General features: G+C 44.1%; 1 protein-coding gene across 1 annotated transcript; it reads left to right on the top strand.

The window, feature by feature from the left end:
- The first annotated feature begins 18,041 nt into the window (after positions 1-18,041).
- On the top strand, positions 18,042-67,362 carry rab11fip4b (RAB11 family interacting protein 4 (class II) b). Its single transcript, XM_056280267.1, has 13 exons — positions 18,042-18,529; positions 35,459-35,709; positions 37,631-37,816; positions 39,294-39,428; positions 48,361-48,396; positions 50,798-50,897; positions 53,041-53,144; positions 54,898-55,038; positions 56,448-56,529; positions 57,895-58,032; positions 58,743-58,901; positions 65,715-65,858; positions 67,113-67,362. Exons 1-13 carry the CDS (start codon positions 18,452-18,454, stop codon positions 67,227-67,229), a joined length of 1,671 nt encoding a protein of 556 aa, XP_056136242.1. The 5' UTR covers positions 18,042-18,451; the 3' UTR covers positions 67,230-67,362.
- The last annotated feature ends 4,727 nt before the right edge of the window (positions 67,363-72,089 follow it).

Genomic DNA, 72,089 nt, shown 5'->3' with positions numbered 1-72,089 from the left:
GTCACGCCAATTTTATTTGTATAGCCCATTATCACAAATTACAAATTTACCTGAGTGGGCTTTATAGCAATACTGTGTACATACATCTACTGATGCCATGTATACATCTTCATTGATGTTCCTGGAATCATTGGGTGTTTTGGATCTTTCAACATCATACACCCTCCTCAACATGACCCAGCTGAGGCCGATGAGACCCCAGCTTGTGTCCAGATGGCTAGCTACTTGTGACTCCATGGCTCTCCTCTTTTGAGCCACAGTCATCTGAGGCCCTTTCTGCCTCATCGGTGGTACTGCGGATGGGTCTCCTCTTCCTCTCTCCTTCAATGCCCAAATCTCTGAAGGCTCTGGCTAAAGAATGGGCTGCAAATCCCCTGCATCCAACCTCCACTGGGAGGCACCTCACTATCCATCCAGTCTGCTGGCAGTTGCTGACCAGTCCTACATATTTGGCGAACTTTGTTTCAAAGGCCTCTTCCAAGCCATCTTCCCATAGAACTGTCAGCTCCAGCATCACAGCTTGCTTGGAGGACTCAGACACAAGGACAGTGTCTGGTCACAGGGTGGGTTCCGCAATATGGTTGGGGAACTAGGGGACGGGAGGACAGACTACATATGCACACAGGGGAGACTCGCATCACACCATTCACATACACAGGAGAAGAGACAAGAAAAGACATTAGTCACACATCAGAGTAAGATAAGGATATACGTAACATGGAAACAGGATATGGATTCATTAGATATAAAAAATGTGATGAGGACGCTAAGCAGTGCCCAGGTGGTGACCACCATTACCATGGAGACCTAGGAGGATGACAGACTTCACGTGCACACAGGGGAGTCTCACATCAAACCATTCAAATACACAGAAGAGAAAGGAGAAGAAATCATTCAGAGAGAGGGAAAAGACATGCGAGAGAACAGTTTGCAGTAATCAGTAATCTATACTCTAATCTCGTTGGCAGAACAGTGCTCGTTAAACTCACTAAGAAACCGACCCACCATGCAGTACAGATCATGAAGTACTCAATTTAAAGGCAACTAATTGTAGGTTAAGGGAAAAAGATGAGTTTTAAGGTTGGATTTAAAGGACTCAAAAGACTCTGATTGTCTGACAGCAGCAGGCAGGCTATTCCACAAGATCGGGGCCCGAAAGGAAAAGGCCCTGCCACCAGCTGACTCCTTTTAACTTTGGGTACACACAGCAGCCCTGTATTTTTAGAGTGGAGAGCTTGAGATGGAATGTATGGTTTAAGGAGATCAGACAGGTATGATGGGAGAAGCCCATTTGAGATTTTATAAGTCAGCAGAAGCCCCTTGAAGTCTGATCTATCATGGATAGGAAGCCAATAAAGGGAGGCATGAATTGGTGTAATATGGTCAAATTTACTAGTTTTAGTTAGGATTCTAGCTGCAGCATTTTGAACCATCTGAAGGCCTTTGGTACTAGCATGTGGCAGACCTGAAAACAGACAATTACAGTAATCAAGTCTGGATGAAACAAATTCATGTACTAGAGTCTCTGCATCAGCCATGGACAGGAAAGACTGAATTTTAGCTATGTTCCATAAGTGGGAAAAGGCAGTCTTGTGATTTCTTTAATGTGCTTTTCAAAGGAAAGGATGGGATCAAACGTAAAAGCAAGATTTTTGGCTGCCACACTTTGTGAAATCACAGAGTTGTCAAATCCTTATTGTTAACTGATCAAATTGGTGTCCATTTCTATCAGGGCCAACGACTAGCATCTCAGTTTTATCTGAATTTAAAAACAGGAAATTTAGTGACATCCAATATTCCACAGCAGCCAAGCAGGCTTCTAAATTAGTCATTTGAGTATGATCATCAGCCCTTATAGGCACATACAGCTGAGTATCAACTGCATAGAAATGGAAATTTATTTCATGACTGTGTATAATTTGGTCAAGAGGTGAAATATAAAGAGAGAATAGTAGAGGGCCAAGAACCGAGCCTTGAGGTATGCTATATTTAACATCAGAGAATTTCGATGTAATATTATTATAGTAGACACAATGTGTTCTTCCAGATAAATTGGATTTAAGATGAGAGATATAAGCCAGAGACACCAAAATTACAATTTATTCTATCTAATAGTATACAGTGATAAATGGTGTCAAGGCTAAACTGAAGTCCAGTAGTAGAAGAACTGAGATGGAATCAAAGTCCGTAGATAGTATAAGATCGTTCACCACTCTGGTCAGAGCAGTTTATGTGGAGTGACAGGCGCTGAAGGCCGATTGAAAAGGTTCATATTGATCGGACACACATCTTTTTGGCTGGACCAGCCAGCGGTGCAAGCCCTGACTGATTGACTGAATGATCATAGACTGACTAAGTGATAATTTTGACACGATTGTGCCGCTAGATCAGGCGACCAACAACGGTTCCAGCTAGTGCTGACCAACAACGTCATGAAGATGACGTTGACATGATGACATGTGACATGATGACATGATGGCATGACTGGTCGGTCGACCAACGGTGTCATTGGTAAACACGGAAGAAAGTTTCCCTATTGGCCGTGAATCAGTGGTTCGCATGCTAAAAAACATTACTGCTCGTGAATACTACTGAAACGTCTCAGTGCAAAAAAAAGGAAAAGAAAAAGATATCCAATTCACAAACACAATTGCTAATATCTACACGCAGTTAGAGTGAAAATTATTAGCGTCTTCAGAGAATTGGTGGTGTCTGAAACGCATTCATAAAGGGTGTCACACCCAGACTTTCTCCAGTGATCATGGCAGCAGTGATGATTTTAACCAAGTAATTATTTCATATAAACAATAAATTGGCGCTATTTAACTGTATAAATAATCAGGGTTCGAAAACTGCTGTCTGGTACAGCTGCTGTTCACGGAACCGATGTCAAAACAGCCGCTTTCTAAACGTAGTTTTTGTCCAGGCATATACTGGGTTCTAACCTAATCTTAGTGAACATCCTTTTAGTGTAAAAGGACAAAAGACTCTCGCCAATACCCAGCAGGTAATCACAATGACAGCTTGCTCTCCTATGGCCAAGGCTCAGCGTTTTCGGTTTTTATTTTTCCAAAAAAAAAAAGAATCTGGGAATTTATTGGTGTTTATTTTGAATATTGAAAATCGGTTAAAAATACAAAAATCCGGGTGAAAATCGGACTATAAAAACAACAATGCAAAGATCAGGGTGAAACATGGATAATGTACTGCTTTTCAGTTGCAATTGTTTGTTAAATGAACACTGCTGGAAAAAAATGTTTCTGCTATACGAGCACAGTAGGCTATAATAGCTCATACGTATGCCTAGGTTATTTAAAACAAATAAATGATCAAAATGGAAAAGGCATTCATATTTTAAACCAGTAGGCTACATGAAGCCTAACAAAAGCTTTTCAACAAAGCAAATAACATGCATGATGATGACCCATTCCAATGTAGAACATAAACATACTGCTGGAGGCAGTCTCTTTTACTGGAGAAGTAGGTGTACATTACCACAAGACGTTTTTTTCTTAAGAGTAATTTGCCAATATTAAAACATATATGCAGTATTGCTTGTAATAATAACGACCTTCCGGAGACTTGTGTCTTCCGGAAATGCGTGAAAATATGTCTTCGCATTACAATCTCTAATCGCACAATTAGACCTTGTTGTACTGTCTAGAAATTAGCTATAATTACCTTTCTCAGCAGAACCCACCCCCCCCCACCCCACCCTTCAAGGAAGCGCTAATGGTCATGCTAGAAACCCTGTGTTGTGTATGCTTGTAGCAGCTCTTTTAGGGTGTCTTCTCCGAGGGATGCTCTGCGACAGCCTTGAATGTAGCCGAACTTGCAGAAGGCCCGTTCTGCATCAGCGGATCCAGGTGGGACGCAGAGGATGCGTGAAGCTGTGCGACTCAAGTGTTAGAAAGTTTTTTTTATATATATATATTTTTTTATTGAACATTGTTCATATTCATGTACAGATTCTTGAAGATGGTTCATTATAATACAAACATGGCAAATATACATTCCATCCAAAAATACATAGATATATCCAAAGTGCCAAAGGGAACAGTATGTAAACATTTCTATACAGTATATCAGGAAGTACATAGAGATTGAATGTCACATGACAAATATACGGTAATGTATTATGAAAATAAGGGTACAAACAATAATAAATTAAATACATGACATACACTAATTGAAAATAATAAAACATAGTCCATCATACAAGGGGGAATTAATAAGGATATCAGTCTTCCAGTTCAGTGGGAAAATGTCTTAACACCTCATACATCTTTAAAGCTTTTGTATCAGTCATTAGTTTTAAAGATTTCAAGTATAATCTAAATTCATTTAAAACAACAAATTTGGGGGATGACGTAAAGTATCTATTTGTATGAATAAAGAATTTGAATAAGCATAGGATTACATTACAACAGAGTTCATCGTTTTTGTTTTGCAAAATCATACCAAATGATATATTGTCTCTAGAAATCGAAGTTGGAAAGGACAAAAACCTTTGCTTTATCCATTTGTGAACGTCAAGCCAGAACACAAGTACCACACCACGTGAGATTAAGTGTTGGACAGTCGTTACGATGAATTCGCCAGTATTGTGACTGTGAGGTTATCTGGGGCTGGGACTGCCATGCATGCATTGAATTCGCCCTCCATGCTCACCTTGTCTTCGTCAGGAGCCACGAAAGGAGACATGGTCTTCATGTAATCGCCTAATTTATCTGCTGTGAATTCCGATTTGCGGTGTGGATCAAACAGCTCGATTATTCTCCAGAATGAGACTTCGCCTCCTGTGACAAGTTGCCAACCACAGAGGCCTGCCATTTCTCTGACAGCTCCTTGTGGAAACTTCGGAATCCATCTTTCAACGTGTCTTGATCTCTGACAGGCACCACTGACAGAAAGAGACTCGCTCTCTCCGGAATGTAATTGGATGCGCAATTTCTGGCCATTTCGGCGGTGATATGGCGTGCCAAGATTTGATACGCTTGCGTGTTTGGGAAAGTGGCGTCTTTCGCAGAACACGACTCCAGTTTCAGCTGGGCCTTGTGAGGTGGTTGCAGCGTTTCAATCAGATATTCCAACTTGGTTCGCAGGCTCTGCTTGATTACATTGGAGCTGGCTTGCGCTTTCAGTCTCTCTGCTTTCCCGGAGTTAGTCTCGCGATACCAGACAACCGGAGATCTCCGTCTACCAATCGTTTGGGTAGAGGCTAGTTCCCATCGATGCAGAGAACGGAAATGGAGTAGAGAACGGTCAACTGAGCATGCGCGAAATGCCTCTACCATGCCGCCACACGCCCCGCGTAGCATCCAGGCGCTAGGATTCTAGGAAGACCCACCCCTTACTCTGCGTCTGATTAGCTAACTTTAACCCTAACCCCGCCCTAACCCTAACCTTAACCTACCCAAACAACGGAGGCAACGAGTACTTGCGCATGCTCAGTTGACCGTTCTCTGCATCGACGGGAACTAGCCTCTACCCTGCTGATTGGGGAGTTCTAAACGCAAGATGGTCGCTAGAACGGCCGCGAACAAGCCTACGCCTACTGCCACGCCCCTTACATTTTGTCAAGGACACGCCTTACCGGAAACTATGCTCTCTCCCCAGCCTCCTCCGTAGCGAAACAAACTGGAGATATAGCGAATCACTTTGTAACGCGGAGAGAGCTTTTTAAAACATTGAAAACGGATGTCCCGAGTAACGTGAGATCATTTGATTCGGTTTTATCGAACGTGTGCTCAGTCCACAAGATTGGTGCAATTAAGGATTTACAGCGGCTTTGTATAAAACTTTTAACCCAGGACAAGAAAGACGTGTTTGCTTGTTTACCAACTGGTTACGGGAAAAGCTTGGTCTATCAAGCCTGGCCAACTGTCTGCCACTTGTTGCCCGCACAGGGACAGAAATCTATGGCGCTGGTCATGTGCCATTTGCTGTCGATAATGGGGAGCAGGTGCAGTTTTTGAAAGCAAAAGGCATTCCTGCCACATACGTGGGACAAAGCGAGGACCTCGATGACCAGATCGCCGCCGGTGGTTTCGCCCTTGTTTGGCACACCAGAAACTTTTATTGGCCAAGCAAAGTGGAGACGGCTTCTACAAACACCGTTATTTCGGGCGCGGCTCTTTGGAGTGGCTGTTGACGAAGTACACACTGTAGTGCAATGTTGAGTTTGAAACCATAATTAATGTTAGCTCGCTGACTGTATTGTTTGCCTCGTTTTCTTCGGTGACTGCGCCTGAGCCATCCTAAAACGCAAGTGTTGCTGGTACGACAGTGTTTACAAGCACACGACTTCTGCATGTCACCGCCCTAAAGACTTTGGATTGGTTCTGCAATTAACGTTTTTTTTTACTCGAATTGTTTCCGCCCAGTTTTTAGCAACGAAAGCTGGGAGAATGTCCTGTCTCTAGTTGAGCGAAGTGTCTAGAGGCTGACTTGTGAGTCTATCCCGGAGTTGAATTCTTCGTGTTCCGAAAGCCGCGTCAGAGCACTCCATGCCTTTTGCACGCTCTGTGCCGCCAGGTACAGACTGAACCACCGCGTTGGCACGACAGGGATCGGCATGCCGCCCTGGAATCCGACTTCCTCTGCGATGTCACTGAAAAGATTTCTGACTTTGTTGGCATGCTTAAACACGGCCCCGGCATCAATGATGAACTTCGTCACGTCAGCCATAGCTGGGGTGCTGCATGCATGAGAGACTGCTACGTGCAGTAGATGAGCAGGACGTGACAACCGCAGGAAGTCGGGTTTTTGATAAAGTTTGACGTCTTGAACATACTTGGCACAGTATGATGCTGAGTCTGAACTCACCGCTGCTACTTTCTCCCAGGTAAGCAAATATTCCCAGGTAAGCAAGAATTGTCATGGTGATGCAAGCTGCAAGATTTTGTAGACTTGATGAAATGGAGGTCTGCTAGTTCCAGAGCGGGCTTCTCCACTGTGAAGTTGAAAAACGAGAATAAAATCGCCAGTGTAGGTCGATCAAGCATGTCTGGGGTTTCGTTGAATATCAAAGAACTGACTACATTTTCATAATGTCTGTCTTTGATTTTGTTCACCAGGGCCGTGTCGTTTTCCTTGAGATACTTTTTTGAGAGGTTGGTAGAAGGTCTTTGCGGCAGGACAGTGCTTTCTAATAAAATCTTCTACTGGACCGTCTGCAAGGGCCAGTGGTTGACCGGAGAAACTCGGTGCTCGAACAAATTAATTCGCGACATCTTGTTGGCCCCTTACGCACTGGCGAGACCGTGTAAATGAGCTCTCTAAACTTCTTCGGCTCCTAAGTTCGCCCTCCTCCTTTAAATGAGTGTCGTTTGCTTTCAACGTGCTCTTTAATGCGGTCTGCACGCGTATCTAGCTCTACTTCACACCATTTGCAGCGCAAACATTGTTTTTTTTTTCTTAACCACTTCAAGTGAATCTGGCTGATCTGCTGCCTAATCAGCAGCTTGTTTGCGTTTTCTTCCCATTTTGCTCTCCATTTAACTATTTCCCTTACCGGAAGCTTGTTCCGAGCCATCCAGCATGCCGAATTTCGCCACAAGAGGACACTGTTACATAACTTAACACGAACAGGAACAATTTTTGGATCCGTGGAAACATCAAATCCGGGTGAAAATCAGTTTAAACCGATCTGCTCCTTTTTTAAAAATCCGGGTATTTTTCGGTGAAAATCGGTCAAAACCGAAAATGCTGAGCTTTGCCTATGGCCAACAAAACCTGCTCCATCATCACACTTATCACCCTAGGCTTTGGGGGGGGGGGGGACTATCCGGATCCCATGACGGATGGACGGAGGTAGCGTCTCGGAGGACGCCATTCTTTTGCAAACAGCCAGCAAAAAAACGAATAAATGGCAGGATAGTCACCAATCAGCTAACAAATTGAAGAAATACTTGATTATAAAAAGGAGGGGGGAAAAAACCTCCGAAGTTAGAAACAGTACAATCCAAACTCCGCGCCAAACACTGTCAGGGTTGATGCTAGATCCAACGGGGTGTAGACACGGAAGTAGCCGTGATTGGCTGTTGCAGCCATTATTGGCTGCTGCGTCGGCCAATAGACAGCGCGGAACCTCGAAGCGCACTGACTTGAAACAAACGATGCGCACGGAAACATTTCTGGCTAGCTTACAACTGACATTGCCAGATCGTACTGTAACCCTTCCGCTATCGCTAGCTAACTAACGTTAACTTAATTCGCCCCAACTAATGCTCTGTCTGTCGGTCTGGCAGTCAGTGCGCGTCGAGGTTCCGCGCTCTCTATTGGCCGACGCAACAACCAATCACGTCTACTTGCCTACATCCCGTCGGATCTAACATCAACCATCTGTCAGCGGTAGATGTGAATCGCGCATGCGCGGGCGTAAATGATTACAGCATGTAAATCCCAACATGCAGTGTAGAGAGAGAGAGAGAGAGAGAGAGAGAGAGAGAGAGAGAGAGAGAGAGAGAGAGAGAGAGAGAGAGAGAGAGAGAGAGAGAGAGAGAGAGAGAGAGAGAGAGAGAGAGAGAGAGAGAGAGAGAGAGAGAGAGAGAGAGAGAGAGAGAGAGAGAGAGAGAGAGAGAGAGAGGTGGTGGTGGGGGCTTTCCAGGTCACACGTGAGGATATTCCCTTTTATCCAAATTTATGATTATTACGATAATGGAATTTAATCAGTTCATTTGGATATTTATTGATGGACTGAGATGTCACAGTCGAGTGATGAAACGTGTCTGTCAATAAATGTTGTATCCAGATGAACTGATTCAACCTTTGGTTTTCTTACCTGGATTATTGAGCATGCAACAATACATACGGTAATGGAAATTTATCGCGATCAACTTCCCATGAGTATTTTTTTATTGCGATCCACAATAGAATCTTATATCGTCTCATCCCTATTCACAGGTGTATAAAGGTGCACAGTGCTGTGCAGGTGTATGCATGAAAAGCGACTTTGAGTATTAGAAAAGCGCTATATAAGTTTAATGTATTATTATTATTACTATATGTGTGTGGACTACTGAAGGGAAAATATGATCTTTAGTCTCATTGAGCCACAGCTGTGACAGATAAAGGCCGCATGGTTACAGTCTAGCTATAATATGCAACTGTAAACACTATGCCAAAAAATAATTACACTAAGGGGAGAAAAAGAGGGCGAGATGAAGAGGGTGAGAGAAAGCATGAGGTACTAGTATGAGAGGTAAATATAAATGTCAGTCATTGTGGGGACGGCTGTTCACTGTCTGTTCATTTAGGTTTCATAGCTTCTCATTCAGGCGGCACTGTGGCATAGTGGTTAGCGCGGTCACCTCAAAGCAAGAAGGTGCTGGGTTCGAACCTCATGGTTGTCACAACCTTGGGGGGTCATCCCAGGTCATCCTCTGTGTGGAGTTTGCATGTTCTCCCCGTGTCTGTGTTGGTTTCCTCCGAGTGCTCCAGTTTCCTCCCACAGTCCAAAGACATGTAGGTCAGGTGAATCGGCTGTAATAAATTGTCCCTAGATGTGAATGTGTGTATGTGTGTCGGCCCTGTGATGGCCTGGCGGCCTGTACAGGGTGTCGCCCCGCCTGCCTCCCAATGGCTGCTGGGATGGGCTCCAGTATCCCGCAACCCTGATTGGGATAAGCGGCTTGGATAATGGATGGATGGATGGATCTTCTATTTCTTGGTGTCTTTTTTCTCGGTCATATTATATATCATATCCCACCACTGTGATCATGCTGTCTTTCTTTCCATCAACTCTGTCCATCCCAGAGGAGTGAGGACACACTGAGGACAACAGAAACTGTCTCTGCAGCTGGCTTTGATCTTATAACCTTACTATACTGTGTTTTTTCACTCTGTTGTTCCCTCTCTGTCCTACTCGTACTCTATTTGAACCCCTTTTTTCAATGCTCACCCTGCCTGCATTAACAGAATGAATACTGAACAGTCCTTGGTGCAGTTGGCATTATTTAAGTTGCTAAATTGCTAACCATAATGCTGTCTCCCCCAAATTAGATTAGATGGCCCAAACACTTGCATCGCTCCAAAGAGGATAACATAATGAATTCTCTGTGCTCTACGATTCTTCTTCAAATCCCTTACCCCTAGAACGACCGGAGTGTCACTCCTACGTAAAATGACCATGGGTGGTCAAAATGACTGCCGGTTTTTAAGATAAATACCCAATTGAGATATTAATGCATTGCATATGTTAGTGTGTCTGTTAGGAAACGACTGACACCAAAATTAACATTTTAACAACTATAATACTATTTTTCAAACAATTTAAACTTCAGAGACATGGTCGAACTTGAATAGCAAAATTGAAACAGTGAAAATATTACCTGAAAAACAAAACGGAAAACACATATTGCTAATCTAACAAACCTAACAAGGCCTGTAAAATGTGAAATGTAAAAAAGAACTGAAAATAAATATTGAAACAGTCCCAAACAACAACCGGAATTAAAAACTACTAGAATGACCGTGGGTGGTCATTTTGACTGCCCACGGTTTGTAAACTCTATATTTTGTCAAGATAAATACCCAACCGAGATATTAATGCATTACATATGTTAGTATGTCTGTTAAGAAACTGACACCAAAATTAACATTTTAACAACTTTAATACTATTTTTCAAACACTTTAGAATAACCGCTGTCCAACGCCTGTAAATACTGCAAACGCTTTGGTGGTAGTCATGGTGCATCTGAAACAGCGTCTGTAACCAGACATGTTGGCAATTATCAAATATCAAATTTAGAGTATTACTCTGCACTGGAGGATGCTAGATTTTTTTTTCTAGGTTAGGGCAATGAACTTAGCGAAGGAAATGATTTGACCAAAGCACGTCTTAAATAGTGACATGATATGCATGATCATATGCAAATTAATTTTTCTTACTTTTTTCTTCTTAATGGTTTTTTTTTCTTCTTTAATTGAACATGTGGGCTGTTTGAACATGGGTGATGGACAGTGGTTGTGCTTGGCTGCACCATATCCCGTTAGAAATCTTAGTATCTTCAACTCTGCCACCTCCAGCTCCGCCTCCTGTCTTTTCGTCAGTGCCACTGTCTCCAAACCATATAACATAGCTGGTCTTACAACCATTTTGTAAACCTTCCCTTTAACTCCTGCTGGTACCCTTCTCTCGCAAATAACTCCTGACACTCTTCTCCACCCACTCCAACCTGCCTGCACTCGCTTCTTCAGCTCTCTTCTGCACTAAACCGTTACTTATAAAATTCTTTTGGAAATGCCACAAGGAATTTGACGGGTACCTCTAGTGTTTACGTTCTAATTTCATACCACAACAGGTATCATATTATATGCTTGGTCCCTTCATGTTGCAGCAGAAATGTTTCTAGTGGTTTTGTATAGCAGGATGTATGACAGTAGTTTTGAACATTTATACTGTAATACAATGGCACATTTGTTGACACTATCAGTCAAGTCAATTTTATTTGTATAGCCCATTATCGCAAATTACAAATTTGCCTCAGAGGGCTTTACAGCAACACAACATCTTGTCCTTAGACCCTCACATCAGATAAGGAACAACTCCCTAAAAAAAAAACAAAAAAAAAAACCCTTTAACGGGAGAAAAAATGGGAAGAAACCTCAGGGAGAGCAATAGAGGATGGCTCTCCCTCCCAAAACGGACAGACGTGCAACGGATGTTGTGTGTACAGAATAAAAACACAATTTACAAAATACATCGAAAGAGGATAACCGAAAATATGAAGAATATGATGAGGAAGATGCCAAGCAGTGTCCAGATACCAGAACAGCCCAGGACCTGAGCCACGCGACCAGCATCACAATGTAAAAAAAAAAAACAGTAGTCACACGTCTGAGTGAGAGAAGGATATAACATTGAAACAGGATAACAAAATTATATTGATTTATAAGATACATAAAAAGTGATATAAAATGCAATGAGGGGGGATACTTACTGACATTTGAACTTGGCTATAAAAAAAATCTAAAGCTACAACTAGTAGAGGATTGTAGGTTGATTTATGAAATATGCAGTTCATTTTTGAACTCATTTTGAATATTGGTTTCCTTAAACAGAATTACAATGAGGGCGTCTGGGTAGCATAGCGGTCGTTCTATTCCATTGCCTACCAACACGGCGATCGCTGGTTCGAATCCCCGTGTTACCTCCGGCTTGGTCAGGCGTCCCTACAGACACAATTGGCCGTGTCTGTGGGTGGGAAGCCGGATGCGGGTATGTATCCTGGTCGCTGCACTAGCGCCTCCTCTGGTCGATCGAGACGATTGTTCGGGGGGGGGGAGGGAAAACTGGGGGAGAATACTGTGATCCTCCCATGTACTACGCCCCCCTGGCGAAACGCCTCACTGTCAGGTGAAAAGAAGCGGCTGGTGACTCCACATGTATCGGAGGAGGCATGTGGTAGTCTGCAGCCCTCCCCGGAACGGCAGAGGAGGAGGAGCAGTGACTGTGACGGCTCGGAAGAGTGGGGTAATTGGCCGGATACAATTGGGGAGAAAAAGGAGGAAATCCCCCCCCCCCCAAAAAAAAGTTACTTGCTTAACTAAATGACTGCGAGAATATTCAGAACACAGACACTCACTTTGCTGAGCGTTATCTTGTCTGGACATCTCTTGGTCCCTCTCTGTCTCAGACAGCCTTTCTGCTTGAACAAACTCATCAGACTCCAGTAAAGTAGAAGAATGTGTGAAATGCATTGCTGAGATGCTTGATCAGTCAGTTCCATAACTCGGCCTGGACCATGAAGGTTATCAAGAAAGGAAAGCATTGTAATGGCATCCAGCTGGAAGGTGAAGTGACTATATACCACGCTATGTTTGATTTTCCAAAGCTGGTTCTGCTCCACTGGTTGAACCTTGGCAACTAATGTCAATATACTACATCAGAAGTTCTGTGTACAAAAGCTCCTGTTGTTATTTCAACAAAGAACTTTAAAATGAGAAGAAAACCCTGTGAATGTGTGTGTGTGGGTGGGTGTGGGTGTCTCTCCCGGTCTTCCTCAGCTCCTTGCCACTGGCAGAAGTAGGGTAAATGTAGTTGTTGGCATGCATAGCACTAAACCAGAATAAGCTTCCTACCAACCCAGTGCCCCCTTAAGACTATCCTAGCCCCGATTATTACTTGTGTAAAGATCCTGCTCTTCTCTCCTTCTCTCATACATTGGAGTCTCTCTCTCTCTCTGCTCAAACAGCTCTACCCCCACTGTCTTGCTCTCTATCACTCGTCTTGCTGTATTGCGAACCCCCAGCAGCTGCTTAATCCCCATGGGCTGAACTCTGCAGCATGCACTTTATGTTTGGTTGCTTTGTTTGTTTGTGTGTATTTATGTCTGACTGTATGTCTGTCTGTACGAGTTTGCATGCACTTGCATGCACAGCTCTGTGCCCAGAGTCCAATCCTAGTCCCGTTTCACCCATATAAGTAATTAGAGGGAGTTCACGGCAGAAAGATGGTACTCCCAACCACCATCTCCTCCAAGTACTTATTTCCAATGCTTCCGCAATACCCCTCCTCCCCCTGCATCATGCACTATTGCAGAGAATCACATGATATAACCATCCTCACTCCCGCCCCCCCACCCCCACCTTGTGGAATAGCATTAACTTAACGTTGTTAACACTGTCTGAAAGTATGTATTGAGAACCGTGGTCCTGGGTCCATAACGCTTTGTGTTGCCTTCTGAATGAGGCAGGTAGACATGAATAGAATTGTAAATGGTTTCTTTGAAAGGGGAAAAAGGGCCAGCCTTCAAACAAATTGCACATAAACAAATAACCGTGGGCCATTGGTTGACCAGCTGCCAACGTCTTTGAGAAGTGAGAGAGAGAGAGAGAGAGAGAGAGAGAGAGAGAGGAAAAGGAGAGACTGGGAGGGATGCATTCCTTTCCACATAATTAGCTTTTATTTGGCTCCCTAAGCTCAGATCATTTTGCTTTCCTCGTCCTTTCTCCATCTCTCCCTCAACCCCTCTCCCTCTTTTTTCCCTTCACCCCATCTTGGTTGCAGGGCTGCTATGGACTCTAATAATGGCTGTGAGTACGTGCCACCTAAGAGAGACCGAGTTCATTATGCTCGAACCACATGAGTCATCAAATTGAGCATCACAAAATGATTCCCTGAGATATCAGTGGGTATGAACAACAAAAGAAAACAAACACAAGGAGGAAGCTAAAAAACAAAACCTCACAAGCAAGACATTAGCTGATAGTTCTTGCAGGAATTAGTGTTGGCAGAACCTCTATCAGCCTCCTCCAACGGCCGAGCCCAATTCTTCGAATAGGGCACGAAGTGGTGAAACCTGTTCAAATCCCAATGACATTGCTTGAACGCATTATGTTGCAATTTAAAACACTTCTGCAAGCCTAGAAATATTGCTATATTTCAGCATTGCATACTGAGGCAACGTTACATATCCTACCTCATAATGTAAGGTGGGTTATAGAGAGTGAGTATGTAAAGCTTCAGCTGCTCATTAGTAAAAGAAAAGAAAAAGGACCCAAAAAGAAAGAAAGGAAAACAAAGATAGGAACCCGCATCTCCTCTCTGTGTTTTAAACAACTCTTGAGACGGAGGGAATTGGTAGCAATGGCTGTGGAGGTTGTTGTTTCATGTTTCCTCAGTTTGGGAGACAGGTCATTTACAGTTAAGTGGGACAACAACGATGTGGGTATTAAGGAAGAACTCAGGTTTGCAAAGTTGGAGAATGTAACGCACATCCCCATGGTGGCTGACTAGGGTGGTGAGTCACCCATTGCCAAATAACTTGACGTATAGTGAAAATTGCTGTGAAACAACTCACTATGACAGATTTGCGTACTTACAAAAACGACTGACGCCATTACAACTAGTCATAATACCCAATATGGTGACATAGGTCATCTAAATCATTTTTTAAAAACACAGGAGGTCATGTGACGGTAATAATAAAACAGTTCCATTCCTCTTTTCTATGCCTTACTTTACAGTATGACTGACATGAAAACCATTGTTCAAAATCAGTACTGCAGAGCAAAGCAGCAAAACTTCCAGCCACAAAATGACGTCGTAACTGGCACCGTTCTGCTTATTATTATTATTATTATTCCACCCCCCCCCCCTTTTTCCCGAATTGTACTTGGCCAGTTACCCCACTCTTCCGAGCTGTCCCAGTTGCTGCTCCACCCCTTCTGTTGAGCCGGGGAGAGCTGGGACCTCATGTATCAATCGTTACTATGGGCAAATTTGTGCGTACACGCCCATGGGATTTTTTTTTAGCCCTGAAGTTTGCCCCCGAGACCAGTGTAGAACCTGGGTAACCCCTGAATTTAGACCCCGGTTGGCTAACAATGATGTCTTTGCAGGCCTTGGTGATTGCTCGTTGCAAGAGGTAGACAATATATTTTTAGGAGGAAGGAATTACAAATAACCATCATGCTTTGCTGCTGACTGTCAGACAAATTTGAGGGCTAAAAAATGTCAAGGGTGTGTATGCACAAATTTGCCCATAGTAATGATTGATACATGAGGCCCCTGCAGACTACCACATGCCTCCTCTGATACATGTAGAGTCGCCAGCCGCTTCTTTTCACCTGACAGTGAGGAGTTTCGCCAGGGGACGTAGCGCTTGGCAGGATCATGCTATTCCCCCTAGTTCCCCCTCCCCCCCGAACAGGCACCCTGACTGACCTGAGGAGGCACTAGTGCAGCAACCAGGACGCACATCCACATCTGGCTTCCCACCACAGACATGGCTAATTGTGTCTGTAGGGATGCCTGACCAAGCTGGAGGTAACGCAGAGATTCAAACCAGTGATCCCTGTGTTGGTAGGTAACGGAATACGCCACCCGGATCCCCTCTAAGCTTTACCATTCATGTTCCAAAATCAGTATTACAGAGCAAAGCGGCTAAACTTCCAGCCACAAAATGACATCGTAACTGGCACTGATCTGCTTATTAATCAACTAACCTTTGGCCAGGATTATCACACAGATCTATTTCATAGTGACCGAGTTTCATTTAAGGATTCTACGAGATAATTGATTGCAAGATCCAATTAGAGGCTGCTCGCCCATGCTCTGTTCTCTGCAGAAGTCGAAGATGACAAAGCCAAACAAAGATTAACAAACAACACTCGCAACGGTCCGGGTGAAAAGGTTGTAATAACAACTGGCACACAACCAAGATTTTCGTGAGTCATTCCTTGTTTTGATTCTAATCGGAATTGAATCCCTGATGTCTTGGGCCAGAGAGTCTGGTTAGCATCATGCTAAAGCTGTTTTAGATGAGTGGTGCGTTTTGTTTGTTTTTTTTTTCACTGTAATTTATGGTCTTAATACATCATTAGGGCTTGTTAAGACCCTGAGTTACTGCATACAAACACGTTAAATGTTTTTGAAGATAAAATCATCTACAATTTTGAATAGTGAGTGAATAATTGGTTGTAGAAGAGAAGAAGAAAGCCACTTTATTTTGTCATTGTACAGGTTACAATGAAATTTGTCTTCTACATTTAACCTATCTTATTGTATAGGAGCAGTGGGCAGCTGCAGCGCCCGGGGACCAACTCCAGTTCTTCTTTCCATTGCCTTGCTCAGAGGCACAGACAGGAGTATTAACCCTAACACGCATGTCTTTTTGATGGTGGGAGGAAACCGGAGCACCCGGAGGAAACCCACGCAGACACGGGGAGAACATGCAAACTCCACACAGAAAGGACCTGGGACGGGGCCGCTCTGGTGGCCGAGCGGAATAAATCGCCGTTCTTGCAGTCCACTCGTCATGTGGCTGGGAGATTCATATCCCAGACTCGCCGTAACCGGTCACGGCCAGAGCGTCCACGGGGTAAGGCATTCATTAGGCCACCCTTACCCAAGGGATGGTGGGTGTAGATCGATGTAGTGTTCAGGGACTCGTTGTTCTCCAGCGACCCCTCTGGCCCACCCGGCCGCCTGCAGCCAAGCAACTGAAAGCATTCTCCCTACGCCTCCTTCGTGGCCTGAAGGTGATGCAATCCATGCGAGGCTTCAGCGTGTAAAATAGCGAGAGCAGCCGACACGAGTTTGAAGGAAGCTGGTGTTACGACTATCTCCTTGTGGAAACGTGAGCTAGGGGAGTTATTCGACAAGAGTTCTGGCCATATGCCATGGGTTAATCGGGTGGGATAAGGGGAAAAACTAGAAATACATTTATAGAAAAAGAAAGGACCTGGGATGGCCTGGGGTTCAAACCCAGGACCTTCTTGCTGCGAGGCCACAGTGCTAACCACTGGGCCACCATGTTAAGAAGTTTAGTGGTAGAACTAATCTTTTTTTTTTCTCAACATGACTATACAGTATCAAATCTGTTATTTTCTACAAATTGGCAATGGGAAGTATTAACAGACGTGTAATGATGACTGGAGCCTTTGGAAATGTAGTGGTGCTGTGAAGTTACTGTGTGCTAATAGCTATTGGAATGGCAGAAGATAACGGAAAAGCCTGCAGTAGAACTGCGCACACACAAACGCCTACCCACTAACGCACACACACAAACGCACACCTACACTTATGTCTCTCTCTCTCTCTCTCACACACACACATACTACACACAACTCTGCTGAAGAGAACTCGTTGCTCTCCGTTCCTCCCTCACATTTGCCCCATTACCAGTGACTAACCGGTCCCCCTCCTCCTCCTCTTTCTTAAACCCACTGTTTAAATCTGCTGCATCACGAAAGAAAGCCCACTTTACTTTGTGTGACACCGGCGTGTCATATCCCTCCCCTCCCCTCCCCGGCAGGCTGTAGAGCTTCTGGCCTCTTCAGCTGCACAGACAAACGGCGACAGGCAGGGCTTCATATGCAAATATAGCCTGAGTAGGCGGCAGCCAAGAGGAGAGTGTGCAGCAATGTGAGGAGTCTCTTAAGTCCCGCCCTCCGAAGCCAGTTGCTAAGCAACCACCCGGCAGGGGCAGGGGGAAGGAGGGGCGACGAATTCAACAACTGTTGCCTGATCTGGGCTCTCACTGTGTGTGAGTGCGAGTCAGCCGGTGAATCGGGAAAGAGGAGGCAATGTACCAGTTTTTGTGTGTGTGAGTTACAGAGTCCGTATTCGTGTGCGTGTGTTTGTTTGTGTGTTTGGGTGTGTGCGTGTGTGTGTGTGTGCGTGTGCATGTATGTGTGTGCGTGTCTGTGTGTGTGGATGAGTGTGTGTTAGCCAGGTGGTTGCAGTCTCTCTGCGTAGGAAAACCCTGCCAGGCTGCCAGCCAGTGCGGTGGTGTATTGAAGTGAACGATACGGCCAGCACACCTCCTCTCTTTCTTTATTTTTGGACCGTACCAGAACTGAGGATCTACCCTTTGGACTGTCTCTCGACACCTTCCTCTCCGCCTTTCGAGGGAACACCTGTGTGTTGAACGTGTGTGTGTGTTGTGTGTGTGAGACAGCAGAGGCAGCGGACTTAGCCCTGGTGGACAGGGCGAGTGAATGACTTCGGTGGATGAGGGCTTGGCTGGTGGAGAGTGGGGGCAGGGGAACCATGGACCCCCCTCGCTAGCAAACGGGGTAAGCAACCAGACTGCACCGGGGCTTACTGGGATGTGTGTGGAGGGGGGTTTATAAGGCTAGAAAGAGGAGAAAATGGGGGAGTTGGGGGGGGGGGGAAACTGACACAAGTATGGCTATGGAAAGAGATGGGGATGTTGAAATACAGAAAGAGGAACCAGAACTGAAAAAATGGTGTGTGTGTATGTGGACAGGCTGAAAAGAACATTTGAGCACAGAGCAAAGTCCATTGTCCCCTGGCTTGTGTGTGGTGTGTGTGTGTGTGTGTGTGTGTGTGTGTGTGTGTGTGTGTGTGTGTCCAGTATGTTGGCAACTGCCTCACAACCTGCCTCTCTTGTCTTTTTCAGCTGCTAGTTTGTCTGATTTGATTACTAACCTTCTCTACCCTTCCCTCCGTACCCTGTGCTGTCTCCTTGACTGAATATCTGCATCTCTCTCTATCTCTATATCGCTCTCTCTTTCTCTCTCTACCTCTCTCTCTCTCTCTCTCTCTCCCTCTCTCTCCGTGGCTAGGCTGGGGCACTGTCTCATTTCAACTCTGTGACAGTAATGGGATTAATTGAGAACCAAACCGGTTGGTCAGGGAGAGAGTTAGAGACTGAACAAGACGGACAAAGGCAGAGGTTGGAGGTGTCGATAGAAAGGGTTAGCTCGTAAAGAGAGAAGAGGAAAACAAGAAAGGGGCACGAGTGTTTTTGTTTTTTACTGATACAGGACGGAGGTGGGGTGGTATCTCTTATCCTCGGTGTGGTTTACTACCGAGGTTCGGGAGTTTTCTTCTTTGTTTTTGGCTCGGTGTCTGGACCGTCTGGGTATGACCGTAGCAGACACTAATATGATAAATATTTAAGGGACACGGGCATCGCCGTGTTGTTACTTACACAAGTGATTCACTGCGCGATGGCCTCTTTCTGCCGTGGCCTCCTACCCACAATGCCTGGATGGGGCTTTTGTGGAAAAGTAGGCTATTCTATAACAGAAGCATATTTGTGTCCTGTCACCTTTATTGGAATAAGCCCAACGTCGCGGCAGCTTTAGAGTGGAAAAAACAGGTAGATACAGTAGACGACAATGGACGACACCCTCTCTAGCCTTAGATTTTCATTGCGGATGAGGGAAAAACTCTGCAGACAAGACATTTGCTTGTGTGCGTTGGTCCAAATGATGCAGGAAGTAAGGTAAACTTCACACTTAATGCAACATTCGGGGTGGACACATTTACATATTACCATGCATTTTTAGTCATGGTAACTCGTTATATACTGGACACAAATCGGCAGATCAGGAATTAGGAGAGTGGCATTTCTTTCCAGCAAGGTTGAAACATGAAAACCAAAGATGAAGCGCTTGTTTATTTTTGCCTTACCGATTCCACTTGTCCTTTATTCTGTCTGTAGCCCCGGTCTGTATTAATAAAATGGGTCTGTGATGTCATAGTCTCTAGTCGTTTTACAATAAATTATGCTGCAAATTGCGTAGCTAGACTTGAACTGAAAACAACAAACACTGACACCCTTTCGCTGCTCACGTTGCAGCTTGTGCCGTCTATGATTTCACTATTTATTACTTCCACTCTACAGTAAATAAAGACAAAGGTCGGTGGGGAGTTACTCGCTGTGTGGGACTCACATCCGCAACATGTGACATCAGTCCCCGTACGGTCCTCCTGAATACTCCTGGTTGGTGACCAGACATTACATAATGGGATTTCCTCTTCTTCCGAGCCTATAATACATGTTTGTCATTCAAGGCTCAGAATCGTTCCCAAAGCATCTATCCATGTGGATCGGTTTATGTTTTGACTCGTCATTTAACGAGCATTCACCTATTGAACTTAGTTAAATCTCTTGTCTTGTGCCTCAATAGTGTGTTGACACTCGGCCCTGTGTGTTTCCGACCGCACCTTATTTATTCCAGGACTAGAATAACTAGATTACTACTGTTGAGCCGCCCATGATGAATGCAGGCTAATCCTCAGGAGTGGAAAAGGGCGCTCCTCTCTCATATTTCTACTCTAAAGAGACTGGAGGATAGGTAGAGAAGGTAGGAGAACCCTGGGTAATACTTGCATTTAAAAGATATAGCAGTTTTATCCCTGTCATCCTGAAACCAGCTGACATGATTTACATAAAGCTGCAAAAAAAAAAAAGAGAGACCGCCAAACATATTTGCATGTATGCGGATGATCAGCTCCAGTACTTTTCTTTAACGAATGCAATATGGATGTTTGCCTCCTCCTCTGTTCATGTTGTACCACTGATGTAGCTCAACAGTATGTGTTACATGAAAAATACTATTTCCCCCCTCCCTTTTTCTTGCCAATTGTACTTGGCCGATTACTTCATGCTTCCGAGCCGTCCCGGTCTCTGCTCCACCCCCGCTGCCGATCCGGGGAGGGCTGTAGACTAAAACATGCCTCCTCCGATAAACATGGAGTCGCCAGCCGCTTCTTTTCACCTGACAATGAGGAGTTTCGCCAGGGGGATGTAGCGCGTGGGAGGATCACCCTATTCCCCCCAGTTCCCCCTCCCCCCCGAACAGATGCCCCGACCGACCAGAGGAGGCGCTAGTGCAGCGACCAGGACACATACCCACATCCGGCTTCCCACCCGCAGACACGGCCAATTGTGTCTGTAGGGACACCCGAACAAGTCGGAGGTAACACGGGGATTCGAACCGGAATCGCCGTGTTGGTAAGCAACGGAATAGACCGCTACGCTACCCGGACACCCCTAAAAAAATACTATTGCTAGCATATTGTTTGAAATGGAAGAATGCATTCTTTATGGCGCAGTAAAGTGTTAAATCAAGTGGGGGAGTTGAATGCAAAGACATCAGACCTGTCCTGCTTTTCCCGTGTCAGCAGCGATGGACAGCTGAGGGGATGCAGGGCTGGGACCACCCGCTGAGGGTCTGCCACCAATGACACGCTGAGATGCATCCATTCAGCGGGCAGGGGGGGAGAAAGGGCTGATAAACAGTCGCTGAAGAGAGACAATAGACTTTGTTAAGGGAAGAAAAACTTGTGGTTTCACTCCAGCGGACATTAGTTTGATAACCGGCGGTGTCGATAAGGAAACGGCGATGATAGACGAAACACCAATTTAGCTGTGAGATGGACTTTGATTGGTAAACAGAGCAGGGTTTTTTTTTCTCAAAATCACCACTGTATCTATGGTTCTTTCTTCTGTACAACAGCAATGACTGTAAATACAATTGTGGTTATAGTAATAACAAGAAGTATGACACAACTGTGTGCAATGGCAGTTGGCAGTAAGAGAACAATATGTTATGTAAGGAAATTAATGAACTGTATGTCCACGGAAGTGCAAAAAAAAAAAACCCCACCATTAAAACCCCAACACAACCTGCATTGCACCCTTCGGTCAGACCTCTGTGTGATTGTGATTGAATGTCCTCGTACTTCTGAAGGAGGGAGACTGCTAGCTGCTTTGTTTGAACATAACCAGTTGCTAAACACTTGTTCCTCCATTTGGGAACAGGTGGTTGACAAAACTCACAGACACACACACACACACACACACACGCAGGCACGCACGCACGCACACACACGCACGCACTTGGTGTTAGGTGTGGTAGCTCATTTGTGTTGAATGCAATATGACACGCACAGTTTGGCCAGGCATAGATTTTTTTGTGATGCACACACAAACATACCATAACACACACACACACACACACACATGTTCAGCTCCCTCAGCTGAATTTTGATATATATATATTTTTTAAATTTATTTATTTATTGTTACTGGGTTTTGTGCCTTTTTTGGGACTACACACTCATATTCACCCACTCACTCATATACACACACACACACTGAACAGAGTTGACAATACTGTACTTTTGGACATTAAACAAACGTTTTTGCTGTCCTCTGTGTATGTCGTTTTGCCAACCACAACAAGTTTTATTCCACTGGGCCGTTGTGAATAACCCTGTTGCAAGCACTGGCCTGCAGTCACAATACACACACACACACACACACACACACACACACACACAGAGCTTAAATTCTCATGTAAAAAGACAATCAAACACAAAAACACAGCTGGAGAGAGAGAGAGATATTTTATTTCTGCTTTTTTTTCCTGTCCGTTCCCCCAGTCTGGAAGGTTTCACTGACACGCGGTCTGTAGTGTGTTTTGCCCTGGTGTGGTCCCCCTCCCTACATTGTCCCTTGTCCAGGGCTGCATTCCAGGAAACCCAAGCTGCTACCTGTTACCCTTTGGATTCAGGTGGAAACAAACAGGCATGTGTTTCGGTCAGTCACGCACTACTTGGTCTGTGTGTGTGTGTGTGTGTGTGTGTGTGTGTGTGTGTGTGTGTGTGTGTGTGTGTGTGTGTGTGTGTGTGTGTGTGTGTGTGTGTGTGTGTGTGTGTGTGTGTGTGTGTGTGTGTGTGTGTGTGTGTGTGTGTGCGTGCGTGCGTGCGTGCGTGCGTGCGTGCGTGCGTGCGTGCGTGCGTGCGTGCGTGCGTGCGTGCATGAGATGCTTAAAGGCTCCTTTGGCTCCTTTGTTGGAGGTTAACTAAGGTGGTTTTTCATCCTGCAAGGCAGCTGGGCATGGAAGAGGTAAAGCTTGCTGATAGAACCACATAAAGAAAGCGGTGCTTGAGGAGTTTCTCTATCCAGTAAGGCTGTTTGTGTATTTATTGCGTGCCACTTTGTTGAATAGTCCATTCAGATTGGTCGGCGAAGGCACTGCAGCCTGATCCAGCAGCCTGCTGAACGTTTCTGTCATGACGGGAGACCTCTGTTTCTTGTCCGATCGTATCAGTCTGCAGAAAGAGGTCTGGTCCGTGTTGTTGCTTTAGGCTACTAATCTAATTAACCTGCTGACACGTTGTGTAGTGTGCAGATTAACGTTAAATAAGCCTTTGTCTTGCAGTGAGGCGGGAGCCCGTACGCCTGGTACCGAATGGTATTGTCAGCCACACTGCCACGCGGGCCAGCAACGTTTCCGCAGGTACCCTAGCTGAGGGCTGTGGGTGGGTAGGTTCTCTGAACAGCTCTGGTCCGAAAAGACCCGGTAGATGTCGAGCTGTTTATGCGTAATGAGTAATGTGTGATTATATCCTGAGCTGGCATTGGTGGGGAAATAACTCTAATAGAAAAACATACTAACGAAATAAAATAAAGAGCTTCATCAATGATTTCGGCTTTGGTTACCATGGCAACAATCGGAGCTCCAAGGTATTCATGTCAGCCCTACTATGTAGTATAGTAGGTCGTGTGTGTGTGTGTGTGTGTGTGTGTGTGTGTGTGTGTGTGTGTGTGTGTGTGTGTGTGTGTGTGCGAGTGCGCATACATTTGTACTTGTTTTAATTACTGAAATGTATGTAGTTAAAGTAGATACAGACATTACTTCACAAGATGAACAAGGATTATGTCATTAGTGCGTCTGTGTTTGTTTAGGTATTTGTGTGTGTGTGTGTGTGTAGGTGTGTGCCTCACTGCATGCTGAGTCTATTCAAATTCAGTTCAGAGTACTGCATTGTCCATCACCCAACATGACAGAGAATGGCCTTTTTTAGGGGCTCATAAAACCACACAAGACACAGTAAGAAATCTAAAATGGCAGAGCGTCGATGTATTTCTTACTTTAAATGGTCATCACACTGGCAATGAGGAATTTTTTGTATATATATATATATTTTTTTTTGTAGGTGAGACTTTGAAGAATGTTTCCTCAAAGATGTGTTTGTATAGTAGATGTAGGAAGACGGTGTCTTTGTTACCATAGGAGTTTACTCAGAAAGGTTAACACACAGCACACGAAGTTTTTCACGGGTAGCGTGACTACCAACACGGGGCATCAGCGGTTCGATCCCCGTGTTACCTCCGGTTTGGTCGGGCATCCCTGCAGACACAATTGGCCGTGTCTGTGGGTGGGAAGCTGGATATGGGTGTGTGTCCTGGTCGCTGCACTAGCGCCTCCTCTGATCAGTCGGGGCGCCTGTTCCGGGGGGAGGGGGAACTGGGGGGAATAGTGTGATCCTCCCACGTATTATGTCCCCCTGGCGAAACTTCTCACCGTCAAGTGAAAAGAAGCGACTGGCAACTCCACATGTATCGGGGGGGCATGTGGTAGTCTGCAGCCCTCCCCAGATCGGCAGAGGGGGTGGAGCAGCGACCGGGACGGCTCGGAAGAGTGGGGTAATTGGCCAAGTACAATTGGGGAGGGGAAAAAAGGGGGGGGGGAGTTATACACACACATACTGACACACAATTTCTCATTTAGACTCCAAGAATATGCTCATAACGTGTTTTTTGTGGGTTTTTGATTTACTCATTTCAGATCAGTAGTGAATTTGTGCCAGCTAGGGGGATGCTGTGCTAGCTAGGGGGGCAAGACTCTGGCATTCGCATGGACCACAAAACAGAGGGAGATGCATCCGAGGGTGAGGAGAACAGAACAGAGATTGAAATCGGCACATACTGATATATGAGGCCTTTGCTGTTCACTTCATGTGTGAATATAGAGCACTTGAAGAGTTGCGTGGTTGGAATAAAGGAAAAAAAGAGCCGAGCAGGCGAGAGTATGCTGTATTGACAGAAGGATTGGGGGGGGGGGGGGCTCTGCAGTGAAACACGTCTTATCTCTGGAGCCCAGACTGACAAACACCAGCAGCCAGCAGAGGAGTCTGTTACTCCGCTTATTTCTGTTCTCTCTCTCACCCACTCTATCTCTCTATCGCTCTCCCGACTCAGGCTCTCTCTCCCTCGTTCTTTATTTTCTCTCCACCCCATCATCCCTCTTTATTCCTTTTTCATCCCGCCCTCTCACTCGCTCTCCCTCAGCTTCTCTTCTTCTTTCCTCCAATTCTGTGCTGATACCCATTAATTCAAAATCTTCCATTTGAATTAATGTGAATTTAAATTAGCCCAGTCAATGTCAGTTCATGTTGCTGCTTACTTCCTCCCGCCCTCTTCCCTAGCCTGTCTCTGCATCAATCTCCGTGTCTTGTGCACAAAACTGGTAGAAAAGCCGGGGTGCTAAAATGTTAAGGGCCGTATATAACCAGATATTCAGTGGCTAGTTCATGATGATAACCGAGACAACTTACACCAATGTATATCCGCCGTCACTACGACCATCTACAGCTGACAATATACCCGCCATTTACACTCTTAGATAATAAATCCTGATGTGCTTCACCAACTAAGTCAAAAGGGAAAGGTCTTTCACTTGTGATTTTTTTTTTTTTTTTTACAGTACTCTGTTGCCAAGTCCTGGTCTGGCCATTTGAAAACCATCTTCTCCTTTTTAGGTCTAGATCAATAGGACCTTGAATTGTGTGGTCATCCACATAATCCTGCACTGCACCAAGAGGGCCGGTTAGTGATTTGTTGAGCTTTAAATGGTGTAGACCCTCAGCTGTCAACTTGGAGAGTGAAAGAGAGCTCTTCCTTTTTATGACCCGCTGTAACGGTGTTGTTGTTTAACCCGATAAAAGACGTTTGGGCCTACAAGGACTGAGAGAACAACCACCTGCAAATGAATGGGGCGCTCAATCAGTAGTTCGTGTGTGTGTGTGTGTGTGTGTGTGTGTGTGTGTGTGTGTGTGTGTGTGTGTGTGTGGACCCGCAGTCTTTTTTTCCAGACAGAGTAAAACAAAGAGAGAGAAAAATAGTAAGCTATAAAAGAGATAAAGGGAGGTTGTTGTTGCCGTTATTTGCAACAACTTTATGAGGGCGCTACCGTACCTCTCTTTAAATATAATCTCCCCCCTTTTTTTTCTCCCCAATTGCATTTGGCCAATTACCCCACTCTTCCGAACCATCCCAGTCACTGCTCCGCCCCTCTGCCGATCCGGCGGGGAGGGGCTGCAGACTACCACATGCCTCCTCTGATACATGTGGAGTCGCCAGCCACTTCTTTTCACCTGGCAGTGAGGAGTTTCACCAGGGGGATGTAGCACATGGGAGGATCATGCTATTTCCCCCAGTTCCCCCTCCCCACCGAAAAGGGGCCCCGACCAACCAGATGAGGCGCTACTGCAGTGACCAGGACATATAACCCACATCCGGCTTCCCACCTGCAGACACGGCCAATTGTGTCTGTGGCACAACCAAGCCGGAGGTAACACAGGGATTCGAACCAGCGATCCCCATGTTGGTAGACAACAAAATAGACCACTACACTACCCGGATGCCCACATTATTACTATCTGACAAGATAGTAATTACTATTACCATAGTTACTATATTGATTTTGATTGGTTTGTTTTTATCGTTTTCGTTATTGACATTTTTATGGTTATTGGTATTGTAATGCATTGCATTCAGTCGGGACCTTGTGGTCGGGGCACCCAGTCGGGACACCCAAGGTACCCCTGCACAGTGATCATTGTAACATGGAGATTTGAATCTTAGAAGTAAACAGGTAGGAACAGCATCAACACAGGAATGATCTCAAAACCAGAATAAGGGTGCAGTCAGAGGATGGAGCATCATAAAGCAAACTACATATAGTAAAATCACATGGCAGAGTACAACGGGGAAGAGATAAATACCAGGGAGTGTCGGCTGCAGGTTATGCAGAATGAATCCAGGGAGAGCAGGAAAATGGGGTCACCAGTCCCCCCCCCCCACTCTGTGTCTGTCACACTTACAGACACACACTTTACCCTGCTGTGCGAAAATTAGAAAAAAGGAAGCCCAGATCATCACTGTGCTTAGCAACCTATGTGGTGGTGGTAACTGAGATTGCAAACATAATACTATTGGTTTTCCAATAGTGTGATCCCCTGTGGCATTACAGCAGTGACATATTGCTCAGTATTTGTTTTGGGTTTTTTTTCCAATACCTTACAGTACTATATGACATTTATTGTAATCACCGTTCATCATTCAAAGAAATTAGTCTTCACAGTGGGAAACAGACGCTGGGGTTCACAGTAGGAAATTGAATTTCTCTTAAATGTATAGTGTTGCGTTTACATGTGTGTGACACGCATGTCCGTGTGTGTGTGTGTGTGGGGGGGGGTGCTTATGCGTTCCCGTAAGTATGTGTTGAGTTAAGCCTGAGGGGTATGGGGGAAGTTAGTCATGGATTTCAGCTCATCTCATCCTTTTTGAAGTTTGCGTTCAGATTTGTCTCTTGTCCTCCCCTCGCCTCTCGCTTCCACGCAAATCTCCTCACGATTTCCTCCCAGTTCTCATCCCCCTTTCTTCCTCATCATGTACCTTCCCTTCACTTGATGCACAGGTGTTGTTCTTTCTGCAGGAAGGAAAATTGTCCCCCCCTCCCTGTCTATCTCCCCTTCTGTCTCCTCTCCTCTTTTTTTTCTGCCCCCCCCCCCCCATTCGCTGCACAGCTGCACTGGGTGTGAATAATGCATGTTTCCACTCATCCTACTTCTCAAGAGAGCCAGGCCTAGTTTCTCTCTTTTACTCGCTCTCTCTCGGTCTCTCTCCAGCTTGCCCTCTCTCTCTCTTTCTCTCTCTTTCACTCTCTCACTTTCTGTCTCTCATTCTCTCTCGCTCTCTCTCTCTCTCTCCTGGTCTCTCACTCTCTCGCTTTCTCTTGCTCTCTCTCTCTCCAGCGTGCTCTCTCTCTCTCTCTCTCTCTCTCTCTCTCTCTCTCTCTCTCTCTCTCTCTCTCTCTCTCTCTCTCTCTCTCTCTCTCTCTCTCTCTCTCTCTCTCTCTCTCCCGGTCTCTCACTCTCTTGCTTTCTCTTGCTCGCTCTCTCTCTGTCTCGCTCACTAACACTTCAGAGTCCATAACTATACTTAAATTTATATACACACAAGTGGCTGTTCATGGGCACATACTGTAGAATGTATTCTGCGTTGTGTATATGAAGGCACACATGCTGGGGAATATGGGAGATATTATTATCGTGGTGATCATATGGAATTCTATACAATATTTAGATATATCACATCTGGTTGCATATACAAAAACACCATATTTAAGAATCCGACTGAAGTTCAACACTCTGAAGTGTTCGATAATGAAGAGTATAATGTCAAACCAAAACCAGTTTGGAGATAAGTTAATGATCCTTGTTATCATCAGTTTAGACAACAAAATTGTGTATCACGATGTGACAGTATCCAAAGTGTCATCCTGATCCAATACCACTGGAAAACAAAAATACTGAAGGCACCCCCACATGGAAACATAAACTATGTATGCATATATTTGCACTTGATGGAATTGTAACTGTAAAAATTGGGAAAAAACTTTTATTCATTTTATAAAAAGGACAAAATAAACTGGCAAAATGAGCACACACATGTACACACATACATGCACAAATGTAGGAAGAAAAAGGTTGTGAGCTCAGAGTAGTGTGTGTTTGTGTGTGTTGTTTGGGTTTATGTGCATGTGTTTCTGTGCATGTGCATTGTGGTGGACGGACAGGAAGCCCATACACGTGTAGGCTAGCTGCCAGATAGAGACAGATAAAGACACAAATGCATGCACACAATCACACAAATAAGAGTTTACTTCCTCTTCCTCCTCTCCATCGCTCCGTCGTCTGCTCCTGGCCCCACCCAGGAGAAGAGGCGGTGGCAGGTGGAATAGGAAGAGAAGGTTGAAAGAAGGTTAGACTGATGGTGTTTTGATGAGACTGGTCCCTGTGGGAGGGTCCCTGTCTGAAGGGCTTTGCATTAACCACTGAGCACAGGCAGTGAGATCAAGACAGCATTTTCCAGTTCTTTCATATATCTGCTTGAAACATAAATAAGTGATGTAATACTGCAGCTGTGTAGGATGGTGATCTGAAGGAGAAGCACAGCAGGAAATTGTGACGTACTGCATTTCAGCTAAGAAAGAGAATAGGTGAACACATTAACGCACAAAAGCCTAATGGAGCACCAGTAATTCATGTAACAGGGTGGATTAAAATGAAATGCCTTTTCTTCTATTTTAGATATATTGATGGTCTGCGAAAAAATGGTCTGCAAAAAAACCCCCAAAAAAATAGGCTTGAAGCCCCTCACAGCGTGTTGGTATAGTTGCATCATTGACTTTTGTTATTGCTATAACAGGTGCTTGGGAACGCAACTGCCATGTACAAGTTATCCTAACCTGACAAAGTCAAAAACAAATCTAAATTTCAATCTGAAGTGTCACAGCTAATATCCGGTTTAAAATATTGCATGCTTGGGCACCCAGGTAGCGTAGTGGACTATTCCATTGCCTACCAACACGGAGAAGGCGGTTCGAATCCATGTGTTACCACCGGCTTTGTCGGACGTCCCTACAGACCCAATTGGCCGTGTCTGCAGGTGGGAAGACGGATGTGGGTATGTGCTCTAGTTGCTGCACTAGCGCCCCCTCTGGTTGGTTGGGGCACCTGTTCAGGGGGATGGGGAACTGGGGGGAATAGTGTGATCCTTCCACATGCTACGTCCCCCTGGCAAAACTCTTGACTGTAAGGGGAAAAGAAGCGGCTGGTGACTCCACGTGTATCGGAGGAGACGTGGTAGTCTGCAGCCCTCCCCGGATCGGCAGAGGGGGTGGAGCAGTGACCGGGACGGCTCGGAAGAGTGGGGTAATTGGCCAGATACAATTGAGGAGAAAAGGGGGGAAAAATTTCAAAAAAGAAAAAAAAATATATTGCATGCAGTATCTCAGCTACCTCTTGTAACAAGGCAATCTGGAACATGGTTTATCAGCAAACTTCTCTTGTTGGGAGAGTAATGTGCTCCGTCCTAAGCAAGACATGGTGGTGTACCAGGCTTTAGGTGGAGCTAATGCCTTAAAGCACAGCAAAACCCACCGGTCCTTATTTCAGACCACTGCCTGCTTGGAAGCTGTTTGTCAGACTAGCCCTGTTTGTGCTCAAGGCGGCCTGCCACACCAAGCTCTTACTACTCTCATGTGGCACTTATGGCCCCTGGGCCTCCCTGAGCATTCTGGCTGCGAGAGCAAGTACAAACATGCACACAAAAATACACACAAAAAAAAACAAACAAATAAAAACACACTTTGCACTCAGCTCCTCCCTCAAGTCATCAACCCTGTTCCAAATCCTCTGGAAGGATTGACTGGTGCACACTGTTGCTGATCCAACGCGCACACACACACACACACACACACACACACACACACACACAGTGTACTGCGAGCATGAAAGCTGACTTTTCACCGTCCTTCTTGAAGTCTGTCATTTTATCCTCAGCGAATCTCTTGGCAAAGCTTTAATTCCCCCTTAATGTCAAAAAAAAATATGAGCATAATTTCCAAATATTCTCCCTAACCTTTCAAAATATGGATTTGTGTCTTTCACGCCGATCCACACATGTGCACCAAGACCAAGCTGTCGTCTTGCCCTGGTCCAGAAGGCCCGCTTGAGAAGCAGCTCACTCTGCATAACACAGCCTAATCTTATGCTGCACCGCATAATGCTGAGACAATGGCAACTGGACCTGTACCCCTGGAAGACACGTTGCAGCATGCATATACTGTACACACACACGTGCGCACATAGTCTAACTGTTTTTGAAAATCCTCAAATTTGCCATCCGGTTATACGCAACAGATGTCAAACCTGTTGTACCCATCGTTCAGTTGTTTAGTTATGCACGAGGTAGTGTGGCATTAGGAACAGGCCTTGCTTGTGTACCTGCCCACACTGCATGTGTTTTCTGGGGGAGGAAGGAAAGGATACCAACCCCCTTGCTGGGCCAAAGGAATGCAAAACAGGTCCTTCTCTCTCTCTCTCAGACCCCATGTTGTCCTTTTTTAATAAAACAGGGCCTCATTTTAAGGGTACTTTTTAATTTAGAGTGTGTGTGTGTGTATGTGTGTGTGTGTGTGTGTGTGTGTGTGTGCATCCTTTGTTTGCCCTGGTGTGTGTCTAGGGAAGTGGTAGCTTGTGTATGAGATGAAACGTTAGCTGTTCAACCAGTAGAACTACATCAGTACAACAAGTGAACGTTCGGGCTAGTGTCTGAACAAGGCAAGGTGTGTTATCTGTGTGAGAGAGTCGTTTGAGTTTTTGTTGCTCCATCTAATAGATGGTAAAACTCTACTGTCTGTTCTCTGGACTGTTTCTAGTAATACTGCTTCCATCTTTGTGTGTTCTGCCCATTGTGTCTTTCACCATCTGCCATATCCGCTCTCGTCCTCTCGGTCTCGCCCTTGCGTACACTACACCTCTAATTCCCTGTTACTCCCCCATTCATTTTTCCATCCTCCAAAACATCTTTTCTCCATTTATATTCCTGTATATGTGCATATAAGATGCAACTTGATTGATCGATTCCTATCTTGTCCTGCTCTCTCCCTTTTTCTGCCTTGTAGGGCAGAATAATGTTGGGGAAAAAAAGACACTGCAATATTTTTGATTCTTTTTTTTTTTTTTGGATTATGTATGATATTAAAAAGGGGTGTCCAGGTAGCGTGGCAGTCTATTCTGTTGCCTGCCAACATGGGGATCGCCGATTCAAGTCCCCGTGTTACCTCCGGCTTGGTCAAATGTCCCTACAGACACAATTGGCCGTTTCTGCAAGTGGGAAGCCAGATGTGGGTATGTGTCCTGCTCGCTGCAATAGCACCTCCTGTGGTTGGTCGTGGCACCTCTTCAGGGGCGGGGGGGGTAGGGGAACTGGGGGAATAATGTGATCCTCCCATGCAGTACGTCCCCCTGGCAAAACTCCTCAGTGTCAGGTGAAAAGAAGTGGCTGGCGGCTCCACATGTATCGGAGGAGGCATGTGGTAGTTTGCAGACCCCTTGTCGCTGCTCCACCCCCTTGGCAGAGGGGGTGGAGTAGCGACTGGGATGGCTCGGAAGAGTGGGGTAATTGGCTGGATACAATTGGGGAGAAAAAGGGGGGGGTTTAAAAAAAAAGAAAATGAAAAACAGGAGTTACATAATACATAACTCAATTTGCAAAGAATTTCTCACTCTAGCAGTGATGAGGTTGATGTAAGAGGGGGAAATGTGGCTGTCATTCAAAACTCTGTTTGACTCACCAGGACTCCATTATATTCAGTCAGTACCGACCCATCAATCCAGGCCAGTTCATGATCAACACAACACTTATCATGTACTTTGTGTACCCTTGAAAAGGGTTGGTGGTCTGTGAAAGAAAGGCAATGTTTAGAAAGAATTTAGAAAATTACAGGAAGCTTCATATCACTGCCCACCAGTTTAAAATTCATTCATTCATTCATTCATCATCAGCCGCTTTTCCAGGGTGGCAGCAAGCTAAGTAGGGCACTCCAGACGTCCCTCTCCCCAGCAACACTCTCCAGCTCCTCCTGGGGGATCCCAAGGCGTTCCCAGGCCAGATTGGACATGTAGTTCCTCCAGTGAGTAATGGGTCTATCCCGGGGTCTCCTCCCAGTTGGCCGTGCCCGGTAAACCTCCAAAGGACGGCGCCCAGAAGGCATCCTAATCAGATGCCCGAACCATCTCAACTGGCTCCTTTCGATGTGAAGGAGCAGCGGCTCTACTCCAAGCTCCCTCCGGATGTCCAAGCTCCTCGCCCTATCTCTAAGGCTGAGCCCAGACACCCTACGGAGGAAACTCATTTCAGCCACTTGTATCCGTGATCTCACCCTTTCGCTCACTACCCAAAGCTCATGACCATAGGTGAGGGTTGGAATGAAGATTGACTGGTAAATTGAGAGTGTTGCCTTCCAGCTCAGCTCCTTCTTCACCACAATGGTCTGGTACAACGTCCGCAGTACTGTTGATGCTGCACCAATCTGCCTGTCAGTCTCCCACTCCATCCTACCCTCACTTGTGAACAAGACCCCAAGATACTTGAACTCCTTCACTTGAGGCAACAACTCATCCCCAACCCGGAGGGAGCAATCCACCATTTTCTGGTAGAGAACCATGGCCTCAGACTTGGAGGTGCTGACTCTCATCCCAGTCATTTCACACTCAGCTGCAAACCGCCCCAGTGCGCGCTGAAGGTCGCATTCTGATGAAGCCAACAAAACCACATCATCTGTGAAAAGCAGAGATGCATTTCTGAGGTTCCCAAAACAGACACACTCCTCACCTTGGCTGTGCCTTGAGATCCTGTCCATGAATATCACAAACAGAATCGGAGACAAGGGCCAACCTTGGCGGAGTCCAACACCCACCGAAAACGTGTTTGACTTTGTGCCAAGAATGTGGACACAGCGCTCACTTTGGTTATGCAAGGACCGGTTGGCTTGTAGCAACTGCCCCGGTACCCCATACTCCCGCAGTAACCCCCACAGAGTGCTCCGGGGTACAGTTTAAAATATTACATTATATTTAAATCTGCAACATCACTTTAGAGAATTAACACGACTAAATAGATAAATTAATATTTTATTGCAAAAATACAAATTTCTTAAATGACAAACTTCTTTTAATTGTCCAAAATTAGAAAAGAAAGAAACAGCAGTGATATAGTTTCCTGAATGGTTTTAAAATAAATAGAACTACAAACCTCTTTTAAAGGATCTTATTAGTTTTAGTTTTGTTGTTAAAAAATAAAATAATGAAATATAATAAATAACAATAATAATAATAATAAAATGAAATCATAAAAACATAAAGCTTTACTGTAACCTGACTGATGGGACCAATATGCCTTACATTGCATTCTTTTGCCTGTGAATTTTTCCACATGCATACATTGTTGTTATATGTTTACTGTCAAGCACCCCTGTTTAGCTCTTCTCTTCCCTTTCCCTCTTTTACATTCTCCTAATCCTCTCCGCCTCTTCATCCTTCCCTCTGGTATTTCATTTGTTGTCATGCTGAGATAAGGCCCATATCCTATTTGCATGAGACTACATTACAGCTATTTAGCGAGTGAGGCTGAAAAGGGGAGGACTCGTGACCTTCGACACATGACCTCATGACCTCTCACCCCTTAAGCCCTCCAGACCCCCCCCTATGTGAACTTTGGAGCACTTGAAATAATGAAGGAATCCACGTGTCTCCTTGTGTCATTATCCTGTCTTGACTTGTAAGTCAAACAAAATGTGCCCGCTAGCTAAACTGCATTAGAATATACAGTAGAGCCAGGGCGCTCGCCTCTCGATGATGTCACTGAGTAGTAAATGATGGTGGAGCTTCATTAACAGTCAACGAGAGGTTTACCGATTTCCATAACACACTGATGTTGAGTGAAACCTCAGGGTCTTCAATATTTCAGGTTTTACAGGGAAAACGGAGCTTACTGGGCGTCCGGGTAGCGTGGCGGTCTATTCCATTGCCTACCAACACAGGGATCTCCGGTTCGAATCCCTGTGTTGCCTCCAGCTTGGTCGGGCATCCCTACAGACACAATTGGCCATGTCTGCGGGTGGGAAGCCGGATGTGGGTATGTGTCCAGGTTGCTGCACTAGTGCCTCCTCTGGTTGGTTGAGGTGCCTGTTCAGGGGTTGGGGGGGCTGTGGGGAATAGCGTGATCCTCCCACGCGCTACATCCTCCTGGTGAAACTCCTCACTGTCAGGTGAAAAGAAGTCGCTGGCGACTCCAGCCGCTTCTATCAGAGGAGGCATGTGGTAGTCTGCAGCCCTCCCCGGATTGGCAGAGAGGGTGCAGCAGCGACCGGGACGACTCGGGAAGAGTGGGGTAATTGGCCGGATCCAATTGTGGAGTAAAAAATGGGGGGGGGGGGTGCAAAAAAAATGCAAAAATGTGCATTGGGCAAGGTTGGGGATGTGGATACGGAAATGAGGATTTTGGCAACAAAACCAATATTTGTTTTGAACTGTTCAAAGTTAAAGCTAATAACGGTTCTCTTGATTGGATACATAAAGCTAAGAAAGGAGCTTTGCGTGGTTGTTGTGCACATTTCTGTGATTTCATTTAAAAACAAGTATATCCATTTGTAAATACACATAAATTTCTTACTTTCTTTTTCTCACCCTTCCTTTTCCCTTGGCCGCTGGTGTCGTTCCTTTTCCACCCTGCCCTTTTTCGCTTTATTTCCCTTCTGGTCCTTTAGTGCGGTGAAGAAGTGCAGGCTTGTCCAGTCATCATGTGCACACGGGCCTACCCTGAGCCCGTCCCCGAGTGCCAGCTGTTCCCTGGAGAGGAGGAGGACCGGGAAGAAGAGGCTTCAGAAGGAGGCAGGGAGAGGGAGTCAGACCGAGACAGCGCTGTGGAGAGTACCCAGGGTTCAGACACCTCTGAGGGGCTGGCCAGACCGGGGGACAAGGGGGACGCGCTAGGGGAACTCTTCTTCCCTGGAGACAAGTATGTGGCTCTCTCTCGCTCTCGTTAGTTTTTCAAATCCGTCTATTCCAGATTCACATGCTGCCTCTTAAAGGATCATTCCGCCTTTCTAATAGCTTGGGTGTTGTTTCTGTAGTTTTTGCCATCATGCATATTGTTTATGATAACATTTTACTCACCGGCTTCATTGTGGAGATCTTGGACATGGGAGCATCACTGCACTCGACTTTACAACAGAGTATCACGGGGCCATGGAATATGATCTTCAGACATAGTTCAACAAGTCCAATTAAACCCAATTATCTAAACCCCGTATTTGGAAGTGTAAATGAAAATGAAAATTATGTCACCCGAAATGTCCGATGTTATCAACAGTGTTTGAGTGCAGTGCTAAGCAACTCAAACTACAACTCCATTGTAATTTAGAAGTCAAAGATAATGGGAAATCCTGTACAGTCTAACCGAGGAGGTGTTTTTCTTTTTCTTTTTTCTTTTTTTGGAAAGGACAGCTTTAATGATTGCATTCCATGGCCCTATATGACACAATGGAGCTGGAGAGTAAAATGATATCATGACTGATTTGCACGATGACAAAAACTATAAAAATAGGACCCAGGTTGTAAAAAAAAAACCCAGTGTTATCCTTTAAACTCCCTATGCTGCTGCAGTTCAGTGTGACACACTTTTGAGGTGCCCCCTGTCATAATTGTACTGTACCCAATGAATTCCCCACTCAGTGTGATGCTGTCCAAACCTGCTAGAACATTTGTCTTTGGGTAGTGACAGCAGTTAAAAATGAAACGGGCTGGCAACCAGCAGGGAGACTGAAAATTATTATATAAAATGGTCTACTGAGGGCATCCGGGTGTTATGGCAGTCTATTGTGTTGCCTACCAACACAGGGATTGCCAGTTCGAATCCCCGTGTTACCTCGGCTTGGTCAGGCGTCCCTACAGGCACAATTGGCCGTGTCTGCGGGTGGGAAGACGGATGTGGGTATGTGTCCTGGTCGCTGCATTAGCACCTACTCTGGTCGGTCGGGGTACCTGTTCGGGGGGGAGGGGGAACTGGGGGTAATATCATGATCCTCCCATGCGCTATGTCCCCCTGGTGAAACTCCTCACTGTCAGGTGAAAAGAAGTGGCTGGTGACTCCGCATGTATCAGAGGAGGCATGTGACCGGGACAGCTCGGAAGAGTGGGGTAATTGGCCGGATACAATTGAGGAGAAAAAGCTGGGAAAATCCAAAATAAATAAATAAATGATGGCCCACTGACTAAGGTAGGCATTGTGAATGTCAGATCATTTCAGACAATATCAGGCACTGGCATGGTAACGCTGTGCATGAAAGGGTAAAGAATGAATAAAATAAATAAAAGGAATCCGGTGGAGCAGTCACTAATGCATATTTTGCTCTTAGTGGTGTGCTAATAGCAGTACTTTTGTATAAAACGGGGTTGTATAAAAGCCAATATAGCCTTTTTGATAGGCCCATCCAAGCCATGGCCCCGTCTGTGCTAAAAAAAAAAAGACTAAATTCTTTCCTAGAAACATGTGTCTCTGTCAGTCTGTCTTAATATCTGTCTGCTTCACCACCTGTTTCTATTGTCTTGGTTCTGCCTGTGCTCTCCTGTCACCCATGTTCAGCTAAAATGCAACGGGTCAAACCAATATAATTTAATGCTTATTTCTAGTCAGATTTTGAGCATGTAGAACTTTTGTTACACAGTCACACATCAGTCCTGTCTTTCTTTCCTTGCCCCAATTGCGAATTGTACCTTTAAGCCTCCCCTTTAAACTGACTGGGTTGTAATTAACATGTAATTAAAGGGGATTAACTCACCAAAGTAAAATAGAATTAAATATAATGAAAATAGATTTGAATAATTCATACAAATAATTATCCCTCGTCGTTGTCCCCCCCCCCCCGTTTTTGCTCCAGGTGTGGCCAGACAAATATCTCAGTGACCTCTGACCTATCAACACGCTCCTCTGCGTCTCTGAACGAGGAGCAGTTTGAGGACTACGGAGAAGGAGAGGAGCCAGACTACACTCCCAGCAGTCCCTGCCCCGACGACGAGACTCGCACCAACGGGCACTCTGACCTGGGCTCCTCTGTCCCCTCCAGGTAGGCGAGAGAGAAAGACTGAGAGAGAGTGGGACAGGATGTGTGTTTTTGTGCGTTTCTCAAGTCCACAATCAGGGCACATGATTAGCTGAGGAGTGACCCTACCTGTCTGTATGACAGAGGTCGTATTAGAAAATACCGGTGAAGTAGAATCAAACGCTCTGCAGGAAGCAGTTCAGTTCTAAACTGTTGAGGCACGATGAAGTGAAATGCAAATTGCCTCGGCTGATTTTAATGTTCTTAATTTTACATTGCATAACACACTTGAGGCCCATCTCTGTGAGACTCGTACCCGATTTGTATTTTTCTGACTCTTGACTGTGAAGAGCTCAGCTTGAGTACCTTTGGCCCTTAAGGAGAACATTAATATTCATCCCTGGCTTGTATTTAAGGGGATTAACTCTCCAATCTAATGGACCTGTTTTGCTGCTCCATGTTCATGTCACGAATACCAAACAGACAAAACCCACACAGCATTCAAAGCAATTACTATGGCCCGGAGTTTAAAATTAGGAGCTATTTTATAGGCAGTGTTGGCTAACTTTCTAGGACAAAGGGATGTCTGATGACTGTTATATTTATAATGATTGTGCAGTTAGTTTAACAAGGGGCTAAACTTGAAACACTATTTTTTATACTGCTTCTCTCTCTCTCTCTCTCTCTGTCAATCTCTGTCACTCTCTCTCTCTCTCTCTCTCTCTTTCTCTCTCTCTCTCTCTCTGTCTCTCTGTCTATTGCGGCCTTTTAAACACCTCACTGTGTCCATTTTTTTTGTTGTAACTGTTTTTAGGCTGATAACCACATCAATATAATTGATGTCTTGGTACCAGTTACATTGTGTAATGTCTGCCTCAGCCAGTCTCCTATGCTTTCATGGCCACTGGATCTATATCAATTTCACGCTCACTTCCTCTTACACGTCCACACACTTTATATAGGTATAAACGATGATTCTATTGGGTTCTGGGTGCTCTTGTATTTGAATGGGCTTAGTAACACTCAGAAAACCATCCAAATCTGATAGATAGATGGATAGATAGATAGATAGATAGATAGATAGATAGATAGATAGATAGATAGATAGATAGATAGATAGATAGATAGATAGATAGATAGATAGATAGATGCAGGTGATAGAACAGTGTGCTTGTGTGTGTGTGTGTGTGTGTGTGTGTGTGTGTGTGTGTGTGTGTGTACATGCAGGTGGATGGATAGATAGATAGGTGGATAGATGGAGGAAAGTGATAAAATGGTGTGTGTGTGTGTGTGTGTGTGTGTGTGTCTACAGTGCAGGTAGATAGATAGATAGATAGATTGATAGATAGATAGATAGATAGATAGATAGATAGATAGATAGATAGATAGATAGATGTACGTGATAAAATGGTGTGCTTGTGTGTGTGTCTACAATGCAGGTGGATAGATGGATGAATAGATGCAAGTGATAAAACTGTGTGTTGTGTGTGTGTGTCTACAGTGCGGGCCAGACTCCACGTAGAGTGCGTCAGCTGTATAGCGGTGAGCTGATGGACGTCTACTGCTCCCAGTGTTGCAAAAAGGTCAACCTGCTCAACGACCTGGAGGCTCGGCTGAAAAACCTCAAAGCCAACAGGTAGTACAAAAACAATCTACTCCTGTATTTTCACAATGTGTGTCTGGTGTGTGGTGTGTGTCTGTGTGAGAGTCTATAAACGGCCAAACTAAAGCACTTGGGGCCTTGATTCTTTTTGGAGGTTATTGGGGATGATCAGGGGCACCTATAAAAAATAGCAGAAAATTAAATTAAAATTATGCATAATTATGCATAAATATGCAAAATCTGCATTTTTCTAAAAATGGCTAAAAACCACTTTTCTCGGCATTTCAGATGATTCTGGGCATCTTTGATTTTTTCACCTATATAAAAATAAATTTCTGGGACAAGAAATGTTTTGGCATTATGCAAAATATGCATTTTTGCAAAAATGCACTTATGATCCTCTTTTTCTTTTGGAGGTGGTAGGTATTGTTCTAGAGAGGACCAGAAAAATAGCAGAAAATTAAAATAATTATAATAATTATGCATAATTATGCTAAATATGCATTTTCGAAAAATGGCTAAAAACCACTTTTCTCGGCATTTCAGATGATTCTGAGCATTTGGGGGGAGGGAGTTGGAGTGGGGGGGGGGTTTAGGGGCAGGGGGAAGGCGGTTAGCTGGCAGGATGAAGAGGGGGGAGATTTAGACAGGTGGATAACCAAACCGCTACATTGTAGCGGGGTTCTTCTAGTCATGCACATAAACCCGAACAACACACACATACACACATATACAGAGAACACATGGAGGCACGGGTAGGTGTTGAAAAAAAACCACATCATCCAGAAGAAATCCAAATGTGTGTCAGTCGCCCCACAGGGAGTGGTGAGGTGGACTCAGCGGTCACGGTTTTCTTAGCTCTTTACTGACAGGGTTTCTATTGTGTTCCTGCAGCCAATTGTGAGTCTAGTGTGGGAAGTACACTCACAAGTGCAGTAATGACAAACGACTCCATGGGTTTCATGACAGCCTTGGCAAAGTTGCTCACCAACTGGAGTACACTGATTTGATTCCTGTGCTCATTAAAATACCCTTGAGCAAGATATAAACGAGTCTACTATATGGCCCAATAGTTAGTATAGGTGTGTGTGTGTGTGTGTGTGTGTGTGTGTGTGTGTGTGTGTGTGTGTGTGTGTACATACATACATACACACACGTATATATATATATATATATATATATATATATATATATATACTACCGTTCAAAAGTTTGGGATCACACTGAAATGTCCATATTTTTGAAGGAAAAGCACAGTACTTTTCAATGAAGATAACTTTAAACTAGTCTTAACTTTAAAGAAATACACTCTATACATTGCTAATGTGGTAAATGACTATTCTAGCTGCAAATGTCTGGTTTTTGGTGCAATATCTACATAGGTGTATAGAGGCCCATTTCAAGCAACTATCACTCCAGTGTTCTAATGGTACAATGTGTTTGCTCATTGACTCAGAAGGCTAATTGATGATTAGAAAACCCTTGTGCAATCATGTTCACACATCTGAAAACAGTTTAGCTCGTTACAGAAGCTACAAAACTGACCTTCCTTTGAGCAGATTGAGTTTCTGGAGCATCACATTTGTGGGGTCAATTAAACGCTCAAAATGGCCAGAAAAAGAGAACTTTCATCTGAAACTCGACAGTCTATTCTTGTTCTTAGAAATGAAGGCTATTCCATGCGAGAAATTGCTAAGAAATTGAAGATTTCCTACACCGGTGTGTACTACTCCCTTCAGAGGACAGCACAAACAGGCTCTAACCAGAGTAGAAAAAGAAGTGGGAGGCCGCGTTGCACAACTGAGCAAGAAGATAAGTACATTAGAGTCTCTAGTTTGAGAAACAGACGCCTCACAGGTCCCCAACTGGCATCTTCATTAAATAGTACCCGCAAAACACCAGTGTCAACATCTACAGTGAAGAGGCGGCTGCGGGATTCTGGGCTTCAGGGCAGAGTGGCAAAGAAAAAGCAATATCTGAGACTGACCAATAAAAGAAAAAGATTAAGATGGGCAAAAGAACACAGACATTGGACAGAGGAAGACTGGAAAGAAGTGTTGTGGACGGATGAATCCAAGTTTGAGGTGTTTGGATCACAAAGAAGAACGTTTGTGAGACGCAGAACAAATGAAAAGATGCTGGAAGAATGCCTGACGCCATCTGTTAAGCATGGTGGAGGTAATGTGATGGTCTGGGGTTGCTTTGGTGCTGGTAAGGTGGGAGATTTGTACAGGGTAAAAGGGATTCTGAATAAGGAAGGCTATCACTCCATTTTGCAACGCCATGCCATACCCAGTGGACAGCGCTTGATTGGAGCCAATTTCATCCTACAACAGGACAATGACCCTAAACACACCTCCAAATTGTGCAAGAACTATTTAGATCAGAAGCAGGCAGCTGGTATTCTATTGGTAATGGAGTGGCCAGCGCAGTCACCAGATCTGAACCCCATTGAGCTGTTGTGGGAGCAGCTTGACCGTATGGTACGCAAGAAGTGCCCATCCAACCAATCCAACTTGTGGGAGCTGCTTCTGGAAGCGTGGGGTGCAATTTCTCCAGATTACCTCAACAAATTAACAGCTAGAATGCCAAAGGTCTGCAATGCTGTAATTGCTGCAAATGGAGGATTCTTTGACGAAAGCAAAGTTTGATGTAAAAAAAATCTTATTTCAAATACAAATCATTATTTCTAACCTTGTCAATGTCTTGACTGTATTTTCTATTCATTTCACAACATATGGTGGTGAATAAGTGTGACTTTTCATGGAAAACACAAAATTGTTTGGGTGATCCCAAACTTTTGAACGGTAGTGTATATATGCATACATGCGCACACACACGTGTATATATTGTGTGTGTGTGTGTGTGTGTGTGTGTGTGTGTGTGTGTGTGTGTGTGTGTGTGTATATACATATATATATATATATATATACACACACACATATATATATACACACATATATATATATATATATATGCATACATGTGTGTGTGTGTGTGTGTGTGTGTGTGTGTGTGTGTGTGTGTGTGTATATATACATTCACCGGCCACTTTATTAGGCACACCTGTCCAACTGCTTGTCAACACAAATTTCTAATCAGCCAATCACATGGCAGCAACTCAATGCATTTAGGCATGTAGACATGGTCAAGACGATCTGCTGCAGTTCAAACCGAGCATCAGAATGGGGAAGAAAGGTGATTTAAGTGACTTTGAACGTGGCATGGTTGTTGGTGCCAGACGGGCTGGTCTGAGTATTTCAGAAACTGCTAATCTACTGGGATTTTCACACACAACCATCTCTAGGGTTTACAGAGAATGGTCCGAAAAAGAGAAAATATCCAGTGAGCGGCAGTTCTGTGGATGAAAATGCCTTGTTGATGCCAGAGGTCAGAGGAGAATGGCCAGACTGGTTCGAGCTGATAGAAAGGCAACAGTAACTCAAATAACCACTCATTACAACCGAGGTATGCAGAAGAGCATCTCTGAACGCACAACATGTCGAACCTTGAGGCAGATGGGCTACAGCAGCAGAAGACCACACCAGGTGCCACTCCTGTCAGCTAAGAACAGGAAACTGAGGCTACAATTCGCACAGGCTCACCAAAATTGGACAATAGAAGATTGGAAAAACGTTGCCTGGTCTGATGAGTCTCGATTTCTGCTGCGACATTCGGATGGTAGGGTCAGAATTTGGCGTCAACAACATGAAAGCATGGATCCATCCTGCCTTGTATCAACAGTTCAGGCTGGTGGTGGTGGTGTAATGGTGTGGGGGATATTTTCTTGGCACACTTTGGGCCCCTTAGTACCAATTGAGCATCGTGTCAACGCCACAGCCTACCTGAGTATTGTTGCTGACCATGTCCATCCCTTTATGACCACAGTGTTCCCATCTTCTGATGGTTACTTCCAGCAGGATAACGCGCCATGTCATAAAGCTCGAATCATCTCAGACTGGTTTCTTGAACATGACAATGAGTTCACTGTACTCAAATGGCCTCCACAGTCACCAGATCTCAATCCAATAGAGCACCTTTGGGATGTGGTGGACCGGGAGATTCGCATCATGGATGTGCAGCCGCCAAATCTGCAGCAACTGCGTGATGCTATCATGTCAATATGGACCAAACTCTGAGGAATGTTTCCAGTACCTTGTTGAATCTATGCCCCGAAGGATTAAGGCAGTTCTGAAGGCAAAAGGGGGTCCAACCCGGCACTAGCAAGGTGTGCCTAATAAAGTGGCCAGTGAGTGTATATATATATGTATGTATATATGTGTATATATAGTAGATGTGTGTGTGTGTGTGTGTGTGTACACACACACACACACACACACACACACACACACACACACACACACACACACACACACACACACACACACACACACACACACACACACACACACACATTGATTATTATGTAAGTCTGTACTTTAGATAAGACTGTCAGTCCTGTGCTTACCTCATCAGCCATTGTAAGAGGCAGCCTATTTTTAGAAGCATAATCCTGAGGGATCATTAATAGCTGATCCATGCACCTACACACATGCAACCCCTCAACTACAACCCCACACGCCTCACACAATCACACGGGGACCAGAATGAGTACAAGTAATTCAGAGGAAAATCCTAATTAATGTGACATGAACTCGAATGTCATTATATCCTCTTCTGCTTAGCCTCTGTGCCGACTCCACTTGATTTCCCCCTGGAGACAAATAGCTTCTTTTTTTTTGTCCAGCACTGGTCTCCTAATTGGACCTACCTATACCTTCTCCTGGAAGAACGATGCAGAGACAGGGTTTGAGAATTAAACAGTGACCTAGATGGGGAGAACGAAGTGTTGGAGTGAATAGGATTTTGAGAGAGTGAGATGTGAATATGAATAGGTAGGTTTGATTTGATGTGAAGAGGTAAAAAAAAAAGAATAAACACAAATTTGAAATGGAAAGCTTGAGAAGAGACAGCGAGACTGTGACGCGGATGAGGGTAGCCTCCAGCAGAGGTGTTACACATAGAGATGTGGTAGACCGTAATGGAGAAGAATGTGATACTGGCAGAGGAACTGAACACACGGTTAAACCAATTGAAAAAGGGAGGGACAAGAGTAAAGGCAGAGGCAGGGCCTGGTTGCTATGCAACACGTTTACAGATCCACTTAGGTCACACTTGTACCCATCGAAATATTTATCTTGTCTCACCTCCAGTAGTTTTAACTGAAGAATATTTACTTAGGTTAAAGTGTTCTCTCTAAATTGGCCGTTTTCTACAGCAATTAAAAAAAAAAGAAAAAAAAGAAGGGCGGCATGGTGGCCCAGTGGTTAGCGCTGTTGCCTCACAGCAGCAAGAAGGTACTGGGTTCGAACCCCAGACCGTCCCAGGTCCTTTCTGTGTGGAGTTTGCATGTTCTCCCCGTGTCTGCGTGGGATTCCTCCGGGTGCTTCGGTTTCCTCCCACCATCAAAAAGACATGCATGTTAGGTATCATACTCCTGTCTGTGCCCCTGAGCAAGGCAATGGAGAGAAGAACTGGAGTTGGTCCCCGGGTGCTGCAGCTGCCCACTGCTGCTATACAGTAGGATGGGCTAAATGCAGAGAACACATTTCATTGTAACCTGTACAAGGACAAAATAAAGTGGCTTTCATTCTTCAATTACCATGTTTATCAAATAGATTATTTAAATTTCAAGCACTGACTGTGACCATGTGAAATATTACTACAGCTGCACTATGGCTGAGTTGACAGTGGGTTGTAGAAGGGCTTGACAAACATGCAACAAAAAAAGTGGAGGAGAGCTCTCCTTTCTAAAAATACTGGATGCAAAAACAGTCTGAAAACGTGATGTTGAGTAGTTGGCTGGGTGGTTTATCTGAAGCCATATACCGATCTTAAAGCATGTGCTGTGCAGTATGAAGAACAACAGCACATGCTTTAAAGCTCAAATCCACTATGTTTACCCCTTAAGTCATTGTTTTATACATTTGAAACATGATGATGGGGCAATTCTGTTCGACGGGCCATCAGCATCACAGTAGAAGTGTTCAGTTTGCAACTGATTTACTTGGACTGCAGGCAAGGTGTAGCAGCCATGGTCACTCGTGTGCCATTAGCTCGCCGGCAGATGGTTCCCCCCTCATAAAAATGGACCAAACCTAATGCAAGAAGTGAAACGGTATACGACCATGGATGTGTAGACTCGCTAGCCCTTGGCTAACAGGTCAGACCCTTTGGTTGACTGGTTAGTGCAGTCGCCTGTGGTGCGGGGAACCCAGGTTCGATTCCCGCCTGCCCCCTGAATTCCCGCTACATTTGGTGGCAGCGGTGGGATGCATATGAGCTCAGAGGTGTGAGGGGTAGCTGGTATGCTGAAGCGCGGGGGCTAGGGATGGAAATTAGCACCCGCTACACGCCAAATGCGGGTGGATTTGCTCAACCTACCAGCCACGGTGGCGGGTAAAGAAAAGTAGCAATTTGTGACATACTGAATCGTGAATCTGCCTTATTTTCCCCCCTATGACCCGCCCTACTCTGCCTCTGATTGGCTAGTACTTGTTGCCATCGTTGGTTAGCCAATCAGAGGCAGAGTATAGGGACGCTTGTCTTGCGAGTCTGCTAATTCACACAGACACTTTCGAGGACGAGGAGAGAGCCAGAAAACACAATGTGGCGTTACATCGCAGGGGTTAAGAGGTCTGCAGAGAAAACATCCCAGCAGGAGACACAGGTTAAAGAGGCGAAGACGAAACGAAAACGTTTTTTTAATGAGAAGTGGAGAATAACTGACAACGGAGACAGAGAGTCCCATGATTGGTTAGTTTACGAGGAGACAAGCCAGACCATGTTCTGTTGGGTATGTCGTCAACACGCTTCGGATGCCAACAAGAAAGCTAACAGTTTCATTATTAGGACTAAAAACCTAAAATTGGAAGCCATAAAAGACCATGAATCATCCAAATGCCACATCCATGTAATAAAGATAGTACAGGGAAAATCGACCCCACAGGATACCGCTGCCATGAACGCGTCCCAGTTGGAGAAGATGAGCCTACTGTTTAGAAATGCCCGCGCAATCGCCAAAAAAGGAAGGCCATTTACAGATTACGTGTGGCAATGCAAGTAAATCATAATTTTTTAAAAATCTATTCACTAACGTTAGATTAAGTGTTGAATGAAGACCCATACTGACACAATTCCTTCTACTTGTTACAGTCTTGGTTTATGTAATAATAAAGGGAATTTTGGTGGCACTGATACACTGGTTATTTTTTGACAAATATGTTAAATGTTTTAAAGGTAGTGTACACAATTTTGAAAACCATAGAAGAGTAAACTAGATTTTGAAAATAGTATTTTAAGAGTTTAAATATTTAAAATAGCCTATTGCTTGAATATTGTAGATCTTGTTTTATTATTTTTCACATGCAGTTACACACTGCCGGTTAAAAAAAGAAAGTGGCTGGTAAAAAAATTGAATGGCTGGTAGATTTTGGAATCCACCAGCCACAGTGGCAGGTGGACAAAAAAGTTAATTTCCACCCCTGGCGGGGGCGCGCTTCCCAAAGGTGGGGAGTAGTGTTACAGTATACTAGCACGGATGCGTAGACTCGCTAGCCCTTGGCTAACGGGTCGGACCCTTTACTTGACTGGTTAGTGCAGTCGTCTGTGGTGCGGGGAACCCAGGCTCAGTTCCCACCTGCTCTCTGAATTCATGCTACTTTTGGTAAGGTATAACGAACTTCATCAAACTGTATTGCAACACCGTTCTTCGGTATTGTTTGTCCAGCGGAGGCGTCGCCATATCCACATCACATTTCAATCTTTTTTTCTTGCTGGATTTGTTTCCCCACACACAAGTGTTTTGCTGCTTCACCAACGTTATTGCCACTCAATCAAAACATGTCAATGGCAGAATGCCCTTCGGCATCACAGTCATCATCATTTTCGATGATGACTGTGATGCAGTTTGGCAGAATACAGAGACTAGATAGTGTCTCCAACCATGGTGAAGATGCCAGTTAGTATGATGTAACCTGACTCCATGGTCCAGATGAATGAAATGATGATTATTAAGGGAGGGAGAAAAATATTGGGGGAGAATTAAGGGATAAAAAGTAATGAAGACGCAACTCCAACTCAAGTTTATTCTCCTCTTTCACAGCAGGGTTCTCGAACTCAAAACAATACATTGAACTTCCAAAAAATGGAGGTCAACATGAAAAAAATCTCACTTTTAAAGTAACGGCTGCCCCAACACTAAACAAAAGGTTTTATTCTTTTCTTGTCTGCTCCTTCCTTCCTATCTCTCCCCACAACTCGAACATTCGCTCTCCCTTCTCTCATCAAAACCCTCATTACTATCAGCTGGGTCCAAACTGCCTTTTCCCTTGCTTGTGGGAGTTGTAGTTCCTTTGTTGATGGCCATGATTTATTGTAGTCCTGTAGTTACCAGGTGGCTATATACAATGCCCCACACACACACACACACACACATGTGTCTGCAATTATGTAATGTGTCTTTAGTGTTAGTTTGACAGCCGTTATATTTTGATGAAGAGTCCCGTTTAACTTTGGCTACTGATAACGATTGCTATAATTAGGATAAAACTGACAGTGACGACAATGACAATAATGAGAGGTATGTTGGTGGGTATTTGTGTGTCAATGTGCGTGTTTATCCATGCTGGCTTAAACATTCTTATTGACAGTGTGTTCACCGAGGTGATTTCTGAGGTGACGAAAACTTCCACATAGTGAATCAGACAGGCAAGAGATCCTGTCATCGTTGAAATGTCCTTCAGCTTCTCTCTCGCTGCTCTGTTATTGTTATGATGAATGTCCACAAAGTAGCTTCATTGCCATCAGCAGTTAATGAGCATTGTTCAGCTCTAAGTGTAGATGGATTTATTACATGTTATCCTGATAAAATGAATTGCATTTTCTTTTCTTTTGCCTTTTGTAGCCCCAGCAGGAAAATCTCCAGCACAGCCTTTGGAAGGTATGTAACTTGTCCGTTATGTTTATGTGTATTAATGTGTGTGTGTGTGTGTGTGTGTGTGTGTGTGTGTGTGTGTGTGTGTGTGTGTGTGTGTGTGTGTGTGTGTGTGTGTGTGTGTGTGTGGAAGAGAGAAGAAGAGAGAGAAAGCAGAATCTTCAAAAGATAGATTTGATTCACCTTTGTCAGTGCTGTACGGGTTCACTATTTGTAAATGCACAAACACACACACTCGCACAAACAAAAGTAAAGAGAAATTTCCAGTTACTAAATCTTGAACATAATCAGGCAATGGCGTCAACATTTTGTACTTATATGCAGTTAAAGTGACAGTATTGAGAGAAACTATAGAAAAATATGACCCCTGGAAGAAGAGATGCTAACGGACATTTGCACAAATAGCAAACATTAGCAAAGCTCTGTTGCTTGTAGTCTTTCATTTTTGAGTTGCAAAGCATGGTAAGCCTTAAAAGAGTTTGAGAGAGAGAGAGAGAGAGGGATAGTTTTCCAAACCCTGTCGGCGAAACTCCAAAACTAATTACTATTTTGTTTGAGATGAATAGATAGTTAGATAGATACATGCATACATACATACATAAATACATACATACATACATGCATATGTTTACACACATGTATGTTTACATACATACACACACATTTACATACATACATGCATACTTACATACATCCATATGTTATACACACACATACATTTACACACATACATACACACATACATACATATGTTTACACATGTATGTTTACATACATGTTTATACACATATGTGTTTACACATATATGTTTACATACATACACATGCATACATATGTTTACATACAGAGATATGTTTACACACATGCATGTTTACATACATACATACACGTATTTACATATGTTTACATGCATACATGCATACTTGCATACATACATATGTTTATACACATACATACATACATACATACATACATACATACGTTTACACACATGCATATATTTACATACATACACATGCATACACATGTTTACATACATATGTTTATACACACATGCATACATTTACACATGTTTACATACACACACATGCATACATATGTTTACATACGTTTATACACATACATACATACATACATACATACATACATACATACATACATATGTTTACACACATACATATGTTTACATACATACACATGCATACATATGTTTACATACATACATACATACATACATACATACATATGTTTATACAAACGTAAATACGTTTACACACATGTTTACATACATACACATGCATACATATGTTTACATACATACATACATGTTTACATACATACCTACATGTTTATATACATGTTTACACATTCATACATACATACATACATACATACATACATACATACATACATATGTTCACACACACATGTTGACATGCACACATACATACGTATATACATACACACATTTACATATGTTTATATACATACACACATACATTCATATATGTTTACACACATACATGTTTATATACATGCATACGTACGTACGTACGTACGTACGTACGTACATACATACATACATATGTTTACACACATAGATATGTTTACATACATACATGCATTCATATGTTTACATACATACATACATACATACATACATACATACATACATACATACATACATACATACATAGTATTTTGATATATCTCCTCTGATTAATCTCCTATGCTCTGGGTAATGGTGTTGGGGTAAAAATGTCCTGCTAGTGTATTGTACATAAGGCTGGTTCAACTCTGCGCCTTCTCTGGATTTTTTTTTTTCCTGTCTGCATCTTGTGTTTTATGACTTTCTTTATCTGCTACTCCTCCCTCGTCCTTGGTATTTTCCTCTTTGATGTTTCTGTCTTCCCCTCTGCTTTTATTTCTCTCTCACCTCCACCCCGTCCCTTGTGAGATCCCTCCTCGATATTATCAGTAATCTCAGTAATGGAGTGGAGGTTGGCTGCTGTAAAGTCATCCCATTAGCTAGAGAGGTGTTGCTATATTGACAACATGAATGTCACACTTTACAAACTGTCTTTTGAACACACAAATACTTTTGCATCCATGTGTGCTTTGCACGTGTGCACTTGTGCATGGAGTCAAAACCAAGGTGTATGTGTCGTACAGCAGGTGCACCTGTGTATATATACTAATTCCAATAGCGTGATGTCCTCTTGTTGCCAATTCTCTCTTTTCCTGATCAGTTCCTCTGCAGCACGAGTCAGCTATCTCATCTGAAGCTCTCCCCACTGAATTCAACTCCTTACTCTTTTGTCTATGTTGTGTACTCTTGTGTGTGTGTGTGTGTGTGTGTGTGTGTGTGTGTGTGTGTGTGTGTGTGCGTGCGCATGCATGCGAGCAGGCAGCTGCTGCACAACAGCAACTTAAGTAGCAGCAACGGCAGTACAGAGGACCTGTTTCGAGATAGCATTGACTCCTGTGACATCGACATCAATGAGAAGGTATGTGTGTGTGTGTGTGTGTGTGTGTGTGTGTGTGATAGAGGTAAATAGAGACGGAGAGAGCGAGAGACAGGCAGCTTAAGAAAGAGTGAGTTTTTTTCATTCGTATGTATAGCATTTATAAGTTTTGTGTATCGTAAGGCCAGTATCAACTGTTTTGGTTGGTTGTAGTTTTCAGATTGCAGTGCTTATCAGATGCATGTAAGAAGTTCTGTTTACTTACTGCAGTTTACAGACTGCAGTAAGTAAGGATGGCACGGTGGCGCAGTAGTTAGCGCGGTTGCCTCACAGCAAGAAGGTCCTGGGTTCGAGCCCCGGGGTAGTCCAACCTTGGGGGTCATCCCGGGTCATCCTTTGTGTGGAGTTTGCATGTTCTCCCCATGTCTGCATGGGTTTCCTCCAGGTGCTCTGGTTTCCTCCCACAGTCCAAACACATGTAGGTCAGGTGAATCGGCCATACTAAGTTGTCCCTAAGTGTGAATGTGTGTGTGAGTGTTTGTGTCTGTGTCTGTCTGTCTGTGTGTGTGTGGATAGGCTCCAGCATCCTCATGACCCTGAGCAAGATAAGCGGTTTGGATGATGGATGGATGGATGAAAGTTTTGTTTACAGTTCTTGCTGTTTCTATGCGACTGTTGTATTTTTAACTCCCAGCATTGAGGCTTTGGAGTCCTTTAACTATGCAAAGCTCATAGTGCTGTAAAAAGCAGTTCATGTGGACAGTCAGGCTGAGATAAGGCCACTGATCTTTATGGTGAGGTGTTTCAGGTTCCTTTATTTAGTTGGACTGTCTGGGAAACTGTGGAATATTGAACTGAGCATTTCCGACTCTCGATTATGGCTTACTTAAATATTCTTTAAGAGGTGCACAGTATGCACCATGTGTTAACCATACTAGTTGTATTATTTGTCCATTGCGAAGGACCCCACACACCCTTCCCACATCCACTTCACCCTGCTACCCTCTGGCAGGAGGTACCGGAGCATCCGTGCTGCCTCCACCAGACTATGCAGCAGTTTCACTCCTCAGGCTGTGAGGCTGTGAGGTTCCTCAACAGCCTGAACACTGAGACCTCCCATAAAATGACTTTTTAACTGTCTTGCTCACTGTCCGTGTCAGGTGGGCTTGTGATGTTTAGGTCTGTGAAGTAAATCTTGTTTTTAATGCACTTTTTGTTTTTAATATTTATTGTGTGTTATTTGTTTTTATGTGGCACTGAGGTCCTTGTGAAACGTAATTTCGTTCCCTTGTATGTCTAAGACGTGCATATAAGGCAATGACAAATAAGAGCAGTCTAAGTCAGTTGAGGTGTGGTTAGGAAGTCGACTGCTGACTGAGAACGTAGGAGAGAATATGTGTCAATCAGCAAACAGCTACAGGGCGTTAGGTACTCAGTCAAAATGTACATGACATGTGGGGCATCCGGGTGGCATGGCGGGTTTTTCTTTAAACACACGATACAGTCTGTGGCCACCAAACAAAGAAATTTTAGATAGGGCGCATTCGGGTAGCGTAGCGGTCTATTCCGTTGCCTACCAACACCGGGATCGCCGGTTTGACTCCCCATGTTACCTCCGGCTTGGTCGGGCGTCTCAACAGACACAACTGGACGTGTCTGCGGGTGGGAAGCCGGATTTGGGTACGTGTCCTGGTTGCTGCACTAGCACCTCCTCTGGTCAGTCGGGGCGCCTGTTTGGGGGGGAGGGGGAACTGGGGAGAATAGCATGGTCCTCCCACGCGCTACGTCCCCCTGGTGAAACTCCCCACTGTCAGGTGAAAAGAAGCGGCTGGCGACTCCACATGTATCAGAGGAGGCATGTGGTAGTCTGCAGCCCTCCCCAGATCAGCAGAGGGGGGGTGGAGCACCGGCCATGATGGCTCGGAAGACATTGTAATATTTCTTGTACAAAAATAATTAATGTAATGTGCTATAAGACCTTTTTGTTCATATCGCATATCCACCATCAGAGTAGCTTATCCTAGACACCAACTCAAGTACTCAGATTCCATCGAGAGGCCAGGCAAAATTAAGGATTGCTGCATACAATGTGATGAAACCTTGATAGTACAAATGCAAATGTTTTGGAAAGCGCAAATGTCCGGAGATATTTGCAGTATACAGAAAGTCCCTTTCTCTGTGCCAGGTGACTTTTCTGGAAAAGAAGGTTGCAGAGTTGGAGAATGACAGCCTAGTGAACGGAGACCTCAAGTCCAAACTTAAGCAGGAGAACACACAGCTAGTACACAGGTAAAGTAAGCCTACCCCCAGCTTTTACACAGACATGGTACATGAGAGTAACCAGCATCCTTGTGCAAGAACAACAGCTAGGCCCTGCTGTTAAAAAGATTTTTCAATAGATTGTGCAGACTTTTTATGAACAGTCAAAGAAGGTTGAATCAGTTCATCTGGATCTAACATTTATTGACAGATACATTTCATCGTTCAACTGATATCTTCAGTCTAAACTGACTGCAGGTATCCCCACCCTTACAAACAATACAGTTGCATAACGACCAAAACCAACGACCGGTTTCATATCAAATATGGGTGTGACCATTAACTAGAGTTTCGATGGCCATGTGTACTATTCACAGAGGAGTGGGGAATAGTTGAAATCACAGTATTGTAAGATGGCGACAGTACAACTGTTGATGGCAACAGATGTACTGTCGTCACCGACATCTTTTGGCCAGACGCTGGCCAACAGGATGGCACAACACAGGAGAGCTAACTCGTCAGGCCTGGACTCCACAGTCTACCCCCATCTACAGGCCAGTGGCCACTTTTTCAAGGATGAGGATGTGCACATCCTTGATAGGGAGGAACGCCGGTTTGAACAGGGAGTCAATGAGGCCATCTATGTGAAGAGGGAACGACCATCCCTAAACCGAGGGGGGGGGGGTAAGGGTACATCAGGCACCATCTTACAATTCTGTGATTGCAAACATTCCCAAATCCTCTGTGAATAATACACATGACCATTGTAACTCTAGTTAATGGTCACGCCCATATTTGCATATGAAACTGATCGTTGGTTTTGGTCATTACTGTATGGTACTGTATTGTTTATAAGGGGTGGGGATACTTGCAGTCAGTTTAGACTGAAGACGTCACGTAGTTGAGTGATGAAACATATCTGTCAATAAACGTTGTATCCAGACGAACTGAGTCAACCTTCTTTGATTTTCTTAGCTGGATTATTGAGCATGCAGCAAGACGTTTTTATGAGCAGATTTGTGTGTACAAGCAGTTGTTGCATGAGGCCACATGTCTAAAAAACAACCAGCGGTCTCATCAGTTCAATTAAATGTTATGGCGTTGGACAGTGATAGCAGCCACAGACCCCAACTGTGCGTCTATCTTTTATTAGTCATTAGTTTTATTAGCATTGAAGCAATTACTAAAGCCTCTACTCTCGCAACTGTTATGAGGAATAACATATTATAGAGTATGTGTCTCTGGTTTTGCTCTCAGAGCCATTCATCATGCAACACATAAGCAACAATAATTTGTCTTTCAGCATTTTTTATGGCTGAATTTGCATCTTTTATCTAAAATCTTGTGCTTGCAAAATGCCATGCCTAGCCATGCTGATTGTCTGTAGGTTAGCCAAACGATTGGCATGATGATCAGAATCAGAATCATGTTTATTGGCCATGTAGGTTTACACACACATGGAACTTGACTGCGGTTTCATGACTCTCTCAGTGTACTTAACATAGAATAACAACACTACAACACAACAATCTTCAGATATATATATATATATATATATATATGTACACAAGGTTTGACTTATACAGGTGAAATAAGAGGTGATAAGGTGCAATGGTGCAGAGAATATACCAGAGATGCTAAAATAGATGTTAGCAGGTTACTTACATACATGCCTGAGGTAGATGGACATGGCATCCTGACCCTACAGAGGAACAATTAAGTTGGGTCATACTCTACTGTGTTGTATTGCAATAAATCTAGCGTGCATTGCAAACTATTTCAGAGTCCATGAACTGGAGGAGCAACTGAAAGACCAGGAGACCCGGGCAGAGCAGAACATGGAGGAGGAACAGAAACGACACCGGGAGGCCTACAGCAAGATAGAGAGAGACAAGAACACACAGATAGAACTTCTGACCAACCGGTGAGAGAGGCAAAGATGTGTCACTGCTAGAGTTTACACACACACACTCACACACACGCACACGCGCGCGCAACTACAGAAAACGTTATCAAATACCACCCATGTGTTGAATGATAATAATGATAATATATTTGTACATACAATGTAAATTTAAGAAACTCAGACAATTCACGCAAGGAATAAAGTAAAAAAAGAGAATAAAATTAGAATGAAAACATCCAGGTTGCGTAGTGGTCTATTATTCCATTGCCTACCAACACGGGGATTGCTGGTTTGAATCCCTGTGTTACCTCCGCTTGGTCGGACATCCTACAGGACACAATTGGCCGTGTCTGCGGGTGAGAAGCCAGATGTGGGTATGTGTCCTGATCGCTGCACTAGCGCCTTCTCTGGTCGGTCGGGGCATCTGTTCAGAGGGGGAGGGGGCACTGGGGGGAATAGCGTGATCCTCCCACGTGCTATGTCCCCCTGGTGAAACTCCTCACTGTCAGGTGAAAAGAAGCGGCTGGCGACTCCACATGTATCGGAGGAGGCATGTGGTAGTCTGCAGCCCTCCCCGGATCAGTAGAGGGGGTGGAGCAGAGACCGGAACAGCGTGGAAGAGTGGGGTAAATGGCCAGATACAATTGGGGAGAAAAAGGGAGAAAAAAATCCCCCCCCCCCCCAAAAAATTAGAATTAAAAATAGAATTTAAAAAGACATGATTAGAGATTGGAGATAGACTTTAAAATGTGGGTTTTAAGTGCTTTTCTGAAGGAAGGGAGTAAGTCTAAGTTCAGGATGTTTGTGTTCCAGTAGAGGTCACTGCAGGTTTGGTGCTCGGTCCTTATTCTGGGAATGAGAGGGTTGGCTTTGGCAGATCTGAGGTTGCGTGTGGGAGTGTATTGTTGGAGGAGAGAGGAAAGGTAGGGGGGGGCACGCTATGGAGTGCTTTGTAAGTGTAAGAGGAGGAGGTAGAAATGGATGCATTGTTCAACCGAGAGAACCAGAGGAGGTTGTGGAGGACCCTGGGTGATGTGGACTCTGGAATAGGTTGTGTGCTAGCATGATTGTGGTGGAGTTCTGGACATGTGAGGAGCGTATAGTAGGCTGTTGTGTTGCAGTAGTTGAGGCTCATTGTGATGAATGAGTGAGTTTGAGTGTGAAAGCACTGAAGTCACTTGAGACAGAAATGCATATATAGTTCCCATCATGTTGAAGTTGGTTGGGGTTGATTACAGAACAGCGTTAAGGTTTGATTTTAGTTATGAAATCTGCTGCGTCATCTGAGTTCTTTTGATTGCTGTAGATGGAAGTCAAGGCAGAGAGGACGGAGCCATGCTGGCCTCGAATCGTACTTGACTTGTCCTTTTACAGTTGCACTGCTGAGTGACAGAATGATAAAATAACTTTTTGTTTTTTCTCCGTAGAGTTCAACACTTGGAAGAAGAAAACAATGACATGGCTACAACCATGTGCCGGCTCAAGTCACAGACTGAGAAACTGGATGAGGTGAGCACCTTTTCTTTCTTTCTTTTTTCCCTTTCTTTCTTTCTTTCTTTCTTTCTTTCTTCATTTCACATCCACTTACATTTTCATTTCATTGCAGACATTGAGTTGAGGCTCATCCTGTGCCATTTTCAGTTACTCCTTTGAGATTATTGCTTTTTTCCCCTCTCCCATTGGCCTTTTCAGTGTGTCTTTTTCATTCTCTGCTAATACACAGCCTCACCGTAGTTCACATAGTCACACCAGTCAGCACGGTCTTTTCTTCTTCTCAAGGGTGTATATCCTCAGCAGTCTCATTATGGTCTCGGTATAATAACAGATCAAATACACACACACAGGGAGAAAGAGAGAGAGAGCGAGCGAGCACAATAATGATATCTAAGCTAACTGGAAAATTATCAAATTGCAGCAGAGTTCCAAGTATGAATAACAACCAGTACAACATGGCATGAAATAACCAATGGAGTTAACACTTTTCTTGGCTTAACAAACAAGTGTGTGTTTGGTGCATGCTTGAATTTATGCCCTGAAAAGAACATCTTATGTCATATCCTGTTGTATAGGAAAATACATCCCGTGACTTATGCCTGTGTGCTTTTGCATGTGGATGTGTGGACATAAGTCCAGAATTCAGCTGCCCGTATCATTACCAGAACTCCTTCCATAGATCATATCGCTCCTGTTCTTCAGCAACTCCATTGGCTTCCTGTTATATACCGTATTGACTTCAAGATCCCGCTCCTCACCTTTAAGGCCCTTAATAACTTAGCTCCTTCATATCTTTCTGAACTCCTTCATATCCACACGCCCTCCCGCACTCTCAGATCCTCTTCTGCTCTCCAACTCACTACACCATCGGCTCGCTTGACTACCATGGGGACTAGAGCCTTCAGTCGTTCTGCCCCCTGTCTATGGAACTCTCTCCCACAAGACTTTCACAACACTGACTCTCTTTCAACCTTCAAATCCCATCTCAAAACGCACCTTTTCAAACTGGCATATTCAGTCTGATCCACGCCTCATTGAGTTTTGTGCAGATGTTGATTTTATACTTATCTGTTGTTACTTTTTATTGTCTACCCTGCTTTGTTTTGATTTTACGCTGTCTAATACAGTGCTGCTTGTTTTTGTTTTTTTTTGTTTTTTTTACTGTGTTCTGTAAGGTGTCCTTGAGTGTTTTGAAAGGCGCCCACAAATAAAATGCATTATTATTATCATTATTATTATTATTAGTTTTTCTGCTCCTGTGTGTATGTGGACATGTGGTCCATGTCCGTGGTTGTTTGTGTACACATTAAGAGACTAGGCTTTTTCTTGACAATCTTGAAGGACCTTACCAATGCCAAAGAACACTTCTCTGTCCCACAGGAGAAGCAGAGAATGACAGACAAGCTGGAAGATACCAGTCTGCGTCTAAAGGATGAGATGGATCTCTACAGAAAGATGATGGACAAACTGAGACAGAACAGACATCAGTTCCAAAAGGAAAAGCAGTCAATGCAGGAGGTGGGATGATAAAGGACAGGCACGCACATATATATGCCTCGCACTCTCTCTCTCTCTCTCTCTCTCTCTCTCTCTTTCTCTCTCTCCCTTTTTCCCCTCTCCCACTCTTGCTCTCTTTCCCTCTCCTTCTCTCTCTCCCTCTCCTTCTCTCTCTCCTTCTCCCACTCTTGCTGTCTCTCCCTCTCCCACTCTCTCTCCCCCTTTCTCTCCCTCTCCTGCTCTCTCTCTCTTGCTCTCTTCCTCTCCCTCTCTCTTGCTCTCTCCCTCTCTCTCACACTCGCTCTTGCTCTTTTGCTCTTTTGCTCTCCCTGTCTCCTCCCTCTTGCGTGCTCTCGCTCTGTTGCTCTCACTCTGTCTCTGTCTCTCTGTTTCTTTTTGTTCGGCTGATGGTGAGAATGGGCCTCTATCTCGCCTCAGTTCTTTGCTAAGGAGATTCACTGAGAACCATGTCAGGTGGAGGGAAAGATAATTTATAGACACAGAAAGCAGAGGACAGAGAACAAAGCAGAGCATAAATGGAAAGCAATGGCTGAAGAATAAGAAAGAGATCGTCAGTAAGACAGAACAAGAGGGACTCATTTGTACTGGGACACTCTTTTCTGTCTCTTTGTCAGTAAGCTGTCTTACTCAGTTATACAACGTTCATCCTTTTACCCTTTTCTCTCTTTCTCTCTCTCACTCTGTGTGTGTGTCTGTGTCTGTGTCTGCAGCTTATAGAGGACCTGCGTCGGGAGCTGGAGCACCTACAGCTGTTCAAGTTGGAGACAGAGAAGCCCGGCCGTGGCCGAAGCTCTTCCTCTAGCCTGACCGACTTCAACAACAGGAGCAGGGAGCTGGAGCTGGAGCATGAGGTCAAGAGGCTCAAACAGGTACTGAGAGCCTCGATCACAGTGGCCACAACAGGGTGGTTCAGCATCGACGTCTGATCCACACATGAGCTCCCGCTCAGCTTCCTCTGGCTCCATCTCTGTGTGGTCAAATGAACGGGTTTTTCTTTAAACACACATGTGGCCACCAAACAAAAAAGATTTTGATAGGGCGCGTCCAGATAGTGTAGCAGTGTATTCTGTTGCCTACCAACATGGGGATCCTGATTCGAATCCCCGTGTTACCTCCAGCTTGGTCAGACGTCCCTACACGACACAATTGGCCGTGTCTGCGGGTGGGAAGCCGAATGTGGGTTTGTGTCCTAGTTGCTGTACTAGCGCCCCCTCTGGTCGGTTGGGGTGCATGTTCAGGGAGGAGGGGGAACTGGGGGGAATAGTGTGATCCTCCCACGCACTACGTCCCCCTGGCGAAACGCCTCACTGTCAGGTGAAAAGAAGCAGCTGGTGACTCCACATGTATCTGAGGAGGCGTGTGGTAGTCTGCAGCCCTCCCCGGATCAGCAGAGGGGATGGAGCAGCGACCGGGATGGCTCAGAAGAGTGGAGTAATTGGCCAAGTACAACTGGGTAGAAAAAGGCGGGGGGGAAATCCACACCAAAAAAAAAAAAAAAGATTTGGATGTTTTGTTCTATGAGAGAATCATCAAAAAGGACTGCCACATTCACAAGTTTTAAAGTATACATTTCATTTGTATGAATAAAAAACTAATGTTGGACTAATCTATTTGACAGCGGGTCATTTCTTAGCAACTTGCTTTCCCACACTTCATAAAAATTAAAAATTCGTAAAACATGGGGTTTACTGTTGGATTTATTTCACAGCATGAAACTTCCCAGTCTCATAGGATTGTGTTTACTAGACTCCTGAGGCATTTAAATAACCCATTCCTGTAGAGGAACTGATGCGGGGTATCGAAGCAAAAGAAAAAAAGCTAACTTCCTCTGAGGTTTTAGGACTGAAAACCACACATCAACAAAAATATAATTGATTTTTAAGGTGTATCAGTATTGCCAAGCCAGCAAGACTGACAACCAGAACATTAGAATAGAACCTGAGTTAATGGAGGTCTCTCCTACAAAATATACACATGGGTCTCTTGTGAGTTTGCCTGATTTCACTGACAGAAATCACCATGCCAGTAATAATGTGGCAATAATCATGTCAATAGCAGAAAATGATAAAATGTGCAGGCATAATGAATATTACTCTGATTTTCTAAGTCTCTTTAATTTCATAGCAAAGAAGAAGCTGTATGCACAAGTTGTAGTATATATAGATACAAATACATTACAATAACCAATGACAATGTGATAGCTGGTGCAGGAGCTTGATGCCAGCCGTAAAGATGTCCATGGTAGGGCAAAAGCCTAGTTGTGTATGGCTCGATTGGGGAAGCTGTTCTTTGTACCTACTTGTTTAAGTTCAGATTGTTGTGAACCACCTCCCTGAAGTGAGAGTGTAGAGGATGCAGGGGCCGATATATGAGGGATTGGCATTCATCGCTCCCCCGTGGTGAAGGACCCAAGCCAGACTGTGAAAGATGAGGTTCAAATAGACTCAGCGATGGCCATGCAGAATTGGAAACATTTTGTCTTTCAGTGTGTTGAGGCGGAGCTGGAGGTGGCAGAGTTGAAGATGCTAAGATTTTCGACGAAGAAGGACGGGATTAGGAACGAGTATATTAGAGGGACAGCTCAGGTTGGATGGTTTTGAGACAAAGCAAGAGAGGCGAGATTGAGATGGTTTGGACACGTGCAGAGGAGAGATGCTGGGTATATTGGGAATTGGTAGAAGGAGGCTGAATATGGAGTTTCCAGGGAAGAGGAAAAGAGGAAGGCCAAAGAGGAGGTTTATGGATGTGGTGAGGGAAGAGATGCAGGTGGCTGGTGTGACAGGAAGATGCAGAGGACAGGAAGAGATTGAAACGGATCATCCGCTGTAGCGATCCCTAACGAGAACAGCCAACAATAGTAGTAGTAGTAGTAATGTGTTGATTTTCATCTGCTGTCACAGAGGCCATGTTCAGACCGCCTGGTACAAAGTTATCCAATTTGGATTTTCTGCTTACGTGTGTCACAGATCGCACATCTATTAGGACCATGTAACCAGGAGAAAAGCACATGGAATTGGAAATTTCACACCTGATTTTGACCACATATGTGGAAATAAATCACATAAGAATCTGATATCTCCTGGGACTCTCATGCACATTGGATATTTCTGGTCACTGTGAATCAGAACTGTTGCAAAGTGTCTTGGGACACCTCGGTGTGATAATGCACTTAAAATGAACTTTGACTTGACTTGACAATTCAAAATGCGACACTCTCACACTCGTGTCATTTTGAATGACGTGGTGTACAGCTGTGGTGGTTTACTTCCACATTGGTGACTGAACTCAATTGTAGGCCTACGCATGAGGGTTGTTTCAAGGGCAAACCAAAGAGTTAGGTTGTAAGCACAGGAGTCTGATATGAGTCACTTTTTAAAACAGATGTGGGGCATCCGGGATCCGGGTGGCATGGCGGTCTATTCCGTTGCCTACCAACACGGGGATCTCTGGTTCGAATCCCCATGTTACCGCCGGCTTGGTCCGGCATCCTTACAGACACATTGGCCGGATGTGGGTATGTGTCCTGGTCACTGCACTAGCGCCTCCTCTGGTCAGCCTGTTCAGGGGGGAGGGGGAACTAGGGGGAATAGCGTGATCCTCCCATGTGCTACGCCCCCCTGGCGAAACTCCTCACTGTCAGGTGAAAAGAAGTGGTTGGTGACTCCACATGTATCGGAGGAGACGTGGTAGTCTGCAGCCAGCGACCAGGACAGCTTGGAAGAGTGGGGTGAGTTGCCAGGTGCAATTGTGGGGGGGGGAAATCCAGAAAATTAATAAAATCGATGTTAACAGGTGGTCAAAAAATTTGGGATATAGGTACAAAATCAGAATTAGGCATCAAGACTTGCGGTGCAAACATAGCAAGAGAGTAAACCCTCTGCCCATCCTTTTTGGGGAAGGATTAATGGTTTTCTTCCCATGGTAGGTCGTGGGAAATTTTGGTTCTCAGTTACTTCAGTGATTCCACAGTGGTGACTTTTGATGTTAAGAGGAAGTGGAGAGACTTTTCCTGAAATCCACAGTCATCAGTAGGACAGAGGGGATAACATACAACCATGGAGTGTGTTCAGTGTCTGCTTCCCGTTTCTGGCCTGTCAGTAAGTCAATAATTCACTGACAGTTTCAGTCACACAGCGTCAGACGGGAGGGTCTAGTTCATAGGAGCTCTGGTATGATGCAGAGCCTGAGTCACAAAATTGCATCCTTGTGCAGAGCTTGTGCAGAGCTAAAACATTATGTTTAGTGAGGAGTGACGGGTCCATTTCTATCATGTTGTCAATGCGTTGGCCCTGTGGGGGAAAAAAATGTCATGGGTCCTACAGGGGGTCTGTGATGGGTTCAAAGAAGATCAGCACAAATCTCACAGGGACTACAGTAGTTAATAGTACTGGTCTGTACTTCACCAGTTACACATACTTTAGTTTGACTGCCACTTGTTGCATTTCTCTGATCAGTTTACAACCTGAAAGAATGGTCATCTAAATTTCTCAAGTTGTGCTGCATTGAGCTTCACTGTGGGCCCATTATATGTGATAAGTGTCTTATGATCAGGAGTGTGTGGTTGTCTTGACTGCAGTTTACTTAAATACTGAAAGCACACACCTTTTTTTTTTCTCAAAATTCCTTGGTAATCTTATATTTGCCACTTGATTTTTGTTGCCAAAATTAGTGGCTGTACAGCCTTTGTATTTTTTCTAGTCTCTAAGTACACAAACCCGGATATCAAGTCAACATATGATAAGAGATCAGATGTGAATGTCCTTCAAGATTAGAAAAGTAAACTCTTCACTTGGATGAAAGCAGACATGGTAGCTGGTGTACCCAGTATAGAAGCTTTTGGGGACCCATTTCCAGTTTTTAAACACTACAGCTGAACTAAGCACCCTGAATCTACTACTACTACTACAACTTTCAGCTGCTCCCATTACCTGAATATTTATCCAAATTAATGTCTAATTTACAGTGCCTTGCAAAAGTATTCAACCCCCTTGACAGTCATCACTAATTTCTGGATTATAAAAGATACTCACACATCTGTTCCTGAACAGTATTATTTTTGTGAACCCATAAGGTCTAACAGCATGTTCCCAAAGCCAAAATAAATTGTTTTGCTGACTTTTTGTAAATAAATTAAAAACTAAAATATAGTGCTTGCATAAGTATTCAACCCCCACATATCAATACTTTTTACCCTTTTGCTGCAGTAACAGCCATGATTCTCTTGGGGTATGTATAAGCTTTGTACATTCTTCTGGAGTAATTTTTATCCATTCTTCTTGGCAGAATTTGTACAGGTCTTGCAGGTTAGTGGGATGGCACCTCTGGACTGCGATTTTCAGTCTGTGCCACAGATTTTCAATGGGGTTGAGGTCCGGACTTTGACTTGGCCACTCCAAAACGTTCACCTTTTTGTTGCCAAGCCATGCTACTGTTGCTTTTGCCTAATGCTTAAGATCATTGTCCTGCTGGAAGGTGAACCTTCTCCCAAGCTTCACTTTTATGGCAGACTGCAACAGGTTTTCTTCCAATAGTCCCCTGTATTTAGCTCCATCCATTCTTCCCTCAATTTGAACAAGGTTCCCAGGGCCTGCAGATGAAAAGCAACCCCATAGCATTGGCAGTGGCAGCCACTGCCATGCTTCACTGTAGGGAGGGTGTTTTTTCGGGCACGAGTAGTCTTAGGTCTGTGCCACACATAATGCTTTGAGTTTTGGCCAAAAAGCTCAATTTTTACCTCATCTGACCACAAAACCTTCACTCATATCCTAACTGGGTCTCTCTCATGCTTGGTAGCAAACTCCAAGCGTGCTTTTATATGCATAGTTTTGAGCAACGGCTTCTTTCTTGCCATCCTCCCATACAGGCCAGATTTATGGAGAGCCCATGATAGGGTTGACTCATGTACATTTACTCCAGTTTCAGCCACTAACCTCTGGAGCGCCTTCAAAGTGATTGCAGGATCATCTGTGGCTTTCCTCACCAGCCCATGTCTTGCTCGGACACTTAGCTTTGAGGGACGGCCTGTCCTACCAAGCGTCTGGGTGGTGTGATATGGCTTCCACTTTCTGACAATGGATCCAACAGTGTTCCATGGGACATCCAAACACCCAGATATTGTTTTGTATCCCTTTCCCGCCTTCAGCACTCCTTTGTCTCCATTTTCTGATGGAGTTCACGCCCGGCTAATGAACTTTACACAGAGTGTTTTCATACCCATAAACAAGACTGTTACTTTAATATCTTACAGGTGCACAATAATTATGTCCAATTGTTTTTAACTGAGTTTGTTTTAGGAATAATTTGTCATTTGTGTAAACTTGGAGCTTTCAGAGCACAAGCGGTTGAATACTTATGCAAGCACTGTATTTTAGTTTTTAATTTATTTACAAAAAGTCAGTGAAACATAACTTATTTTGGCTTTGGGAACATGCTGTTAGAGCTTATGGATTCACAGAAATAATATTGTTCAGGAACAGAAACGCGAGTATCTTTTATAATCCAGAAATTAGTGACGACTGTCAAGGAGGTTGAATGCTTTTGCTGTAACTTGTCAATGTTAAGATTTACTAATGATTCCCTGTACAAAGCAATCAAAGCAGAAGTTGTAGAAAACCACACAAGACCTTGAGCTTGTTGGTGTCAGTCTGCCATGTTACACAGCCAAGAGAGGTTACAGTGTTGCTGATTTGTTCAAAATCCGCAGCGTTCCTGAGATTGTTATAATTAGGCTGCTGTCTCTGAATGCTAAATGACCTCTGGCTCATAGACAGGCAGTTATAGGCAAAGTAATAATGATTCTCTCAAATTCTTTTTCAAAATAACACATTTTACTCCTTTTATTTGCCACATTTTGAGCTAAGAACCATTTGCAAGTTGAATTTATATGTTTCTGACAAATGTGGTAGCCTTGTTAGGTGGTAGCTGGGATTATTATGGATTTATTATTAGAGAACCTTGTGACATTTGGCAGACGGTTCCACTTATCATCTCATTCTTTACTGTGCACCTTTGTATATGTGTGTATCCAGCAATTTGTGTCAATGGACATTCTCCCCCTCGAATTCCAGCAGCTGGTTTTGGCCGGGGCACGTCTCCGTCCCGGTCCGATGGTAAAATACACCGTTTTCTGTGAACTTCGCCCCTTTAATTAACCACTAATCACCCTAACTTAAATAGGGTGAACTTGCCTACAAAAGCTGAAATGGGGTCAGTTTTGCAAATTTCCCCCCACTAGCAGTAAACATTGGGTAAGGGGGCAGGCGAGCTGACCTCTTGTCAGCGTACAAAGGGCAAATTCATCACACGTGTTGAAATCCACACTATGCAGGGGAGAACTTTTGTGCCATAACACCAGCATAACAACATTTTCTGACCCGTAAGTGTTGCCAGAATAGATGTGTGCTGCTTTGTTTGCTACTAGCTGAGATACCAAGAGCAGTAAATGTCACGTGGCATGAGTGAGGCTTGGATAGTTGCATTTCAAAGGCTATAGCTCTAAATGAGTGTTAAAGAAGTCTTCTTAGAACAAAGATGCACATTTTATAAAACTGCCATTTCAAATGTGAACTATCTGCCTAAGTACTACTAATGCACGTTTTAGCTTTGTATGGAGCTGATAATAACTTTCCTTTCAACTCTCACCCCTTCTGTTTCCTCCTCTCCCATCCCCATCACCTCTCTAGGAAAACCAGAAGTTGAGGGAGCAGAATGACGACCTAAATGGTCAGATCCTCAGTCTGAGCCTTTATGAAGCTAAGAACCTCTTTGCCACACAGACCAAGGCCCAGTCTTTGGCTGCCGAGATAGACAATGCCTCCAGAGATCAGGTAAAAAAAAACTAAAAAAAAACAGCAAACAATATGCCTACCTGAGATACTGAAAATATGTTACACCATATCAATATTTGATGACACAGCACACACTTAGGTAGACAATGTCTCTGAGACGTATCAAAAGAATTATTTTTGCAAGGCGGTTATTATTAGACGATGATACTGCAATGCTTACCAGTATTATGCTTGGTTAGATCCAGGCGAATGATAAAATGTCATTGAAGAAGTGGATTGGAGAGAGAGAGAATCAGGACTTGTGAATAGTCAGTAGTTCCTTTCGATATTAAAGCTGTGGTAGGATTTTTTTTATTGTGTCATTTGGCAAAAATGATATAATAACCTTTCAGCATATTGTAATTCAAGTGGTCTGAGAGAAGACTAGACTTCTGCACCTCCCTTGGCTCTGTATTCAGACTGTAGAAAATATAGCCTGGGATGGAAAATTTAACCAATTATGAGTTATTTCCTATTGACTGTTCTACAAATGCAGATGTGCGTGTCAACGCGATCAATTCATCTCTGCCCTGCCCAGCCAGTCGCATGTGGTTGTAACCCTAACCCTAAAAATCAACAAGACCAACAACAAAATCAACAAGACTTGAAATGGCTGCTTTCCATGAATGATGCTAGTGTACCTAAGAGATTCGCTGCAAAAAAATAATTTTTAACATGCATAGATTATCAACTATGATACAAGTTTCGTGAGTCTCGCTTTGACATTTCCTGGTTGTACTTGAGTGTAAGGGGCTGCAGAGTGATGCGGAGGTCATTTGGTGGGCGGGGCTTAGCGGAGTGATACGAGGCAGCAGAGAGAGAGATTGAAGGATTTGCATTGGAGCATTCAATGTTAGCTTTTTAAGGCTAATTTGAATGATTACCTTGAAAACTAACAGGCTTCATAATGGGTCACATTTGAATCCATGTCCGTGCACTGAACATGGTTTGCGTTGCATTCCTGGGTCGTGCGTCAATATAAGAATATTGCTGTGTGTTTTACTAATATTATGCATAAAATCTTGGTCTTCACTGGAAGTATCAATAGCACACAGCCGCCGAACAGTACAATGGAAAGCAGCTATTTTAGACTTGCCTCTAGATAACCCAGTATCTGGGCTATCTAAACTTACACCAGTACATCTTGAAAGAAGGAACCCCTTGTATTATATGAGCCCATGGAAATTAGTCTTATATTGTATGTTAACAATGAATTAAATGCAAGTGTGTCTGGCGTATTACTTTTTTACTCAGTTGATGGAGGCTCTGAAAGAGCAGGAGGAAATCAACTATCGTCTGCGACAATACATGGACAAGATCATCCTGTCCATCTTGGACCACAACCCCTCCATACTGGAGATCAAGAACTAGCAACGACTCAGCTGAAGTAAGAAACATTATAGGAACTATATTGTGAATCATCTCAGATCCACTTTGAGGAAGGGATCGGTATGGAAGAGGAACTGGAAACACACTGGGAAACTAGAACAGATAAATGGACACGTACCCCCCCCCCCCCACACACACACACACACACACACACACTGCTGAAGGGTCAAACAACATTTTTTCCGACTCATTGGTACTCATTAGAGATTCGAGGGGATTCCCACACTGAACTGAAGGGACTTTTTTTTCTGACAGCATCACTCATTGGCTGAAATACTACTGTGACTCTCAAACTGGTCTACCCTATTTGTGTTCCCTTCTTCTTCTTTCTCTCCACTGCTTCGTGATGTCACTTTCGTAGCTTTGATCTCAGAAGACATCACTGGCCAGTTTTTTTTTTATATATATATATCTTGTGCTTAGCATGCTTTGAAGATCAGTGACATCAATATATTGATATATTACACTGGACGTAAGTACTTTAATATGAAAACTGGAACAATTTAACAAACCTAGCGTGTGCTCTACTGTATCATGATCATAAGGTGTCATATCCACAAACAGTTTGGTACATTATGGAAAGAAAAATGTGCAGGGAAAAACCAGTGAGACAGAGACTAACCCCTGACCCATAACTTGTCTGTTCTCTGACCTCGGTCATCCCATCTCCTCTGAAGACGTTATGGCCCTAATTCAGATGGATGCAGGAAGAAGAAGCATGTTCACGAGGCACGTAGACAGGCATGTAGTAAAAAGAAAATGAATTAAAGAAGAGAAGAGAAGAAATAATGGCGTTAAGGAAGAAGGAAAGCGAAAGGAGAGGCAGGAAGTACAGAGAGATAGGGGAAGATGTTCACTAGGAGAGAGAGAGAGAGAGAGAGAGAGAGAGAGAGAGAGAGAGAGAGAGAGAGAGAGATGAAAACAAAACTGTCTTGCCTTAAGAGGTAAGGAATCTGGTCTTGCACTAGGTTGGCCAGTGACCAAGGGGCTTTGTTTGTTAATTGATTTTTTTTTTTTAAGGGGGTGTTTTGCAGAGATGTCTTTTGGCAGGTTTTTTTCTTCTTCTTTTCTTTTTTGTGTTTCTTATTTGGTTAAAATGTCCCTTTAAAAGAATGGAAGTTACAACCGAGGAGTGAATTTAAACAGTAGCTTCTATGGTTGCAGCTCATTAGAGAAAGCTTGAAAAAAGGTACATTGTAGCTGGCTTAAGACTACGTGATGATGCGCAGGAATGTAACGATTCGAATGTAAAGAAAGTATTCTGGATTTTACTAGGTGTGATTGGATCGTCTGGATTCGGGTTATTTCCAATGGCTAACCGTAACGTGGTTAACCGAACTCCTCTTATGTGTCAGTGAAATCTGTTCAAAAAAATATACTTGACTCAATTTCAATATACAATAGGGTACTACAAAGGGTGTAAGTATGCACAAACAAACTCACGTTTTGGTACTGGCGTAGTAATCACATTGAAGCCTGTAGGTTGTGGATTGTAGTTTGTGTGCTAGAAGCGCTCACACTGTAAATATCATGAATGTATCACTTGGTATTTCTCTCATACGTGAGGCCAAAAGGCTTTTTGTGTATAAATTCCCCATACAATAACTTTGAGATATGTTGTAATACACGTATACAGTATTCTTTACTGTAATAGAAAGAGGGCATTTTGGCGGGGGCGGGGGCGGGGGAATACAATCTGCTGTATTATGTAATTGTTTTAAACTTGAGTTTTGCTTCCTTGCACAAAAACAGAAGTTTGTTTTCTTTTGCATGGTTCACCTTTACTTCTGTCCGTGCCTTTCAAAGACACGTTTGTCGAGACGATGTTGCTATACCGTAGCTTTGCAAGTTTTTTTGAGGTTGTACTTGAGTCCACATCAGACTTATTTGCATTATCTGTAAATGTTGTATATATATATAATGAAATAATTTGTATTCATGTGCCACTCACCTCTTTTTTCTGACAGTACTTTAACATAAATTTTATACAGTTTTACCAAGGTAGAGCTCCCGGTAGCTTAGACGTACTTCTAATAAAACGTGCAGAGCACAATGCTTTGTAGGGCAAGCAGACTAGCATGGTGGGAAAATTTTGCCAACATAATGTTTTATTCTAAAATGTAGGGGTTTTTTTTCTCTCGTTTATTTGTTCCCTGGCAATGGTTGCATTTCAGTTATTTTATTTGGTATGGTTGTCAACTGTCTTCCTAAATTAAACTAAATTGTGGAGCAATATAACTTATTTACCCGTACCCACTATTTCATTTCTTTGTTGGACTTACAAATAATCATATTCTGAAGCTGCTTATACCATTTTATAAACAAAACAAAAACAAAACAAGCTGTTGGTCTGTGTGAGCTCTTTTCACAAATTCACTGTTATTTTGCAGTTCTTGCATTATAATGGAGTGTCCAGTATTTTGACGTTACTCTAAGCAGAACATGGCAATAAAATGGCTTTGGCTGCACTGTGACATGAATCTGTCATTTAGAAGTATGCCTATTTTATGTGGCTGTATTTTAGGCCTACAGTGTCCACTGCTGAAGTGTCTTATCTGCAATTGTTATGTACAAACTGTTGAAATAAAACAGTCACCATGGCATGAAAATGACTCTGTGTAACCCACGCCTGTCTATTTGCAAGGTTTATTTGAATTTACAGAGGGATTTCAATTCGGAGTCAAGTTCCATGTATGTGCAAACCTACGTGGCCAATAAACATGATTCTGAGTATTATTCTGATGATTCGGTAAGGGAAGCAATGGTGTAATCCTCAAATTTACCTAAACCCGATGCTTGTACATCAAAGATACATCAGTAAAACTCAACAGCAAATCCTTTCTGATATAATTTGGGGACATTTTACCACAAGTATCTCAGATTATTAAGTAGAATTATAAATGAATAAATACCCTCCCCCTTTTCTCCCCAATTGTACTTGGCCAATTACCCCACTCTTCCGAGCCATCCCAGTCGCTGCTCCACCCCCTCTGCCAATCCGGGGAGGGCTGCAGGCTACCACATGCTTCCTCTGATACATGTGGAGTCGCCAGCCACTTCTTTTCACCTGACAGTGAGGAGTTTCACCAGGGGGACATAGCGCGTGGGAGGATGACGCTATTCTCCCCAGTCCCCCCCCCCGAACAGAGAGACATGTGCAACAGGTGCTCCAGTGCCTCCTGGACAATCAGCTTTACGTTAAACCTGAGAAGTGTGAAATTCATGTTTCTATTGTGTCATTTTTGGCATTCATTGTGTCTGCGGGGGAGGTGAAAATGGATCCAGAGAAGGTTCTTACGGTTCAGGAGTGGCCCACTCCTGGATCAAGAAAGGAGCTACAGAGGTTTTTGGGTTTTGCTAACTTTTACAGAAAGTTCATCAGAAACTTCAGTACTGTTGCTGCTCCATTGCATGCCCTAACTTCTGCCAAGTTTACATTTTCCTCAAATCCACAGGCTGAGCCTTTCAGAGACTTAAGATGGCATTTACCACCCTTCCTGATCCTGGTCTCCAGTTTGTGGTATCGAGCCATCCTCTCTCAGGGGTCTGTCAAAGACAAAAGACTACACCCTTGTGCCTTTCTGTCTAAAAAACTTTCACCAGCAGAAAAAAAAATTATGATGAGGGAGACGGAGCTACTAGCCATCAAGATGGCCTTGGTAGAGTGGAGATATTGGCTAGAGGGGGCAGAGCAACCATTTTTTGTCAGGACTGATCACAAAAACCTCGAATACCTGAAGTCTGCCAAGAGACTCAACACCCAACAAGCTAGGTGGGCTCTATTCTTTAATAGATTTAATTTCTCCCTATCATGTCGCCCTGAGTCTAAAAATGTTAAGCCAGATGCTCTTTCCAGACTATTTTCCCCTGAGTCTGAACCCAAGGCCAATTCTCCCATCCTTCTTGCTATCTGTTTCTTGGGAGCAGTTACAAGGGAGATAGAAAACAGGGTTAAAGAGGCCTTAAAAGGCTTAATTGTGCCTGGGAGGTGGGGGTTCCCCCAAATCAGTTTTGTGCCTTCCGTGCTGTGTTCGCAGGTCATTCACTGGGCCCATACCTCTCTCCTTTCCTGTCATCTTGGAGTTAAATGCACCCTCTTTGTCATTTGTCAACACTTCTGGTGGCCGGCTGTGAGGAAAGGAGGTGGAGGAGTATGTGGCTGCCTGTCTCACCTGTTCCAGGAACAAGTCCTCCAAGCACCCTCTATGGGTCTCCTGTGCCCTCTACCTGTGCCAAACCACTGGACATATCTGTGGACTTTGTTACTGGACTGCCTCTCTCAGAAAGTAATACCACCATCCTCACTGTGGTTGATTGCTTCTCCAAATTAGTTCACTTTATTCCCCTGCCTAAGCTTCCCTCTGCCAAGGAAACGGCACAGGTCATGTTGCACCATGTTTTCTGTCTCCATGGTTTCCCCAGAAACATCCTGTCTGACCGGGGGCCGCAGTTTGTGGTTCAATTTTGGAGGACATTCTGTGACCTCATCGGCACCACCGTCAGCCTCTCATCCGGCCACCATCCCCAGACTAATGGACAAACAGAGGTTAAATCAGGAGTTGGAGGCTGGGCTATGGTGTTTGACCTTGCAGAACCCTTCTACATGGAGTAAGCATCTCATCTGGATTGAATAGGCACGTAATACGTTACCTTGTTCCTCTTCTGGCCTGTCCCCCTTCCAGTGTGCCTATGTTTACCAACCTCCACTGTTTCCATCCCTGGAGGAGGAGGTCTGCATCTCCTCTGTGTTAGCTCTGGTGTGTCGCTGCCGGCAGACATTGACCGGGGCTCGCTGGATCCTGCTCAAGAGCTCGGCGGCATATAAGAAGACTGCTGACCGGC

Source organism: Lampris incognitus, chromosome 5, assembly GCF_029633865.1.
Source record: "Lampris incognitus isolate fLamInc1 chromosome 5, fLamInc1.hap2, whole genome shotgun sequence".
NCBI lineage: Eukaryota > Metazoa > Chordata > Actinopteri > Lampriformes > Lampridae > Lampris > Lampris incognitus.
This window is presented reverse-complemented; position numbering and strand designations above follow the sequence as displayed.

What these genes read in the sequence shown, in the direction of transcription:
- rab11fip4b (XM_056280267.1), top strand. Translation starts at nt 18,452, where the DNA reads ATGACTTCGGTGGATGAGGGCTTGGCTGGTGGAGAGTGGGGGCAGGGG. An exon ending in ACATCGACATCAATGAGAAG is followed by an intron (nt 50,898 to 53,040) that starts GTATGTGTGTGT and finishes TCTCTGTGCCAG; the next exon opens with GTGACTTTTCTGGAAAAGAA. An exon ending in AACACACAGCTAGTACACAG is followed by an intron (nt 53,145 to 54,897) that starts GTAAAGTAAGCC and finishes AAACTATTTCAG; the next exon opens with AGTCCATGAACTGGAGGAGC.